The sequence below is a fragment of the Benincasa hispida genome, chromosome 12 (genome assembly GCF_027475165.1).
Source record: "Benincasa hispida cultivar pf3 chromosome 12, pf3_genome.v1.1, whole genome shotgun sequence".
NCBI classification, from domain to species: Eukaryota; Viridiplantae; Streptophyta; class Magnoliopsida; order Cucurbitales; family Cucurbitaceae; genus Benincasa; species Benincasa hispida.
In genome coordinates, this window is record NC_143489.1 from 66,911,451 (window position 1) to 66,983,539 (window position 72,089).

Below are 72,089 nucleotides of genomic sequence, written 5' to 3' on the forward strand. Positions count from 1 at the left end.
TCAAGTGGCAATTTATTTTTTTTTTTTTTAATTATTTTTTAAAAAAATTTGTTGCATAGAAAAGGGGAAGCAGGTAACTTAAGTGCAGCCTAAGTATTGGGCTAATTAAAAATATTTTTGTCCCAAAAATTTAGTCACTCCTTTCAAATTTAAACATTTAATCATCAAATTTTTTAAATTCAACAATTTAGTTCCTTCATTAAAATTTAATTCTGCACTGTAACAATTTAATTCGTGTCATAACAAAATTTCATTAAAATCAAGTATCAATTTTGATTATGTAATGTCATAATCTGTTTTGTGTGTGTTTTTAAATTTAGTTTATAATCTCATCCATTTCCTAATTAGTTTATCGATTTATATTTATAAGAAACCTAGTGAGATTTTTACATAAATTTTTATAAAATTAACAAAATTAGCTTGAATTTTAAAATAAAATTCCTTAATATTACGTGTTAAATTTAAGGATCAAAATTATAATAAAAACAAAAGTACAGAAATTGAACAAAATAAAAATAAGAGAATAAATTATTACAACTAAAATTTAGAGACTAAATAGCTAATACAAAAAGTTAATGAACAAAGAGTATTTTTTAATCTTCCATCAATTAACCAACTTTCAAACGTGGAATCGGATCATTTCAACCTTCAATTTTAAAAATAAAAAATATATATGTTAATGGTCACGGAATAAAACTCAAAATTTATTTTTAAAAAAGATTATGATGGAAATGTTTAAAACATAGTCCAAAAATACATGGACCAAGTCTTAGAAAATAAATTAATTTAGGGGCCAATATTAAATATTATTTTCTTTTTTTTTAATTAAATTGTTGAATCCTGAGGATCTTTTATTTTATTAATTGTCAACGTTGTGTACAACCCTCCACCCCAACATGAAGCCCTTTGAATACCGCAACTAAATAAAAATTAAATCATCACCTTCACGCTATTGGATAGTTTAATTTTTCTAATTTTTAATATTTGTCCAAAATCCTCTTCTTTTTTTTCTTTTTCTTTTTTTTTTCCATTTCCACCCAAAGTATTTGACTAAGTCTCATTTAATTAATCTTCACGAGATATTTAAATAAATCATATTTTATTGTGCAAGGGTGTCTCTTAGATGTAATTATAGACATTTTAAAACCAAATGTTAGATGTTAATTCCTTAATTTATAAATAGCTGGAATCCTTACTTTAAGATTCCACATGATTTTACATATTATATTATATTTACAAAAACTACAAATACAATCAATATATTGGTGACAAAATCTGACCAAGAGAATTCACTTGATTCTAAAATCGAGGTGAATCAATTTAATCGAGTAGCTATATTGGTATCTCGTATATAACGTGTCAAAATAAGAGGGGGCGAATTGACCTCGGCCCAATTATTTTGTTCACTCTACATTGACATCTCTCTTGAATCTGGTTCTTAGTTGTCTTAGGTTCGTTTGGGATTTAGCAACTTTCTTATTTTTATCATCTAATTTGACTTCCTCTCTTAAGTTTTTTCTAAGATCGAAAGTTATCCATAGCAATAAATAATAAAGCATAATTTATGACATAATTATATTACCTAAATGTAATATTGATTGAGAAATGACTCCATAGGAAATTAATCCTAATTTTGTCTAAATTCATTAGGTTTAAACTATACTTTTAAAAGAATTTTAGTTTTGTGAGATAAATATTGATTAAAATATCATTTTTATCCCCTATAATTTGAGATTTGTTCGGTTTTAGTCCTTATATTTAAATATCAATCAAATACATCTAAGGACAAAAGAAAATTCCCATTTTCTCTAACTTAATTTTTTTTTTTTATATATAGAAAAATTGCGTTAATCTACTAATTAATCAAAACAAGATGGTTGAGATCGTGACTAATTAGACCATACTCCCACTTCGTAGATATCACATTTGGATCGTTTTATTATTTTATTGTATAAATGTATGTATGTAATCACATGGGGGGATTATGTTTGACTAGCCCCATAAAATGAGATGTCCAATTAAACTTAGAGGGAAAAAATCGTTACATGTTTTATTTTTTAAAGTCATTTTATTAATAAATATAATATTGAATTTTGGTTGCTTTAATTCAACGTGGAAAACATTGAATTATTATAATATCATATTTATGGGTGAACATGATAGACTAAAGATCAAAACCAACAAAACTGAAGGCGATCGGTTGGAGAAGAGATAGGCTTGGTGGGTGTCGGTTTGGAAAAAATCTAAGAAAACCCAAACCTACAATTTTTTTTAAAAGAATTTAAAGAATAAAACCGAACGATCGATCGACGGCTGGTTTACACTCCTTGACAGTTCAAGTCAACATGAATATTTACTAGTCAAAAAATCGACTCTGACAGACCTCTAATCACATTTGCATATATGCATGCTAAGTGGTTTTTGAGGTAAGGAAATAACCGTCCATATTCATAATTCTACTACCAATAAACTATTTAGGTAAAGAGCCAAGAATGAAAAATAATAATAATAATAACGACATATTTGAACTTTCAAATTTATTTCATGAAACACTACTAAGTATGAACTCTGATAAGTTTATGTCAAATAAGTCTATGAATTAAAAAAGTTATAATAAATTCTAAATTTTTAAATTTGTGTCTAAAAGATCTCTTAACATTTTTATATCTAAAACTTCTAAAGATTTAGTTTTATATTTAAAATGTGTTTTATAGCTTATTTGAAGTTGTTAAAATTTTATGAATCCATTGAGTAGAAAATTGAAAATTTAGATACAATTTTTTAGTTTATATTTACTACATTTGTTTATTTTAATAAATATTGAATATGCTAAGATTAAACATTTAAGTATCTATTTAGAAACCTACTAACACATAAAATAATATTTTAAAGTAAAAAGATGCTATAAAGTATATTAGTTGGAAATTAGGCGAAGAAAGAAGGCTATATTAGACGATGGAAGGAAAATAATTTTAATTTCCTCTCAAACCCTTTTATATTATAAATGGTGTGATTTTATTATAAATATTTATCTATTGGAAGCCAGCAAAATTAATTCTATAAGAACATGAAACTCGGCAAGTATTAACAATATAGTCATACTAATTCAATGATAAACTTCATTGATAGTTTTAAAATTTTGTTATATCTTATAAATATTTTCAACAATTTTACCATTCGAAATAATTTCTCTTTTCAGAACGAATTTTTTTTAACAATACGAAAAAATTTTAAATTATACTATATAATCTATTGTTTCTTTAATTATTTTGAATGGTAAAATTGTTAAAAAATATTTTTAAATATAACAAAATATCACTTATTAGTGATAGACACCGATAGACATCTACCAATAAGATGATAGACGGTGAATTTTTTCATATTTAAAAATATTTTTCAGCAAGTTTCTATATTTAAAAACAATCCTAATTTATTTTTACTCTCCGCAATTTCGACCATAAGATGTGTTATATTTACGGCATATTTTTGGGTAAAATTTATTGTATGAGGTCTATGGCGTTGATATCCTCATGAATTTTTTTGTGACTTGACAACATCATTCTTCAAATCAAGATTTTTAGTGGCATGACAAGGTTATTTATTGTTTGTCTTCAATTGTTTTAAGGATTTGACATATCCTTCATACATGTGGGATTTTTATATTTATGATATTTTCATTAAATATAGCCTGATTAATCAATTAATCATAACTATTAATACTAATTAATTATTAAATATAAATATAGTATTTATACTTAATAAATTTCAACTACTACACTTACAATTAATATTTTATGTTACGTTAACTATTTAATAATAAAATTTTATTTTGAATTACTAATTTGCTAATTATTTTTATTTTAAACTATTTTTAGTAATTTAATATAAAATATTCATTTATTTTAAGTGATTAAATAATTAATTAATATAATAACATATTAAATAATGTTGAATCTAATTTATGACTACATTATTTGTTATCTCATGTTCAATTAAGTACTTATTTAGTTTTGATTTTATATATAAAATTGGTAAAATCAAATGCATACATATTTAACTTCTAGAAATTAATTGTTTTGTATGTCCAAATACATATATTAATTATCTCAAACATTTAATATTCATTATTATAAAATATTATTTGCGATCCAAACGACCCCTAAAAATAAAGACTATCTTCACAAATCAGCATGATTTCTTTTTATGTGCTACTTACATATTTCTTAGGAAAAAAAAAATTTGCAACTTGACAATGTCATCTTTGTTTGTCTTGAATCTAGCAAGATTAACTCAAGCTAAGCAAACTTAACTTTAAAGTTTTTATATGATGGTGTCACCAAAAAAAAAATGTGTACCTTGATGGATATAAGAAGTAATTATCAATCATTTTAAAGTAATTGCAATGGATAGTACTTTTAGGGCTAATAATTACAATAATTATTTAAAATGGTAAAACTACTAGACATGTTTTCAAATATAGCAAAATATCATAGTCCAGCAGTGATAGAAATTAATATACATCTATTGGTGTCTATCAGTGCTAGATGATAATAGTCTATCAGTGTCTATCACTGATAGACGATGATATTTTGTCATATTTATAAATATTTTAGTTCATTTTGTTATACTTGAAAACATTACTTGTATTTAAAATTTTTCTCATTCGGATGTGATTTTTACTCGTTGTCTCTCCAAAATTAAGGTGTTACATAAAATGTCACGTAAACATTTAAAATGATTAAAAAAAGTTGCTCGATGACATTTTAAAATTGATAATTAAAACCTTGATTTTAAATTCAAAGGATCAAAGACATCTAATTTTCCACTCTGGATGTATTTGAACTAAAAAGAGAAAAGAAAGAGAAAAATGAGATTCACTCTAAAACTCATAATCGAGGGAGCACAAATACTTTTAATTGGGCAGAGAATCAGTAATAGATACGAATATGATATAGGTATGTCCAGATACGTGGTAGATACGTATTTGATATGTGATTTGAAGTATTTGATTATTTTTATTTTTATTTTTAATTTTCATATACGTGTATCTTTCAGATACGTGAAAGGGATACGTAGGTCAATTTTTTTTTTCAAATTTAAGCCTAACCACTTAAAAAACCCACTCACAATCCATTTTATTTTAGTGCATATTTAGAAGTGATTTTTAAATCATCAAAAATCACTTTTTTCATTTTTAAAATTACTCAAAAACACACTTTTAATTACTCAAAATTAATTTACTTTTCAATTTTACACTTTTAAAAGCAATTTCCATATCATCAACATTAGTTTTGAAGAATTAAACATGTTTCACGGTGATTTTGAAAATGACAAAAGTGATTTCAACCATTTTAAAATCACTTCCAAATATAAAAGTTCACTTAAATTGAGTAATTCAAAACAAAATAAATTAAAAATGATAAAAAACATAAAAATAGAAAACAAAAACGAAACGTAATTAAATCTTCATTCTTCCCTTCTCCCTCACTATTTAAATCATAATTTACACTCCATTCATCCTCAACTTCATTCTTCAATCTTCATCTTCTACTTCTTTCCTACCGTCTTTTCTAGTCGCTCTATAATCACTTGACGTTACCAGATTTTTTTTTTTCAAGTTTTCACTCTCTTCTTGAACCTATTTTAATCTAACTTAAAATAAGTATTATAGTCAACGTATCTGTATCTTAGTTTTTTAAAAATTAACATATCGTCGTATCATATCATATCTGTATCATGTATCCGTCAGTACTTCTTAACTGCGAACAAAACCAATACGATGCTCAACTAACATCATAAAGTAATTGATTGCATATTTGAATTGAATTGCCCAAGTCACCTAATATAACCAAACAAAAATAATTGCAAATTGGATTTTATTTGTTTTGTTTATTTGTTTCTTTGAACATTACGAAAAACTCCAACATTTTTTTATGAACATAAAGCCAAGTGACGCCGGTTTACCTAACATTCAATTTATTTATCCAAATTCTTCATCCCAGAAATTTGGCAAACTATATTAGCCACTTAGTCAAATGCATAACATTTTGCTTGTAATGGAAATTTAATTCTAAAATGTTTAATGTCAGATCTTAAAATAAAGTGAGTTATTTTATGTGAAAATATTATGTATTATCGATCGTATCTATCTTTTAAAACTTCATTCTAACCACACAAAGTATAAAAAAAAATATATATATATATATATATATGAGGAAAAAAAAGAGAGAGAAAGTTTGATATGTGGCCATTTATAATTAGATAATTGGAGATGAATAATTATATTCTTTTTTATCTACACGAATATAGCACAACAAATTAAAGATGTAATAACGGTAGATAAGAAAGTCAAATCTATATCTAATTTGACTAAAAATGAAATTAAATGTCTGTTTGGTAGAGAAGTTGGATTTTGTTTTATGTTTTAAAGTTCAATGAGTTTAGTAAATATGTGTTTTTGTAAACCATTCGATTATGTTTCTGAAATTTATTTTTGGATTATGTGGTTCAAATAATGCAAATTTGGAAAACAATAATATTCTTACACTTTTATTGTATCGAGATTTTGCATTTTAATTTTTTAAAATGCATAATTATATTAATTAAATATAAAAACATTTAGAAATATAATATGTCAAATTTTAAACTCAATTCATTTTTTTTTAAATATAATATGCATCAGGTATAGTATTATAAATTATATAATATTACAAAACAATGATTATATATATTTTTAACATAAATCATATTAATAAATAAAAACAATATTTTATTGTCAACCAAATATTAGTGGGAACTAGAACTAGTTTTATGATTTATAAATATATAGTATCAAATACATTTTAAACAATTATTTAAATTAAAATCTAATTTCTGAATATGCTACCAAACACATATCAACAAATCTCTGAAAAATCATGAAATACAACTCTATTTTCATTGAATCTCTTGTTTTTAAATTTTTATTTTCAAATTCTCTATCAAACATATTTTGTAGTTACGTGTATTTTTTTAGGAAAGAAATTCATTCACATATTTCTTAAATTTTATAGACAATTAATTTGTTGAATTTTTTTTTCTTGGATATTTACACTTACAAAAGTCAATTCATGTCAAAACGAACACAACTCAATTAGTGTGTTAGTAACTACGAGGATTGTGGTTCGAATTTCTTTATTCCCAATTCTGCTACAAAAAAAAAACCAATTCATTTATTAGATTTAAATTTAAAATGGTTAAAATATGTATTTGCATATAGGATTTCATTCCAAAGAGAGCATAGTTCAATTAACATAAAGCGTATTAGTGACCACGAGGTTTCATTCCATGGTAGTCTATATAAACTTTTGATAAATCTTAGATTTGGTCCATGAACTTTCAATAAATCATAAGTTTAGTGTTTCAATGTTAATTTTTATAAAACTTGGTAATAATAATAATAATTTTCATCCCAAAAAAGATATCTTTCAATATATTTTCACAATTTATAAAGGGAATGTTAATACATACAATTTTTTTTTAAAGAAAACAATTAACTCCTTACATACAAAATTGAAAACAATGAGAATGTTCAAGTTTTAATTTTACAAAATATCATAAAATGTCGATGTGAATAGATAATTTTTAACAAAAAAAAAAAATTATAAAACAGAGAAAAGTCAAGGAAGTTATTTATATTAATAAATAAATATTTTAAAGTTTATTAATGAGTTAAAATGTCTATCGCTTATATTATATTCATATTGTTGACATATAGTTTTTTTTGTAGTGAGAACTTCATTAAAAATCAAAAGCTAGTAGAAATCGATAAGAGTAAATCCTCATTTACAACATTCAGCAACCAAATGGAGAAATTAAAATTCTAAAAGACTTTATCATCTTCTGAATTGGAAGAAAGACTCTTAAAAAAAGTTCTCAAAATCAACTGCAACACAAGCAATACAGTGAGCTCCACGACTCCCATCCATGTGATAAAATGAAAAAGACAGTGAAAAAGAACCCACAGAGAATGCAAGTTCTTCGATTTCATCGATCGAGTTCCCCACTTTAGTGAGATCAACCGTAGGTTGGTTGATTTGGTCCACAACACCATTTGGGAGTGATTTTTTTATTGTTGATATATTATTACTTTTTTCCGTATGTTTCAATTATTTTTTTTTTTACTATATAAATGAAAATGTCGACTCACTCCTTAAATTGATGTTGGACCTACATAGACATATAAAAATATTGATGAAAATCTAATATCATTATTGTATAGCTTAATTTTAAAATTTATTGATAATATATAGAAACTAAATTTAGATATTTAAAGGTATAAGACTAAAATAAAACAAAATCAATCAAAGTAATACTTTAATCATTTAAACTATATATATCCGATGAAACCTTAAACTTTCACCAACATTAATAAACTAGTTCATGAACCAAAATTTAATTTCAAGGTATATATAAATTCGAAAAAGAAGATAAATTAAAGGGGAAAATCTAAAAGAAAATTAGAAAAAGAAATAAACAATTTTGTTCCCGCCTCAAGCATGATTGCAGTTTGCTAGAAGAAGCAAAACATGAGAATCACGTGCTGATGGTTGTGAGCTAACTAACATAAGCAACAGCGAGCACGTGCCTTGATCACCCTCTTCAACGTTCTCCCGTTTTTACCATTTTCTCCTTCTCTATATAAAATCCCATTTCCATTTCTCAACTTCCGGTATTCAATTTCCCGTTAATCCACCACCGCCGGATTCCCTTCCCTCACTCACCTCTCAGGTCTGTTCTCTCTTCCTCTTCTTCTTCTTCTTCTTCTTCTTCTTCTTCTTCCACTACTCATCATTTTACCTACATCTTCTTCTCTTCTTCCCGCTTTCTGGATCTGTTTGATTTGAATTCCCCCTTATCTCTCTTACATTATGTTCCTTTCTCTCGTTCCTACTCAAAATCTCCTAAGCATCCTGTTTTTCGATCTCTTTACACCTTAATTTCTGTATTTTCAAGAGCTTTTTTAGATTTAGAGATTATGTTTCTCTGCATTTGATTTGCTGATCCGCTTGATTTGGTAGTCGTTTGTGGTTTTGAGGCATTGAGCTTGTCGATAGGTTTGGTCAATTTCCGAGGGTTTAACTCTCTTACTTTTTGCTTTTGAATTTGAATTTTAGTAGATTTGTTGTAGGATGTAGTTGTTTTAAGGTAGCATTTTTCTTTAATCTCTTGCCTTAGTATATCATAATGTAATTCATTGGATTTCTTCCCTTTTTTAGGAGATCGATTTGTTGAGTTATTTATAGATTGAATTGAATGCAGAACTTTTTAATTCTTCAAACTTTAATTTGCTTTTTTGTTCACCTTCTCTACTCGTCCACTTTAGATCGCTTCCGTGTCTGAACAGGTGTCTTTAGTTCACGAAGGGCTTTTAGTCGAAATATAATAAAACCGAAGAATTATGTAATTAGCTAATTGGATTTTGGACATTTCTGGTGATGGAAGATATATTGAGGAAGTCATTTATCTAACTTGTCTTGGTAACTATGTCCATCGAATCATGTGTAGATAAGCTAAAAAGTAAAAACCTTTTTTTTGTTGTTGTTGTAATTTTATTTAAGTCTTTGCTTTTTGAAAAAAGAAATTATGTATAAAGATCTAGTGAAAACGATATGAAGAAACATAGTTCTTGTCCTCAGGTTCCTTTGACGCTCACCATGGCCACTGGACAAATATTTTCTCGTACGACCCAAGCACTGTTCTACAACTACAAGCAACTACCCATTCAGCGGATGCTTGACTTTGACTTCCTCTGTGGTATGTATCATTTCTTCTATTTTGAGCTTCCATATCAATAGTACAGAACTAAAATTTCCGAGCGTTTGGATTTGGTTATCATTTTTGTTTGCTGTAGATTATGGTTATCTACACAATTAACTTTTCCTTTTGACCTGTTACTCAGGGAGGGAAACACCATCAGTTGCTGGAATCATCAATCCGGGTTCTGAGGGATTTCAGAAACTCTTTTTTGGTCAAGAGGAAATTGCCATCCCTGTGCATTCTACGTGCGTAATTAAATTACCCATTCTCCGATATTAAATATGGTTTCTAACATCTCGCCATTATTGACAACTGATTCTAGATATGGTTCTGTAACCACTGGCCAATGACTTTGATAGGTTTTTAGTTCCAGAAGCTGCTTATATAGTTTGCTATTCTTCCAACTTGTGTCTTTTTACTATACCATGACATAGCATTATCATGAAATCAATTAATCGTTTAAAGTGGTAGTCTTATTAATCTTCTTAAATTGAACTAAACATCATTGACCAGTATTACTGCATTTTTTAAGCAATATCTCATATATAGAACTTGTCTAGAACAATTTGATTAACTTCCTGACTTCTTTTTGTACATTTTTCAGGATTGAAGCAGCTTGTGCAGCACATCCCACAGCCGATGTCTTCATCAACTTTGCATCCTTCAGAAGGTTTGTGTTAGTTGTTGTAATTTTATTATGAGAGAACTTGAGATTTCTGTTTCCACGCATAACTAGTTTATGCTGCCATATGTGCAGTGCTGCTGCATCATCATTGTCTGCTTTGAAACAGCCTACCATCAGAGTTATAGCTATCATAGCTGAAGGTGTTCCAGAGTCAGACACCAAACAGTTGATTGCATATGCACGGGCTAACAATAAGGTGAGGAAAGACTTGATGCTTTTAGTAAAACAGAGCTTTTAGCATCAGTAACGCACAGAAATACATACTTGAGGGCACATACATGCACCAAACGACAAGTGAACTGCAATACAGCACACATGGAATAAAATCTAAAAGCCATATTGTAGGGTTTATTAATGAAATGGAACCTTTTCTCTCTGCTTAATTAAAATGCAGGTTGTTATAGGCCCAGCTACCGTTGGTGGTATTCAAGCTGGAGCATTTAAGATCGGTGACACTGCTGGAACAATTGACAATATAGTACAGTGCAAGTTATACAGGCCTGGATCCGTGGGCTTTGTCTCTAAATCGGTATGTGACTGTTGCTGAAGTCTTTGTGGAGTCTTTTCCTTACTTTTTTCAATGAATTAGTCGTCCAAGTCAACCAAAAGTGTGCGCTTATGCATGGAAACGATTGTTTGATAGATTTATCATGCACCACTAATTTGTTTTTGTTGCCAAATGACATCAATTTGAGTGTTTGCTTTTTGTTAAATAAAGAAATGTCAACACTCATTGCCACCCTCTAAAGTAAGTGGTTATGCGGTTTACTGAGAGATGATACAAATGTGATAATGTTTTATAATATCACAGGGTGGAATGTCTAATGAGATGTACAATACTATTGCCCGTGTTACAGATGGAATTTACGAAGGTAAACTTTCTAGCTTTTCACTGATCTTAGTCTAGGACAGTTTTGAAATATTCAATTTGATTCACATTCTTTAATTGCACAGGTATAGCAATTGGAGGTGATGTGTTTCCAGGTTCCACTCTTTCAGACCATATTTTGCGGTTTAACAACATCCCACAGGTATTTTGATTGACACCTTGTGGGTTTGCTGCCTTTCAGCTTAATAGATGAACTAGTAACTCTTTGTGCGTGCCAGAAGTAATGTCTTTTTAAGGACCCTAGCTACACAAGGACCACTTCCTCCTTTCACAAACACACAAGTACACACAAAAATAAAGTACTTGGTTTTAACTATGGTACTTGTTGCCCCTCTATCACGGATGGCAGTGATGATAACACTTGAGGACCACTTCCAACCTTCACAAACACACAAATGCGTGCAAAAATAAAATACTTGGTTTTAACTATAATACTTCTTGCCTCGATATCATGGATGGAAGTGATGATATCACTTTAATGAAGTCATTACCAAATTGGCTTCTTCAAGTACTTTGTTCTCTGCAGTTAATTTGATTTTCTTTCTGCTATTTATTAGGTTAAGATGATGGTTGTACTCGGAGAACTGGGTGGTCGGGATGAGTATTCTTTAGTTGAAGCCATGAAACAAGGAAAAGTTAACAAGCCAGTGGTCGCCTGGGTTAGCGGTACATGTGCAACACTGTTTAAATCTGAAGTTCAATTTGGACATGCTGTAAGTTGGCACTGAACTTGTCCAGCATACTGTATTTTTATTGTATGATAGGAGTTGCAGTCACATTATTTACTCCTTGACCTTCCCTGAGATTGACTATAGGGAGCAAAAAGTGGTGGTGAGTTGGAGTCTGCACAAGCCAAAAACCAGGCTTTAAGGGATGCTGGAGCAATTGTTCCAACTTCATATGAAGCCCTCGAAGATGCAATTAAGGAAACATTTGGAAAATTGGTAAATTCATTAATTATATGACTACCTTCTCTGACACCAGGAAGAGCTACTTTATGCTATACTGTCCAATTCTTCGTAGATGATGTTTTGTCAAAATCTATCTATGACTACCAGATAATTTTATTTTTCCATCTGATTTTTGCCTAGGTCGAAGAGGGGAAAATTACTCCAGTAAAGGAAGTAAAGCCTCCACAAATTCCTGAAGATCTTAACTCAGCAATTAAGAGCGGGAAAGTTCGGGCCCCAACCCATATTATTTCCACCATTTCTGATGACAGAGGTTTGTTTTTAACCTAGTAACAAACTTTTCTTTCAGTACCTTTTAGGCTTTAATAGCATTAATTAAGTAATGATTGGTCTTTTAAACAAAACAAAAACAAAATAGGTGAGGAGCCAAGCTATGCTGGAATTCCAATGTCATCCATTGTGGAGCAAGGTTATGGTGTTGGGGATGTTATCTCACTATTATGGTTCAAGCGCAGCCTTCCTCGGTACTGTACACATTTTATTGAGGTACGTACGTAGCTTACTATTGAGGACTGTAGTTTTTCTAGATATTAGATAAACATGGAGTTGCATGTCAAAACCAATTGGTAAGGAGGAGAGTAACCCATATATTTTATAAAGAGTGAGGTCTTTTCATTTTTCCAATGTAGGATCCGCAACATATCCCTATAAAATGGTGCCTCTTTGGGTTCATTCTTGGATTAGATCTTTTTCTTTTCCCTGACTGAATATCTATTAGGACTTCATAGGCTCTGACGCCATATTAGAAAAATATGGGATTCCATCTCAAAATCAATTGATAAATAGTGAGGTCTCTCCATTTTTTCAATGTGGGATCCTCAACAAGGGACTATGAAACTAGATTCCACAGCTTTGTGACTCTTCAATTTAGTAGTTTTTATTCTTTTGCTTCTCCACTTACACGAATACTCAAAGTGGAAGTTAAAATTACAGTCTTGGACCCAGGTTTGACAAGTTTCATGCTCTTTTCAGATATGTATTATGCTCTGTGCTGACCACGGTCCTTGTGTATCTGGAGCACACAACACTATAGTAACAGCTAGGGCTGGAAAAGACCTCGTGTCCAGCCTTGTCTCAGGTTGTAATTCAACTTATTTGGACAAGGATGTTATGTGGTATATGTTAGATGTGACTAATCAATGACAATGGCATTCTGAAATAGGTTTGCTTACTATTGGCCCTCGATTTGGTGGTGCCATTGATGACGCCGCTCGGTATTTTAAGGATGCATATGACAGAGTGAGATTTGTTCATTGCTGAAACTTAAATAAAGTTGGTGCTTTCTGAATCTTTTTTCTCTAAGATATTTTGTGGCTTCCTGCTTTTTTCAGAACCTTACACCTTACGAATTTGTTGAAAGCATGAAAAAGAAAGGGATTCGTGTGCCTGGAATTGGCCACAGGTATACGGATGATAGTCTCTTTACAAGTTACAACATCTTAGGTTGTTCTCAGTTCGGATTTGCTTGGTTATTCAAGTGGTTAATCGATGGTTTAATTTTGTGGAATAAGGATCAAGAGAGGCGACAACCGAGATAAGAGAGTGGAGCTACTGCAGCGGTTTGCTCGGACACATTTCCCATCTGTGAAGTACATGGAGTATGCTGTGCAAGTTGAAACTTACACTCTCTCAAAGGCAAACAACTTGGTTCTTAATGTAGATGGTGCAATTGGGTCCCTTTTCTTGGATCTTCTTGCTGGTAGTGGAATGTTCAGCAAACAAGAGATCGATGAGATCGTCGAGATTGGCTATTTGAACGGTCTATTCGTGCTGGCTCGATCCATTGGTCTGATTGGGTGAGTAGGAAATACTTTACAAACCATTATTATCTAAGCATTTTTGCTTCCTTTTGAACTAAAAAGTACAAATATAGATACGAGACTACAGATACAATACAACACGTTTATTAGAATATACAATCTAGAAATTCAAACCCAATAAGGTTGCACATTTATATGCTAAAAAAAAAGAGTTAAATGTATTTTACTCTCAAAATTAATTAATTTCGTCCTATATTGTCATATGTCTAATATACTTAACAAGTGTTTAATATGAGTCCAACAAATGTTGGGCATGTACTGTTTTTGTACCAGCAGTGTCTAACACATTTCATATGCTAAAAAGTATTTGATGTATGTCTAAGGATCAGGCACGAACACACTAGGCAAACTAAAGTGCCTGTATTTCATAGTTTTTGAAGTTCGATTATTGTTTATTGGGTCTTCTTTTACCTGATTGCTTTCACTTTTTGTAATTGAACTTTCCAGACACACATTTGATCAGAAGAGACTGAAACAACCACTTTACCGCCATCCTTGGGAAGATGTTCTCTACACCAAATGATGAAATCACAAATAGCAGGAGTTACAAATATTAATCTCGACAAGTATGTTTCTTTGCAGTATTTTATTATTGGTGGAATCTCTTTTTCCTCTTCTCTCCTTAGACCAACTGTTTGTAATGCCTTAGTTACTTCAAATTTCATTCAGGTTGTCTAGTTCATAAAAGGAAGAATTGTAGTTCATTTTTGAATTAAACTATATTTCCAAAAAGTGTCAATCTGCAACTATCCTTATGTAAAATTATATCTTTCTTTGACCATTACAAGCAATGGAAATTCTGTTCTGAATGTTTTGGTTTCCCATTGATAATTAGTCAATATTTTACTGCTGCTTCTAGCTGTTTAGGTTACCAATAAAATCCGACTGTTTTGTGGATTACTTGTTTCTATTTCCTTTACATTTATAATTTTATTTCGTTTAAAATTATCAAAAGTACTCCTAAAAGGTTTAGTTTCAATTCTTGAAGTTTGAATTTTAATGAGAAAAGCCTACCAAATTTTTTTTGAAACAATCTTCAAACTTTTAAGTGCTGAAATGAAAGTTTTAAAAGAGTAGAATTAAAAAACCAATCTCATAATTGATTAATATTTTTCAATAATTAATGCTCTATTTAGTAACTATTTTATTTTTTGTTTTTTATTTTTAAAAATTAAACTTATATATTACGAGGGTGCAAGGTAAAAATCAAAAATCGAAAAACCGCTCAAATCGACCGAAACCAATGTCAGTACAGTATGGAACCGATTCAAGTTGGCGGTTTTGGTTTTGGTATAGGAAAAATGGATGAAATTCGGCTGGTTTCAAGTTTTGTTGAACCAAACCAGATAAACCCGAAGTCAACCGATAGTGTTTATATTAAATTTTAGACTTTTTTAGTCCAATTGGTTCCCAACCCTATTGGTTGCGGACTATCTTACCTTGAAGTGGGTTGACCATCTAATTGCCCAACAACTCCTAGGGCTACCGAATTAGTGAATCGTTCGAACCGATATTATTATAATTGGTTCAACTCAGTTTGAGGCTCAAAATCAATTCGATTACACCCCTAATATAAAATTCTACTTCTACTCATAAATGTCTATGTTTGTTATCTAGTTTCTACTCATGTTTTTAAAAATCAAATCAAATTTCAAGGAAAGAAAAAAGTTTTCAAAAACCCATTTTCCGTTTTAAATTTTGAATAGAAACTCATATGTTTCTTTAAAATGAGTGATAACATCAGGGGGAAAACAAGCATAAATTTATTAAAAAAAAAAAAAAAAAGTTGTAAAGGTGTCCAAATTTTAAATAATGTTTGATAGAATATGAGCATGAATTTGAGTGCACTTTTTGAGTACATGTTGAAGTGGGTTGGAGAGTTGTTGTTTTTGGTAAATTCGTTATGGCAATTTGGAGGGTTGAGGGTTGGAATTTGATGGCATTTATATCCGAAGCTGATTGCTCAAAAGTGGAAACTTTGGAAATTAACAAAGGTTTTTGGTTTTGTGTATTTTTTTGGTCATTATAATTTAATTCCATGGAAGAAAAAGAGGGCATCGCCATCCACAATTAAAGCCAAACCACGTACATTTCATCTTTACAGCCCTATAAATAAATAAATAAAACCAATTTTATTGGACTTTTTCCACTTTCTCTCTTCCTCTCTCTCTAACTATGGATGTCACATATAAGCAATTTGTCAAAATGTATATATAATAACAATAATAAAGATTAAATAATATTTTACTCATTCTACTCCCGGTTCTATTTTATTTTAATCTTTGTACTTCAATTGTCCATTTTTAGTTTTAATACATTCAATACATCTTAAATCCATTTGATGGATCTTAAGTTTAGTATTTTTGTTAGGAACTCGACAAATAAATTGACGTAGATATTTACATGATTCATTAACAATGTCTTTGTTACGTCCACAAACAAAAAGAGAGATCAATTTATTATTAGAGAAAAAATATTATATAATAATGCGTCTCTAAGGTTTAAAGGTTTAGATATAGTGCATCGCTTTAAACCCTAAGACCAAAGTAAATATCGCATAAACAACTACATATCGGTTTCAGGAGTGTTTCTCTCTCGAATCTGATTCCTTATGTTTGGTTATTTAGACAAACTCAAGGCATTCCGACACTTTTAATATTAATCTTTTATCAAAATTAGTTAAATAATAATGCTTTTAATTAAGGATGTACATGGGTTGAGTTGAGTTAGATTGAGTTGTGAGGATTTTTTTCAAGTTGGTCAGGTTGACTATTTGAACGACCCGAATTGGGTCTCCAACCCAACTCAACCCAACCCTTAAAATTCAGGTTTCATTGAGTTATCGGGTTATTTATATTTTCTTCTCTTTTTTTAAAATATATTTTTATATTAACTTAAAATACTTAAATTTGTTTACTACACATATTAATAACTAAAATTTCATCAAACTCAGATGTTAAATAGAAAAATCTAAAATATCTATTACAAACTTAAAATAAACGTGGTAAAGATGTATACGAGTTGTATATGAGTTATAACGTTTATAAGTTATATAAGTATGATAAAAATAAAAAATAAAAAGATATGGTGGGGTGCTATGTGTTTGCTTGCAAGTTGCAAAATAGGAATGCGTTGCACGCAACCAATGTTCGACTTTCAAATCAACAATTAATCAAATTCCGTCTTTACCCATTTTCCATCCTCCCAAAATCCTTCTTTTTGCCCTTTCAATTTTTTATACTTTTAATTATATTTTTTAAATAGTCATTTGTTAGTTTATAATAAATAGGAAAATTATTTCAAATAGTAGAATTGTTGAAATTATTTATAAGATATAGCAAAATTTTATAACTATCAATGATAGACGTTGATAGGCACTGATAAAGTCTATCAGCATCTATCATCGATAGTTCTAAAATTTTATTATATTTTCTAAATATTTTGATTCATTTTTCAATATTTAAAAACATCTCTAATAAATAAATATTATATAATTTTGTTTTAATTACAATAATGGAATAATTTTTATTTTAATATTTTTGTATTATTGTCTTTTTTAAAAAAAAAAAATCTTATATCTAGTATAAAGAGAGCAACTTTGTTTTGGTGACTAGATTGTTGAATTAATATGTTAATATTCCAATATTGTGATATATATAATGCAATAATTTTTATTCTAATGTTATTATGTATCTACTTTGAAGGTACATGAAAAAATGTATTGTTTCACCGTGTTAATCACTATTTGCATTTAACTAAATCCTCTATTTTTTTTTTTATATACTTTCCCTAAATTTTGGATCTCATGTAATTGTTTTTTTAAGAATGTAAATGCAAGTATTTGTTTTTTTTTTTTTTTTTTACACGTGCATCTCACATATACATTGGAAGAATCAATGCACCAATTCAATGTGTATAACCACCTTCACTCCAAATAAATGCATCAAATTGGCATATGTTGCATTCTATCTCCAATAGACACATCACACCAACATCAATTGCACTTATTTGACCTAAGACTTCTTTTTTTAAAAAAAATATATAAGTTTATTTTGTAAACCAATATTTGGAAAAGTCACATCCACTGTCTTTCAAACGAACACCTACGCTTGAAAAGTCACAACCACTCGACAAAGGACAATGTGAGAATTTATTAAAAATGTAAGGATAAAAGGTGCATGTAAATATTTTCCCTATAGCTCTTTTTAATATAGTAAAGATTAAATTACAAATTTAGACAATTTGTTCGTATTTATTTAAGTTTGGGAATTAAAATATTTCTAATAAATCTTTAAATAATTTATGTGCTTATTAGATCATCGTCGGATAAATCATGAACCTATTCAACATTTTTTAAATAATATTGGACTTACTATACATGAAAGTGAAAGTTTAGAGTTTATTACATGTAAAATTCAATTTTAAATTTAATGGACCAATTAGTTAAAAAAATAAATAAAAAAATATATGTAAATGACTTATTGGATGCAAATTTAAAAGCTAGTAACTTCTCTATTGTTTTTAAGTTTTGAGATTTATTAAATATAAAATTGAAGGTTTGGAGATTAGTTCACTTTTGAAAGTTTTTATTGCTTTTTACACATATTTAAAAAGTAAATATCTATAATTTAACCTTGCAAAATTAGTCAAACATTTAATTTCAAATAAAATATATATACTATGATTGCTCATCTTCCATTGAGAGCGGTATTGGTATAATTTTAAAGACATTAATTTATATTTATAAATTTGGAGGTTTGTATCAATTAAAATTTTGAATTAATACTTGTATCAGTTTAAACTCTGAATTTTCATAATTATATCATTTTTTTTATGAATCATAAATGTATCAATTTACATCTTCATCCAAATTTCACCCAACCAGTACCTTGTGAAGTTTACGATTTCACTCAATAAAACTTCAAAATTTTCACAAGTCATCTAAGTTAGACTTATAATTACAATTAACCTTTGAAAATCATTCATGTATTGATTCTCAAACGTGTGTAGACTCTTTAGATGTCGGTATTACAAAATGGATGATTAGAGAAAATGCACGAACGATTCTCAAAGGGACTAAAAGTCAAAATTGACTCCATCTCTAAAATTTTATAGTTTTAATTGATATAATTATAAGTTTCACACAAGAATTTTCCAAATATAATATAATAGGGGAAGTAAATTAATACACTTATAAAAGTCTGAGGTTTATATTGATATAATTATTGGTTCATGGTTTAAATTGATATTGTCTCTAAAATTTATGAATATGAATTGATATTTTTTCTATTTTTAATTCAAAAAATTTAAAGGTTTAATATTAGATTATTTAGGGGTATGATGGACATTTACTTTACATTTAAAAAGCTAGCAACTCATGTTAAATAATATTGTTTTAAGTGTCGTACATCATCCTTTGTCATTCATTTCATCCTATATTATTGAGTAATAATTTGGTTGAAATTTGAAACTTGTGTACAAATTCCAATTTAAAAATCAAATAATATATTTTTTTTAAAAAAAATCAATTTTTATTATTAAACTTATATAAATTTATCATCTCGTTGCACTTAAAACATAGACAAATGTTACAATATTAATCTTAACTTTGAAATAGTGACACGAACTTTATCTCATGATAAGTTCTCATCAAAAACTTAGTTAATGATACAAATTTTGCCATATCTATTTCGTGTTTAATTTTTGCATGAATCATACTTAAATTTGTGCAAAACTTGAAAACTTTTAAGTCTAAAGTCTGGACTTAACATAATTCAAATAGATGACGTAAATTGCCAACATTTAACTAAGTCTAAAGTTCAATTTTGATGACATTCAAGATTTAGAGTGAAATATGATTTAACATTAAACTTTTTTTTGAGATTTAAATTTGAAAAAACAACAAAAATAATTAAATTAAACAAAATTTTTAAATGATAAACTCAAAATCAGCCCAATCTAACTATAATTGACATGTAAAAAAAAATAATAATAAAAAAATTGAAAAGTCGCAAAAATAAATGAAATAAATAAAAATGGGAGAGAAAAGAAAGTTCAAAGGTTAAAGAGATGGCATGAATTTGGTCCAAATGTGGTAAAAACAAAGCTAACACTTCAAAAGAGGATGCTTCTTTAAGACCCAAAATCATCAAAGGATAAGTATTGTCTTTATAAAGAGGCAAAGTGTACCTTTTTCTTTTCTCTATTTTTAGGCATATTACTCTCATAAATCCTTCATATCCCTTTGAGTAAACAAGAGGAATAAAATTAGTATTTATTTGTTTATTTTTAGTAAATATCAATTTTATATGTCTAAAATCTCTTATTAAGGATTGTTTAATCTTAATAAAACAAATTATTACTATCTATTTGATTCTCGTATTTTTGTCTAATTCCTATTAATCTTTATGTTCAAAGAAGTATTAGTTAGTGCATGTTCGAGAGTGATTTTAAAATTGTTAAAATCAATTTTGTCACATTCACAATCACTTTAAAATACGTCTTTAATTATTATGCAATTTTCATATCATCAAAATTAATTTTAATCATTAAAAATATGTTTCAAGGTGATTTTAAACCTTTCGAAATCACTCCAAAAAATACCCTTACACACAAGTAAAAGTTATGCATTGACAATTTTTTTAAAAAATTGTTAGTGGAGAATCTAAACTAAATTGATTGAAATTTAGAATCTAAATTTGTAGAATTATTAGTTTGGAGTTTTAATTGATGCAGCAAAAAATTTGAACTTTGTTGTCATTCAAGAACAGGCATGAAAAAAAAAAGACATGGAGGGACAAATTTGAATTTTTTAAAGTTGAGCTATAGAAGTTGAATTCATGATTTGACTACGTGAATAAATTGAAAAGTAATTTTACATAAATTAATAAGGATTTTTTTCGATTGATTAAAGAACAAAATATTAATTCAATAAAAAATATTTAAAGTAAAATTTGAAAGTGTTTAAAAAATTATTTTGACTAATTTTTAATTACTTCATTTTTTTTTCGAAATGATTTATGATCAAAATTAAACATTTAAAAAGTTAAACGAAACGCATCTTAATATAACCAAATTATGAAACAACTTAAGCGGATAAAGATTTTGTCATAATAATTTTTTACTCCTACAAATACAATTTCAAACTAGACCTAAGTTAACCTTTAAACAAAAATATCAATCTATACCCCTGAACTTTGTGAGTTATATCAATTTAAATCATGAACTTTGCGAATTATATTAGTTTAGACCCCAAACTAATAATTATATCAATAAACCTTAAACTTTTATAAGTTATCAATTCAAACTCCTAATTTTCATAATTGTATCAATTTAAATGCTCAATTATAGTTTATTTTGATACACTTATAAAAGTTTGAGGTTTAAGTTGGTATGGAAGACCGAGACAATTGCGCTCCCAAGTCGAAGTTTTTTCCTGAAAGTTTCAACCTTGTTAACTATGACAATAGTCGCGACTATAAACAATTGGTACACCATAGGTTGGCCCAACCCAGTCCTCCCCCAAGCTCCTCTAAAGCAAGGCTTTTCTGACTTTACTGACTTAGCGGAATAATCAGTTGATGCAACTCTTGGTCCTATTTTTATCTATTTATACTTAGCTTCGGTATCGTACCCAAGAGAATCAGAATCAGAAAAAATACCTGGACCTGGATCCAAGATCACGATATCCAGAATAAATGAGATACAATCATTAGTTTGAGGTTTAAATTGATACAAACTCTAAAATTTAAGATTTATATTGATAAAGTAATTAGTTTAGGAGTTAAATTAATACAACCCTCAAAATTTCATCGATTTAAATCGATATTTACTCTCAATTTAATTATCAATTTCCGTACCTAACAATTACGATCATAGAAACATACAAATCTTCCATACGACTTTCTAATCAAATAATTGCCCTCATCCCAAAAATAATAATAATAATAATAATCTAACTTAACTATAATCATTCAATTCATTTAAGAAAAAACTCATAATTAAAAAGTCAAATGGCATTAATTGGGCAGACAACACATGAACCAATAGCAATTTAAGCAAACGGAAAATTGACTCATAAAATCCCATCCAAATTAAAATATAATACTTTATTATAAAGTTTATATTAAACATGTTTATTAATAATTTTAAAAATATTATTTTTAAATAAAGAAAAATGAATCAACTTATTTATAAATATAACAAAATGTTATTATTTATCGGTGATAAATTGCGATAGAAATTTATCATAGTCTGATAAATATCTATCGTTTACTGATAGAAGTCAATCTTGATTTATCATTGATATGACAGTGATATTTTATTATACTTAAAAATATTTTTAACTAAAATAATTAGCCTTCTAAAAATAATAAAAGATGAAGCATGTTTCTATTTGTTAAGAAAACAAAATAGTGGAAGTCGCCCACAATTGAAGGGCCATTTAAAAAATATAAATATATATATATATAAATTAATTTTTAGAGAGAGAAAAAGAAAAGAAAAGACTTTTTGGAAATTCCGACCGGGGAGGTTCCCGCCGTAATAAAAATATAAAGTGAAAAATTGGAGGTGTGTGATTGGCCACGACACTACGCTCCCAATTGTCGCGTTTTTCTGATCTTTAACATTTTTTTTTTTCTACTTTCTTTTTAATAAATAAAACAAATAAATAATTTTTAGATTCAGATGATAATGATAAGATAGAAAAACAAAACCGCCCAAATTGAACGAATAAGAACGAGAGAAAATAAAAATAAATTAATAAATATACTGCCAACATTTATTAAACCCATCTCTCCAGAAAAGAAAAGCAAAATCCATTTCTATTTATATATATATACTAATTTGGAGTGAAATTAATTTAATTTAAAAATGGAAAAAGGCGGAAGTCTGGAGGAAAGCTAAAGTAAGAGGGTGAGAAGGTTCTTGACCCATCAGGAGGAAAAACCCTTTCATTCTCTTTCAATTTCAGTCTCTACCGATTGACTCTGCCCGTCCCACCTGTATTAACAACTGGGTTTGGATTGGATTGGGTTGAATTAAATTGGGTTGGTTGTTTTTTCTCTTCAGATTTCTCTATCCTGGAGTTCAACAGAATTTCCTGATTTTGATTTTTTTTTTTTTTTTTTTTTTGTTCTTTTGGTACAGATTGAAATCTCTCATCTCTGTGCTATTGATTTGATGGTCATTTTTGAAGAGGGAAGAGATTTGAAAGATCAGAGGTAGATTGAAGGAGGAAGGATGGGGAAAGAGTAGAGATTAGAGAGTTAGATTGGAATACAGAGCATTGTTTCTTCTTCTTGTTTTTGTCTGTGTTTGTTTCTTTTCTTTCTTTTGGTTTCTATTTGATTTAATCTTCAAGATTACGGCAGTGGGAGTGTTGAATATTGATCCGTTGTTGTTGGTTTTTATGGGAACTCCACCAGCAGAGGAGCTTCTGAGGAAGATCCAAGAGCTGGAGGAGGGTCAAGCGCATCTCAAGAAAGAGATGTCCAAACTTCTTCTATCTGGAACTGCCGCCGCCGATTCCAACTCCGACCACCAAATCCACCACCACCATCATCACCATCAACGCTCTCAATCCATTTCACCTCAGCGTTCTAGATTTGCTACGGCTCGGAGAAGAGGTGGCGCTTCTGGAGGTTTAGACGCCGCTGCCGCCGCCTGGAAAAGAGGCTCTTCCTCGTTTCGACATTCTTCTCCGCTTCAGAGAGAGAGTAGGACTCGTGGCCCTTTGAATGCAGCCGCCGCCGCCGGAGATGGCGGCGGCGGCGGCCCTGCCGCTGTGAATTTCACCAACAAACAGTATCTGAATATCTTGCAGTCAATGGGACAGCCTGTTTATATTTTTGACATTAATTATCGTATAATTTACTGGTACGCTGCCTTGTTCTTATTGTTTCAAGTTTTGGATTAGAACCCACCTCGTAATTTTCTTTCGGAAGTGATTATTAGAAATGTTGATCTATGTAGGAACCGAGCTGCTGAAATTGTATATGGGTATTCTGCGGCGGAGGCTCTTGGCCAGGACGCCATTGAGCTTCTAGTAGATCCTGAGGATTTTGCCATTGCAAACCATGTAATTCTTCGTGTCATGGCGGGTGAGAATTGGACTGGTCACTTACCTGTAAAGAACAAGATGGGGCAAAAATTTATAGTTGTTGCTACTAACACTCCATTCTACGACGATGGTGCATTGGTTGGAATTATCTGTGTATCAAATGATTCGCGGCCATTTCAAGATTTGAAGATTCCTTTATCAGTGGGTTGTAAACAGCAGGATGCAGATTCGAGCATGGTTCGATCACGAATTCCGGTTTCAGCGAAACTTGGTCTCGATCCTCAGCAGCCTCTTCAAGTGGCAATCGCTTCAAAGTTATCGAACTTGGTTAGTATTTTGGTTTCATTTCTGTTAATATAGTTAACGAATTAGTTTATAGTGTGCATATCTTGATAGTTTGTAGCCTTGAGATAGGCATCAAAGGTAAGCAACAAAGTCAAGTCCAAAATTCGAACCGAAAACATCTCGGATCGAGAAGGTGGAAGTGGAGATGGTTATCACTCTGATCATGGCTATCCAGATGCAGTTCTTTGTGACCATCGGGAGGACGCAAATTCGAGTGGAGCTAGCACACCTCGAGGAGATTCCACGGCTCATGGTACATTTTCCCGTGTTGAAGAGAAGTTATCTGGCAAACAGGTCAGGGATTCTGGTGATGAGGTTAAAGGAAAACCTACTATCCAGAAGATCTTATCCTTAAAAGCAGAAGAATGGATTGCCAAGAAAGGCTTATCCTGGCCGTGGAAAGGGACCGAGCAGGAAGGAGGATCTGAAACAAGGGCAGCCCATTTTGTTTGGCCCTGGTTACAAATCGATCAAGAAGCTGAACCAGCTAATCATAAGAGTTCCTCTATATCTGGGAAACCAGAAATGCAGCAAAATGACGGTCATCGAGCAGTCAATAACGAGGCGTCGGGATCTTGGTCGTCGTTCAATGTTAACAGCACTAGCAGTGTCAGTAGCTGTGGAAGTACCAGTAGTAGTGCAGTCAACAAGGTTGACACAGACATGGACTGCTTGGATCATGAAATCTTGTGGGAAGACCTTACCATTGGGGAGCAAATAGGGCAAGGTAAGTGATGGCCTTTGGAATGAATTGGTTTGTGTGTGCATTCAACATTTTGTTTCTGCTTTACCATTTATCTTTTGCTATTTTTCCATCTATTTATGCATTACACGGTCAACAAAATATAGCTGGAAATTCATATTAATCTTTTCCCCCTATTTTCAAAGGGGACATAGTTCAGGAACTCATGAAAAAACTGTTCTTTATGTTTGGTTTAATACTCCATAAATCAATTTGATTTTAACGCCTGAATTGCCTTCATTTCTGCAGGTTCTTGTGGAACTGTCTATCATGCACTGTGGTATGGATCAGTATGTTCACTTATCCTTTCAATTGCTTTAATTATGCTGTTGTGTCAACTAGGATTCAGAGATTCTTTAGGCTTTTTCATTCTATAGAAGTACAAAACATAAAGGAACTATTATAATATCTATGTTTGAAAGATGATTTGAACTGTTCTTGCAGGACGTTGCCGTCAAAGTTTTCTCCAAACAAGAGTATTCAGATGATGTGATTCTCTCCTTCAAACAGGAGGTATGTTTTCTTTCTGCTTCTCTCTTTACTTCCATGTCCATCAAAACTTTCTGCCATGTTCAACCCTGGCTTCACCTCTGCTTGTGGCCAATAAAATGTCTATTCTTAGAGCTAAATGCAACTCTTTTTCTTTTTGAAGGTATCCCTGATGAAAAAGCTTAGACACCCCAATATTCTTCTCTTTATGGGAGTTGTAACTTCACCTCAGCGTCTCTGCATTGTCACAGAATTCCTTCCACGGTTTGTTCTTGACTACCATTTTTGGTTTAAATTATTTTGATTTATGCTTTCAAAACATGCATTCTTCATAGGCTGATTGAAGTGTCTGGTACCTATAAAAACAGTGGAAGTTTGTTTCGTTTACTACAGAGGAACACTGGCAAATTAGATTGGAGACGCCGTGTTCATATGGCTTTGGACATTGTGAGTTTTTCCAGACATTTCACAATTTTCTGTTTTAGAAATGATGAATGCAAAGCTTGAACTTTTCCTCGCATAATGGTTTTGGATACAAAATTCTCTTCTTGCCATGTTCTTTAAGTTCTCCATATTGCTATGATTCAATATGAATCTTATGAATCAGTAGTCGTTTCATAATATTTCATTGTTTACATATATTACTCATTTAATAGGCACGAGGCATGAACTATCTTCACCATTGCAATCCACCTATTATTCACCGAGATTTGAAATCTTCGAACCTCTTAATTGACAAAAACTGGACTGTGAAGGTATGCTGTTGTTTTCTACAATTCTACCTGTTTGAATCAATATACCCTATACAATGACAATTTAGAGTCTTCTAATTTTTATTACTCCTGCAGGTTGGAGATTTTGGTCTATCTCGACTTAAGCATGAGACTTATCTAACAACTAAGACAGGAAAGGGCACGGTAAGCCTAGCATTTTCTTATTTGCTAGTTGCATTGGCATTCAATTCTAGAATTTCTGCTTTGTGCTGCAAATGTTAATTACTCAGTTCATTTTCCTTTTTGTAGCCTCAATGGATGGCGCCTGAAGTTCTTCGTAATGAGCCCTCGGATGAGAAGTATGTTCTTTTCCTTCTAGCTTGCACTAATACGTTTCAAGCTTCATTCTATTCTGAAATATGAAACTCAAAGATAAATACTCTGCTTATGCTTGCAATATACAGGTCCGACATATACAGTTTTGGAGTCATATTGTGGGAACTTGCAACCGAGAAGATCCCTTGGGAAAATCTCAATTCGATGCAGGTACTAATTTCGTTAGGGACACATGCAAATATAGCAATTAAGTCCAAAATATTAGCTAATATAACACAATGCAAAACAATTTCTAAATATAATCTATCAGTGCGATAGATTTTACTACATTTGCAATTATTTAAAATATTGCTATACACTCAATTATTAATCCTAAAACTGCTACTCATTGTAATTATTACCCAATTTTTTTAAGTGATACCTAAGAACGTACTTTCAATGCAATGTGCTAAAAATGTGAGTAGAATGTTCACGATGTTATGGCATTCCATATTTGACAATTTTCAGAATTCGTAGGTAATTGGTGCCGTTGGGTTTATGAACCAACGTCTTGAAATCCCCAAGGATGTGGATCCACAATGGGCTTCTATTATTGAAAGCTGCTGGCACAGGTACATACAGTGATGGTTTATTTCTAGAAACATGATTTGAAAGTAACTGTCATAAGTAGGGTAAAGAGCTTGTTAGGTTTTTCCATCACAGCATACATGGCTGAATTACAAAAATCTTTACTATTTATTTTTAAAATCCTCATTCTTTCAAAAGATACCCATTGATAGAATTAATAAACCAAGTGTTCGAGGTACTTTGATCCTACCAATCTTGAGATACTCTCAAGCTGTAGTTCATATCTCGAAACATTGTCGATTTTCCTCCTTCCCTCACTCTATTTATAATCTAACAAACCCTAACAAACCCTCTAACTAATTACTAATATACCCTTATATTCCTCTTAACACTCTAATACCATTCCTATCAAAATCACATTGCGACTTGGAACAAGTGTTACGGTGGTATTGCATTCCTACTTTCCATTCCACGCCATAACCATATTGTTCTAAATCTCAATTTTCGTCCAACATTCTAATAGATTTCTACTCTAGCATAGTTTTGAAACATCTATAATAGGTCAAGATTAATAATATGGCAACTTTTAAAGAACAAAGGTATATATTTTTTTTCCTTGTAAATTAGAAGAGTTTGCCATAGTTCTTAGAGCACTGTTGTATCTGTTGCATGTGAACAACAGTGAACCTTCAAACCGGCCATCATTCCAAGTTCTGATAGAAAAGCTGAGAGAGGTGCAGAGGAAGTATGCTATGCAATTACAGGCAGCTCGTTCTGGTGCAGATAACAACAACAATAATAATATCCCTCAAAAGGAAACATAAAAAACCAACAATTTTTATGGCTCTATTTTTGCATATTCCCCAATTGAAGAAGCCAAAGTTTTGAAGAGGTTGAGCAAATGGTGGCCGTGGGATTGGAGTCTCTCAACATTATTTGATGAACCACAAAGTGGAATGAAGGATTTTCTCCCCCTTTTTTTGGCATTTGAGAGAAAGGACAATGACTTCTCAGAGTGGCGATGTCTCATTTCAACTTGGTGGTAGTGGGTGAGGCCTGCCATTTTTTTTTTTTTTTGCCCTTTTTCTTAAAGTAAAGTGCCATAATAATAAAAGACCCTTTTTTTTTTTTTTTTGGGTGGGGGGTGTCGGTAGTGCTGTTTGATTGGGCATGTTCAGATGTCACCCACTTGGTTTTTCATTTGGTGTAAATGAGGTTTCTGACCACTTGTCAAAAAGTTGTACAAAGATGAATGAAACACCACATTTTTTTTTTCCTTTTGAGAGTTTAGATTGTGAACGTAAATGCTTTTCATTGCTTCTCTTTCTCATTTTGGGGGAAGTAGCCTTGTCCTTATCATCGTATCTGGCTAATTACTTCATTCAAATCATTATTATTGGAGGAATTTTGATACATCGCATTGATTTGGTTTAATTGCATACTTAAGTCTGGAGTAAAAGATCATGTCATTTATCGTTGAGCTAAAATCATTTCCGATTTGTGTTTTTTTACATACATTTTTATATTTCATTTAGAACAAAAAATAATATAGTTCTCAAGAACTTCATTCAACAGTTGAATTCATTTTAAGTATGCTTTCATTGAATCAATATCATGTGAGTATTTAGTTTTAAGTAAACTAACTGAAACAGCAACACAAGGACCTAATGCTTCAATTTTATTCAATTCCAAACTTGAAAAGTTGTAGATATTATCGGGTTCAATTTAGATATTTAGTTGAACTATTTAGTTTCTAGACTAGATTTGTAATTTTGTGTCTAATATAGATACCTAACTTTCAAAACATCTAATTGATTTGATCATATATAAAAGTTTTACAATTTAATTGATTTATTAAATATAAATTTAGAAACCTATTAAATACCATCAAACAAAATTGAAAACTCAAAAATCTATCAGGCACTTTCTCATAAGTTCAAATACCAGATAAATATAATTCGTAAGTGAAAGTTCTAGATTCTTTTTCATTAGTCTAGAGGACGAGATAGATATAAGATCGAGAGTGAAAATTTTAGGTTATTTTTCATAAGTTTAGGAATCAGATAGACATCAAATCGAGAGAAAGTTAGTTGGTTCTTTTCCACCTAGGAAGGAACCATTTATGGGGTACGTGCCAAAACCCCGTGAACACATTGAGACGTTTTCCAACACCTACCTAACAAGGTTATTTAGGCCATCATCAAATGGCTTATAGACATATGGCCACTTTTGATCGAACCCCCCTTCAACAGAAAGATTTGTGTACGGCCAGGATAAGAAATAATGTTCAGAGTTTACAAAGGAAGAAAAATGAGGGGGTTAAAGAAGAAAGAAACAATAAGAAACTTCCAGAAAAAAAGTACATTTCAATACAATCTGGAGTTACAAAAGGTATGTTTATGAACCTCCACTTGTGCACTTTGAAAAATCCTCCCCAGTAAAACTTCAAGTAGGGAATACACAGGTCTCTTCAAAGTCCTGCTTAACATAGTAAATACCGTATAGCAGCAACGGCGTCGCCTTTGTGCTCTCGCAACGTTCTCTCGGCGACCTTCTTGTCCAACTGTAAACAGTACAAGAAAGATTATCCGAATGAATTAGACCTTGAAAGAAGTTAATGACATGAAGCTTATGAGCTGTTATCTACATTGAAGATGGGAAACAGGGCAAATGCGATTTGCAAAAGTGAATCCAACCTCGAGTTCATTTGCAATTATGTCGACGTCAGCTGCGTTTATCTTGACAGCAGCAAGCTCTTTCTCTCTGAAAGAAGCAAAATACAATGACTACTTAGTAAACACGACATACTAAAAATTCAACCAAGCATTGTAGCTGGAAAAGCTTAGAAAAGAAGAAAGGCATCAAGTCTTCAATCTCAAGGATGAAATTTGTTGTCACAATTATAGGTTCTACAACTTCAATTAAATGATGCAAAAAAAAGTTTCATATTTTAATCTGGTGACAATCTTACAAGATAGCCACGATTATGATAAATACTCATTACATCCACACATACAAGAGATGTCGAGAATTCACAACTTTGCAGTTTCGTTGATAAGTATTGCAATTTGGGCAAGAAAACGAGCAAGGTACTGAATGTTGAAGCAAGACAAAATAATAATAATATAAAACAAAATTACTGAGAATGAATGATGACCACGAATTTTATATGATCGACAAAGTTTTGTAGCAGCAATGGTGTAGATGGGAAAACATATAACACGAGAGGCACTAAAGGAAGAAAACATTTAATTGAGACTCTGCTTGATAATCATTTAGTTTCTGAAAATCATTCATATTTTCTCACAATTTCATTACAAGAGATTTCATCTTTCCTAAATAAAGATTTGAATTCTTAGTCAAATTTAAAAAAAAAAAAACAAAAGACAAATATATAAAAACCTATTACTTTTAGATTACCTAACTCGACTTTAATTTTGACAACCCTTTAGAAAAATAGATGATATAACAAGGTAGAAGTAGTGTTACAAGCATAATTTTCAAAAATAAAATATACAAATACAAAACAAATGGTAGGCTTGGAAAAGCAGAAAATGGAGCAAAGTTCATCCATAAAAGAATCCTAAAGATATGAAGGAACATATTATTTGGCAACAATTCCAAGTCGCTAACCAAAAATTCATCATAACATGGCCTTCACCATTTCCTATATATTAAAGAGGGAAAATCCAGGATTTCTACACCAACCTCAACATCATAGCATTCCAATCGGCTTCGGCCGATGCAGCAATAGATGCCATTGCCTGCCAGCGATAACAAAACAAAAACATTCAATCGAAAATTGTTTCCACGCAATTAATTTGTTCATGGGAAGCTAAACAGGGACTGGTAGAACAAAATGACAATATATATGTAAAATTAAAGAGGAGAAAAACTGCAAAGTTTCTCTCAACTCCGGAGTCAATATAACATTAACTACCAACTTCAATCGTTAGGTCGACTAAATTACTAGTCAATACCTTCTTGTTCTAAGCAATAATCTAAAAGCAACTAGAAGTAGTTGCAGAAGTGGATACCTCTTGAACACGAGTGGAATCGAGTTGACGGTCTTCAACGCGATCAGTGAGCTTATCAAAGGCTTTGCTTTGTTGCTGCATATCCTTCGAATCAACCAGCCTCTCGACTCCATCGTCTCCGGCTTCCATCTCTGTAAACGAACAACGTAACAGAAATTTTGGTGATTTGTAGTGAGAATCGATAGAATTTGGTGCGTCTCTGTTGAGAATCGAAACAAATCGGCGACGGCGAGGAGCTAAGATCAGCAAAACCCTCGCTTCCAATTCCCAACTAGTCATCCGCTGATACTAGAGAGGAAAGCGGCGTCCAGGCCCAACTGCCAGCCCAATCCTTGACGAAAGCCCAAGCCCAACCCCAAATTTGGAGTGAGCCATAGTTCAGAGCCCAATCATTGGAGCGAGCCCAGTAGAAGAAATGCAAATAAAAGAGGGGTCAAATTGCAAATTTTAGTCGTGGTTTGAAGAAAGTTACGGTCTTTATTGTTTATAATTATAATTTAATTCTTATGGTTTGATAAAATCTTTAGTCTCCTTCATCCAAAAAGATAATCATTGATATGTTTGTCATTCGAAGGAAAAATAGCCATACAAAAATTTCTCATCTATCATGTGTAACAAAACTAGGAACAAGCTCACAATTTAGACAGTATTGAGAAGGTTCGTAAGGTACATTATGGAAAAGTCTCATTTAGAAACAGAGTCTAAGAATGAAGACTAAAATCTAACTTTTTCCAACCCATTGAGATCAAATTTATAACTTAACCCAAAAGAAAGTAAAATTAGGAAGGGTCTGACCAACCAACGTATATCTTTCATTTAAATGAAATAACCATACATAACTGAAATTGTTGGAGTGAAAGTAATGATCAAGTGCAAGAGATGAGGGAAATGACTCAAGTCTAAAAACCACAATTCGAGAGAGGTCCGAAACCAAAATGGCTAACCCTCGGAGAGACCTCAAGGGTTGGGTATGCCAACAAAAATTGACTCTTGTCATTTTAATCTTAAGGTACCATAAGTTCGTTATATAGTAAATTAAATTGTGTAAGATTATCCATGCTCATACTATTCTTAACATTTAAAAGTAAATAAATTCAAACTCTTCCATTCCAAGTGAGATAGGCTCAACTTTGACAATTCAATTTGAAAATTTATTTTTGGTGGTTACCATTAATAAAAAAAACTAAGAAGTCATGAGCTTAATTTATTATGGTGCTGATGTACTAAAATTTAATATATTAGGAATTTTCTAGATAAAAAATTATTATAGAATAAAGCCGATCATCCTACGAAATTAGTCCAAATGCATGATAATGCGAGGTTTCGGTGGTTTAGTTTGAATTAAAATCATTTAAAAATAATTTACCATCTCTGTACATCTACTACATTTTATAATCAAATTTGAATTGTGTTGATGGGAATCGTTTTCAGTCTTATCCGTTGAGGATTTGCTCGTTTTCCGATACGCAATCATCTAAAATCCTCCCCATACCTCTCCCAATTTCAATGCGCCAACTCTTTTTAATTCGATCTTTATTCCCAAATTTCTTCAATTCTTCGCCGGAATGGATCGTTCTTCGCCGGAAAACCTCATCCTCGTCACCAGAGAATCAAACGGGATCGCTTTCGTTACAATCAACCGCCCGAAGTCGTTGAATTCCTTAACAAGGTCGATGATGACAGATCTGGCTCAGGCGTTCAAGAGCTTAGACCGCGACGATTCCGTGCGAGTCATCGTCCTCTCTGGATCAGGACGAGCCTTCTGTTCCGGTGTAGACCTAACTGCGGCGGAGGACGTTTTCAAGGGAGATGTGAAGGATGTTGAATCCGATCCGGTTGTGCAAATGGAACGCTGCCGGAAACCGATCATCGGAGCGATTGCAGGTTTCGCCATCACCGCTGGATTTGAGATCGCCTTGGCTTGTGACATACTAATCGCTGCCAAAGGAGCTATGTTCATCGACACGCATGCTAGGTTTCTGTTTTTCTTATACTAATTTCTGAAATTAAAATGTTGAAATTACTGAAATCTGTTGTCGATGTGATGCTGTTCTGATATTAAAGTTGTGGAATAATAAACTGTTGTGGCAGATTTGGGATATTTCCTTCATGGGGATTATCTCAGAAACTAGGAAGGATAATTGGAGTTAACAAAGCTCGCGAAGTATCGCTAACGGCGATGCCTCTAACGGCAGAGGAAGCAGAGAAGAGGAATTTGGTGAATGAGGTGGTTGAAGGAGGTGAATTATTGAAGAAAGCTCGAGCAATTGCGGAGGCAATCTTGAAGAACAATCAGGATATGGTGTTGAGATACAAGTCAGTCATTAACGATGGCCTGAAGCTTGATCTTGGCCAAGCTCTTGCACTGGAAAAGGTAATTCATAACCATTACGAATATCTATTCATCATTGAATCCTGGTTTCCAGAAAATAAATCGCGTCCGCTTGATTCCGACCGGAATTTGGCCGGGATTCAATTTGTCCGGAATGCACGGATTTGGACTGGAAATTGATCGGAATGGATTAATTTCAACCAAAAGTTTGATTGGAATTACAACTTCGAACTTGCTCAAACTTACCAAGGGTTAAAATTGAACTCTCAACAACCCTACATAGTAGAAAAATTAAGCTCTCAAACAGTTGTCAATAAAAATTGAACCGGTTAAACATTAGGCCTCCAAACTTGTAAACTGGTACAAATTTGTCCTTCAGCATGTAAGTTCTATAGGGATGTTCTAAATGATCGTGTTTCTTTTATTTCTTTTAGTGGGTGGGTACTACATTCAGCACATTCCACCAACCACCATTTATCTCATGGCTTAACTATGAGATAATTATGTGTTGAATTTCTTCTACGATTTTGCAAGTTTGGTGGAAGCCTAATTTTAACTATTTTACAAAATACTAGTAGATATACCTCAATATAAAAGAATTTGTACATGTAGCAAAATAGATTCAGCTCACAAAGTCTATCAATGATAAGCTATACCACTAATATCAATGTTAAAGTGTATCGCTAATAGGAGTATCAGTGATAGATTTTGCTATATGAGCAATTCTTTCAAAATGTTGCTATACACTCGATTATTAGCTCTAAAAGTGCTACCTGTTGCAATTTCTCTAATTATAACAGTTGATGTTTTCAACAATTATAACCTATAATTAATTATGATATTACTATTTCAAATATCTCTTTGTTACGGTGTTTAGTACACTCATCATCTCTTTCTCTATTTGTTGATAGTGTTTACAACTGCCCAAACCAAAATAGTATACATCCTAAATTATACTATAATAATCACTTAAATAACCAACTCAGCATCTCAACCACTCCCACGATGGTTATCAAACATGATACACTTTATTAGTTTGAAAAGAAAAACCAAGTTTATGTCCAAATTTTGGAAGTAGTTAATGGATGGTGTAGTGAGTTTTTATTGTATGTTTTGTGAATGCAGGAGAGAGCTCATGCGTATTACAATGGAATGACCAAAGAACAATTCCAGAAAATGCAAGAATTTATAGCTGGTCGGAGCTCCAAGAAACCTTCCAAGTTATAGTCTAAACTAAACCCCCTCTACTCTCCTCTCCTTCTCTCTTTCAATAATAACAAAAACACACTCTTCCTCCGTTTTCCTTTTTTTTTTTTTTTAGTTTAATTCCCCAACCTTAGCTGATCACTTTATTTGGAATTTTATTTTGATAGTTTCATATAACTTAATAAATGGTCTCTTCCTAGTTTTATAGGACCATCGGTGCTCAGTCTAAGCCCTTTTAAGGTCTTTTGCACTATGTAGGTATCCTCCCTTGCTTGTCTTTAAATGCCCTCCTTTCCTTAAGGCTACTTCAGGGAGTTCCTCCAAACCAAATCCTACGACTAGGGACTTTAAACTATAGCTATTAAATTTTGAGGAAAAATATTTGTTTGTCCCTTAGGTAGTTTCTATTTTGTCTCTAAATTTTAAAAGGAGACAACTTTCTTTAAGTTCTTACATGTAAATTTTGAAACCGAGCCAAATAGAAACTATAATTGAATTCAATGATTAAAATTGTAACATTTTGGAATTATGGAATAAATGGAAATCAAACTTGAAATTTAAGGAGCAAATGGACAATATTTTGAAATTTAGAGACTAATAGAAACAAGATTGGAAAAATGTATTTTTCTTGAATTATATATTTTTTTCTTGATCAAATATATATATATAGATTATTTGGTTAAAATACTATTTTGGTGTTAGTTTAATTTTAGCAAGCAGATAGTTTACGTTAACTTCTTTTCTTTATAATAATTAGAGCTACATTTTAATTAAAAAAAATTATGTAGTATAAAAATTGATTTAGAATTTTCTATGTTAGTACGTGTTGGTTTTCAATTTCAGAAATTTGTTTTGGGATTGAATATGAATGGAATCTTTTTTTCTTAATTTAAAATTTTATATGTTTTAAAAATATTATGGATGAAGTTTAGAATAGATTTTTTAATCTAAATTTTGGTTTAGATTTGAAATAGGATTCGATAAATTTTTTACCATGCTCAAATTCCATTTCAAATTTCAAATTCTCTTTTGATTTAAATTTGATCAATTAGTAAATTCTTAATTTGATAAGATTTTCATTTGGTGTCTGTTTATTATTATTTTTTTATACAAGCTTTTATTTATTTATTTGAGTTGTAAAGAGGGTATGAGATGAAATTTGTCGATAAATTAGTGGACTTGAATAGGAAACAAAAATGTCAATGAAACGGATGAAGTTAGTTATTTAGAGTTCGTTTGATAACGTTTTTGTTTTTTGTTTTTTGTTTTCTGTTTTGTTTTTTCTTGCTTCATGTTTCTTCTTTTTTAAGAACAAGAAATAGGAATATGCTTGGTAGTTATTCCTAGTTCGTATTACTTGAAACAAAGAAACAAAAACATAAACTTATTTGATAACTATTTTTCGTTTATTATTTATTGTATTTTTTTACCTTACATTTTTTTTTTTCATATTTCATAGTTTAAAAATAATCTAATTATATAAAATAAAAAGATATATAGCATGCATTAAAATATAAAAAATAATTATCAAATATTTGAACTATCGAATACACATAAGTTCGGATGTAAAATTAATATTGATAATACAATTGTTTCTATCACTCATATGTTGTTAAAATTTGATTTACAATATTATTTCTCACTCAAGTCATTTGTTTTAAATTTTAAATGATGTATTCTCTAATCTAACTCAAAAATATTATTATGTAAATGTCGTTGTTGTAAAATATTAAAATGAACCTAAATGAATATGCTAGTAAATAAAACTTATATTATTATAAAATTATAATTGCTTTCGTATGTAAGAGAAATAAAAATATATATAAATTTAAAAAATATATAAAAATGCATATTGCAAAATTTAAAATTCAAAATTAAAAAAAAAAAGTATACATACATATTAAAAAGAAAAATTATTTTAAATGACAAAACTGTTAAAATTGTTTATAAATAATAGCAAAATATCACAGATAGACTGTGATATTTTGCTATATTTGTAAATATTTTAATTCATTTTCCTATATATGAAAATAACCTTATTGTAAATTTGAAATTTGAAAATCAAAATAATATATAAATTCGAATATTTGAAAATTGAAAATTGAAAATTAAATTTATTAAATTTATATATTTTTTTGGTTCATTGTCCTATATTTAAAAATAACCCTATTGAAAATTTAAAAATAAAAATAATATATAAATCTAAATATTCAAAATTTCAAAATTCAAAATTAAATTAACATATAGATATAAAAAATAATAAAGAAAATATAAAATAATTATAAAAGAAAAATATATATAAGGAAATATAAAAGAAAGAAAGAAGAAAATAAATAAACAAAAGAAATAGAAAAAAATGAAATATAAAAGAAAGAAAGAAAAATAAAATGAACAATGTCTCATGTGAGATTTGACCCAAGATAATGGAAGTTAAAGAGTGATTTAAACATACTTCCTACCAATAAGTTAGATCCTCATTTTGATATAAGTAAGGAACAACTTTAAAAAAAATTAAAAATAGAAACTATCTTTTTAATTCTTTAATTTTGGCTCAATTTTTAGAAACGTTTCTCAAATTTTAGGAACAAGAAACAAAAAATAATTATCAAATAGGTCAGTTTCTTAAAAATGAGAAACATAAATAGAAAACAGAGACGTTATCAAATGAGACCTTCACATCACGTTGTTGTTTTTTTAAAAAAACAATATTCTTTTTTTTTTTAAAAAAAAAAAACATACATTAGATTGTTTTACACCAAACGGTAAGTTGACCATTGGGTCACATATGCATGTATTGTATTTTTTTAATGAAAATTATTAATATCATTTGGCTAGTTTTAATAAAGGTTAACTTTTATAGATTAAATTTAGAATTTATTAAAAGTATTGGAATTAAAGTTAGAGATTTAAGTGTACAGGAGATAAAATTTAAAAAGTCCTTTTAAGGAAAGAGACCAATAATATTGGAATAAATATACTTTTGATTCTTAAGTTTTGAGTCTAGTTTCAATTTGATTCTTAAATTTTAAAATTATTATAATTTCAGATTCTATTTTGTAACTATTTCATTTTTGCTTTTAGTTTTTTAAAATTAAACATATTTCTTCTTATTTTCTTACTGTGGTTTGCATATTTATTTCAGTACAATAGTAGAATTCTTGGCCAATTTTTACTTAAAAAATAAGTTTTTAAGAAACTTATTTGTCAAATTTGACTTAGGTTTAAAAAATATGGGTAGAAAGTAAATAACAAAGCAAGAAATCTAGAGGTGAAAATTATGTTTGTAGGTTTAATTTTCAAAAACTAAAAACAAAAAACTAAGGTCCTACATTTCATTTTTTGTTTTTGGTTTTTCAAAATCAAGTCTATTTTTTTCCTGTTTCTTGATATTTGTTAAATATAATGGTCGAATTCTTAGTCAAATTCTAAAAAAAAAATAAAAATAAAAATAAAATAAAATTAAAAGCAACTTTTTTAGTTTTAAAAAATTTCTTTCATATTTTAAACCATTGGTAAAAAATATATAACAATTAGAGGTGATCATTCAAACCGCAAAAATCGAACCGTTTCTAAAAATTGAACCGAAAACTTAGTGAAACCAAAAAATGCGGTTCGGTTCGGTTTAAAGAAATTTTGAAACCGAATTAATTCGGTCCAGTTCGGTTTCGATTTCGAAAACATCGAAATCGAACCGAACCATTTTTAACTAATATATATATATTTAAAAAAGAGTAAAACCAAATTTAAAACTAAACCCTTTTTAATTAAAAATATATATATAACACAGATTTTTTTTTAAAATACCAAAACTGAATTTAAATCCAAATCGAACCGCATATATGCAGTTCAGTTTGAACCAATAAATCGATTTGGTTCGGTTCGATTTAGTTTGACCACCAAACCAAACCGTTTTCATCCCAATAACAATTGAAGAAATTTGGAGGTAGAAATAATATATATAAGCTTAATTTTCATAAATAAAAAATAAAAATCAAATAGTCGCCCAACGACGTCTTAGTTTTGAGTTTTGAGTTTGATTTTAATTTATTCTCTAGATTTTAAAATGTTACAATTTCACCTTTGATATTTGAGTTTTGTTTCAATTCGATTTTTAAATTTTAAGATTTACACTTTTTGTCTCGATCCTTTTTATTAAATACTTAACTCGAGTCTTTAGTCAGTTAACCTGAAATGATGTTGAAGTAAAATTTTAAAATTAATTTTATTAGTAATAAAAAAACAGTAAAATTTAATTAATTATTTAAAACTAATTAATCTCCATTTAACACTAACAAGTAGAAATGAATATATTTGTGTAAAAAAACGAAGTTAGGTACTGTAAATTTTAAAATATAGGATCAAATTTCAACATAAAATTAGAATATTTTGAAATCAATTGAGGGCTAAAAAAGGGTATAGTTTTGAATAATGTTGAACCTAATTGTTATTAAATCCATTGTTTGAAAAATAGAGGATGGAAATTGTAAATTTAGAGAAAGATAAGAGAGGAGCGTGCGTAGTGCGTGCCGCGTGGTTCATTCATCACCCATTTCCCATAAAAACACATTCTTTTGGCGGAATCCCACACACCAACAAAACCTACTCTAACGTGCAATTGCATCCCTTCCATGAATCAAATTATAAACATCTTTTCTTTCTTTTCTTTTTTTAAATACAATTTTTTCAAGCAATCTCAATTTTATTTTTGTTTTCATAGTTAGGAATAGGATAGTTTCATTGAATTGGTATTCAAATAATATCCACAATAATAATAAATATAACGTTAAATTACAAATTTAGCTAGAAATTTTCAAGTTGTTCAGAATAACTTGAGCTTTTGATCGATTACAAGACTCTCTTTGATTGTAAAATGTGTAGCGGTAGTACAATATTTATCTACGAGTGTGTATTGTTATACGATTGGACCGTGGACAAGCTTAGGTAATCACGCTCGTGCGTGAACACATGACTCTTCTTCTTTGTGTCTATTTTTTAAAAACCCTAATTTTTCGATGAGTTTGTATGATAAGGTTGTTGTGTTAACCTAGAGGATTAGTCTGCGTGAGACATTTAACACCAAAATCGTACCAAAATTATTTTCAAAACCACACAAATCATCATTCGGATCAACAATTTGGTTCCAACAAAGGTTTGTATCTATTTTTGTCTTTAAACTCCAAAATTTTTGTAATAGAGCTCTTAAAAAATTTCAAAGATAATTATTTTATTAAATATATATTTAAATTTTATGTCTATTGAAACTTTAAGGCCATTTTGTAACCATTTGGATTTTGGTTTTTTGTTTTTGAAAACTAAACCTATTGACACTACTTTCACTTCCAAATTGTTCGTTTGTTATCTATTTTTTTAATCAATGGTTTTAAAAACCAAGACAAATTTTGAAAACTAAAAGAAGTAGCTTTGAAATTTTATTTTTGTTTTTTAATTTTGGCTAAGAATTCAAGCATTGTACTTAGAATGATACGAATCATTATAAGAAATGGGAAGGAAATATGCTTAATTGTAAAAAAAAAAAAAAATAAAAAAAAATTACCAAATGGGACCTAAACTATCAAATTTGTATTTAACATATTCACGAATTTTAAAATATTTGGAAGTATGGGGATTACATTTTTATTTTAGTTTGAAGATCAAGTGGATACAAACATTGAAGTTGATTAATTAAATTAATAGTTGATTAAAATATTATTTTGGTTCATATACTTTGAAACTTGCTCAATTTTAGTCATAAATCTTAAGAATCTTAAGTTTAGGGTCTCTTTGGATTGATCGGAAAAAATAATATTATTAAAAAACAGTCATTTTTATTTAGACTATTTTAACAAAAATTGTTTAAAACACACTTTGAAAATGTCACAAAATCTATTTTAAAAGGTTACTAAAAATTTTTGTTTTTCCCAAAATGATTTATTTTCAAAATTAAAAGCTTGAAAATTTAAATCAAACACACCATTAGTCATATCAAGTTAATCTTTTCCAAAATTGGTTACATAATATTAAGAAAATTTATTTTAAATGACAAAATTACTGAAAATATTTACAAATAATAGCAAATATCATAGTTTATCTACGATAGACTACTATGTGTCCAACTAGACACAGATTATAGTCTATCGTGGTTTATCGTAGATAAATAATGAAATTTTGTTATATTTATAAATATTTTTGTTTATTTTCCTATATTTTAAAACAATCCTAATAATAATGTGTGTAAAGTTATTTGATTTTAGTCAATCTATTTTCAATAAATCATAAGAATTAGTTAAAATATTTTAGAAAATTTAGCAAACATATTAAACATAGTTAAAACTTAAAAAAGTTAATGGATTACATTTAACCATAACTCTAACTATGAAATCGAAATAAAATTATTTGTAAGGTTGGTCCATAAATTTTTAAGTATTGTATTTAATTAATTTATAAACTTTAAAAATATTTGATAGGTTTTGAATCCTCAATTTTGTGTTTAATAGTTAAACACTTTTAATTTTTAATTTAATTTTTTTAATCTAATAGTTTCTTAAATTCTTAGATATTGTGTCCAATATGTTTGTGAGCTTTAAAAGCTAAATTATGTAAAATATCCTCTTAACTTTTACTTCTTTTCAATAATATCCATGAAATTACAAAAGCTGCATTAATACTCTCTAAACGTTTAAAAGAAAAAAAATCAAAGAGACTTCCATCATTAATATATAGAAGAAAAAATTTATCTTTACCCTTGAATTTTTAAAACTTGCATCAATTTCCTTTAACTTTCTGAAAAGAAGTTTATTTCTTTCTTTTCTTTTTTTTTTTTTAAAAAAAAAAAAAAACCAATCAATACTCTCTTTCCTTCATCTTTAAAAAGTATTCCCATTTTTTATTCTTTCTTTTCCTCTCTCTTCTTCAATATCAGAATTTAAAAAAAAAAAAAAAAAAAAAAAAAAACTAGAATTCTCTCATTGTTCTTTTAGCATGCTAAAAAATAGATATAATAATTTTAAACTACCAAAACCAACAGCTTGAAGTTATCTTTAAGTTGAAAAATAACCTACTTAAAAAAATATCATAAAAGATACTTTTTTTTTTTTTTTTTTCTTTCTCATTCTTTCAATTCTTACCTCAATTTTCGTAGCATCTTATAAGTTCATTTGTTTTGTTATCTATTTTTCCTCGATGTTTAAAAAAACTAAACTAAAAATTTAAAACTAATAAAAGTAATTTCAAAAACTTATTTGTTGTTTTAAAAATTCAACTAAACAAATATCTGGCCAATAAACGTGAAAATCATAACATGAAATTTAGAAGAAAACAATCATAAATTTCATAAACAAGAATCTAAATAATAAAATAGTAATCAAACGGAACCCAAATTATTATCAAATGAAACATAAGGGGCCATTGTTTGTTTGTTTGTTTTTTTTTTTTTTTTTAGAATGTAGATAATTTGAATCTTTAGATACCTTGAAGTTATAATGGTTTGAAATTATAGATGTTCAGTTTCTTTAGATAACCATATTTGTTTGGTAGAAATATGTTTGCAGTATTCGTACTTAAAAATATCTCATATTTACATAATATTCCAAGAATACACTTATGACTATTTATTATGTATTAATTTTTAAAAATAAAATTAATTGTAAAAATTAATATTAATTTTCATATGTTATTTTCTAAACAAGAAATAATATACAATAATATAAGATTTTCTTTCACAAAAATATTATTTTAAATATGAATTTGAATATCTTGTTTAAAAGATAATAAAACTATATTAGAACATAAAAAGAGTGATATACATGTGTGTGTATATATATATATATATAATTCATATATAGTTTAAAAAATAATAAAACTATAGTATAATATAAAAAGAGTGATATACATGTGTATATAAGGAAAAGAAAAGACGTGCAAAAAAGTAAAATAATGATGTCCTCAACATAAATCTGAAATACTCTTGTGCATAAAAAATTATTCAGAAACTTTTCAAAAGAATATTTTAAGATATTCGAAAATATTCATATGTTTAAATATCGTAGAATTCAGATATTCATATCATAAAAATCGAGAATGTCCACAAAAAAAAAAAAAGAAATTTACTCACAAAGTTAAGTTAGAACAAAACATAAAATATAGAATGAAAATAATCACAAATATAATAAAGTGACAAAAGAAGAAAAAAAACATGTGATAGAGAGACAATTTGACCCATAGATGGGGCGAAGAGATTTGTATACGCAAGCAAAAAGATGGAGTTTTTGCCTAAGGTGGGGTGGAAAGGGTACGATTGCAATTAAAAGAAATTCTACGTGTCTTTCTGGAAGAGGCCTCTCGGATATTAAATTATAAAAAAGACCCGCCCCTTCTTTCTTTAACTGCCACATCAGCTTTCACCTCCATCCAATAATCCCTGTTGTCTATCTACTCTCAAATTATTTTAGCTCCTATTCTCTTTTTCCAACTTTAATTTATATGCCTATCAATTATAGAAATAAAGAAAAAGAAGAAAAACCCTAGATACCAAATCCATTCATTTATTATATATAATATTTTCACATCTTATAACATTTAATTTGTCGTTTCTGCGAGTGTTAAAAAGTTTGAGGTTTAAATTTTATCATTTCAATTTGTGATCTTTGTATTTATTTCTATTTTTTCTTTACTTAAATTTCATTTTTAGTTCATCAATTTTGAAGTTTGTATCTATTTGATTTCTAAGACGTTGTTTGAACTATTTGGTTTTTTCATTTTTGAAAAATTAAGTCTACAAATATTAGTTTCATCAATTTATTTCTATGTTGTTTTGTTGCGTATATTTAGAGCTTTTCTTTAAAAAAATCAAATGAAAATTTGAAAATTTAAAAAGTAGTTTTTAAAAAGAATTTTTTTATTCAAACAAAAAGAAAATTTGCCTTTTAAATTTGGTTAGAACTTCAAATGCTATGATTAAGAAATTGAAATAAAATAAGTACAATTATTCAAATACCAAATAGTCAATGCGGATCTAAACTTTCAAAAGTATAGATATAGTTTATGATTTTGAATTTTTTAAAGTTTATCGATCTATTAGATATAAAATAAAAGTTTAGAGTTTCATTAGCCTAAAATTCAAATTTATATTTTATTGATCAATCAATTTTTAGAAATTTTGATTTTTGCACAGATTTATAACACTTTTGAAATTTTGATTCATCAACTAAGGGTATGTTTGAAATGTATTTTCAAGTGTTTAAATTAAAAATAAGTCATCTTAGAAAAATTTGAAGTGTATTTTCAACAATTTTTGTAAAAAATATTTAAACAAAAATGAGTTTTTCGAAAAATATTTTTTTCCCAAATCAATCCAAACGGGTTCTAAAATTATAATATCTAACATTTTTTTTTAATCTCAACTTATTATATTAAAAGAAAGCATGGAATATGACAAATTATCTTTTGTGGGGATGATGTTAGATGCTCACTAACACTAAATTTATTATTGAATTTAGTTGTTTCTGAATCACTAGACATTTAATCAAAGTAGAAAAATCTCATTTGATTAGAATTATAAAGTTCTTTTAAAATTTTAAATTAATGTCCAGATTCAAAAGGTCCTTCCCAACGGTAAGTTGCAGCTACATCCATGACAACAGCTTCATTTAAAACATGTTTGCTATTTTTAGAGAGAATCATTTCTACCCCAAAAAGTAACAATAGCATTTTTATTATTTTGATCAATTTGTTTGCTTGATTTAAATATATATTCACTTTTCTAAGAATAATATGTAAAAGGTAAAGATTAATTTATACACATAAACGTCAAAGTGCGCATTAACTCGACATCTTAGATGTGTTAATGACCATTAAATTTGTGGTTCAAATCTCTCATCCTTATTATATTAGAAAAAATTATACCTATAAACTTATTACTTCAAACTTCAAATTAATAACTATATAATCTAAAACTCTAAACTTTCATAATTAAATCAATTTAGTTATTCTTTTAAAATTTCGCTTTTAGTAATGGTGATCGGAGAAAATGCTAAAATCAAATGGATAACATCAATTTTTTGTTTTTTATTAAAATGGGTAATTTTTCATTTTTTTTCCTATGTTTTTTCAAATTACTTAGAAAAGATTATGTCATGGTTTTTCTTTTTTAGTTAGTTCGGTGAGATTTGGAAAGAAATTTAATTTTATTAGATAATTTGAGTTGATTTTAAATGAAAATAATTATAAATTATTAGTTTGAGATAAGCGATAGAATATCAAAAGGCTTAAAAGGTATATAGATTAATTTTCTTTTCAATATAAAAGTTGAATGATAATTCTTTTAATTAAACATCTAAGGAAGAAAATTTTAGAAAATAGCACGTGATATCTTTAAAATTAGATTCTTACATTTTGTTTTCTATTTTTTATTTTTTAAAATTAAGCTTATATTCTTTCAAATTCTTACCATGATTTGGATATATATGTACAATAGTTGACTTTTTAGCCAAAATTAAAAAATAAGCAAACTTTTAAAAACTGTTTTTTAATTTTCAAATTTTAACTTTTAAAAATTCAATAATTACCAAATATGACCTAAAATTCACAATTCTATTTTTTTTTTTTAAATTGAATATTAATTTTGATATTGAATAAATATATTAAGATGGAGAGTTAAAACGGTCACTTACTACATACCATTTCAAGTCACAACACAACGACATTATTCTAGAGCTTTTGCACGTAACAAAATAAATGGAAAAGTTTCCGTGATTTAGCAAAAGACATTCTATTTTTTCTACTATTATTATTATTATTTTCAATTCGACCTTTTTTTTTTTTTAAAAAAAATAAAATTCATAAAACAGTAAAAAACAATTTATATACATTTAAAAAATCGTCCCGGTGATTCCTTTTTAGTCCATAAATAGCCATTGGACATTTGGTACTAAACTGACTCCTTTTCGAGACACCGCCAGAACGATTAGTTTGTTTTTCCGTCACTTTCTTAAAACGACACTTCCTCCGTCGTTTTGAACAAAGGAATCTCATCTTTTATTCTCCCCTCTTCAGTTAATCATCTCTAAAAAAAATTAAAAAACAAACAAACAAACAAACATGTCTTCTCCTTCGTCTTCTCCTCTCTGTTATTCACACGACGGCGAAGACAAACACCCCGCCACCGAAGACGGCGGTGACGAACCTAACGGATCGCCACCGCCAACGCCGTTCTCCTTCAAACAGTTCGATATCGTCAGCGACTACTCCGATCACCATTACGCCGATTCAAACCTCTTCGCGAACTGCATTGGATCGGATGTCTCAAAGAAGATCATGCGAGAATGGAAGATTCTCGAAAGAAATCTTCCGGAATCGATTTTCGTTCGTGCTTACGAAGAGAGAATCGATCTTCTACGAGCAGTAATCGTAGGTCCAGCCGGAACTCCATATCACGACGGATTGTTCTTCTTCGACCTAGCTTTCACCTCGGACTATCCGAATAGTCCTCCGATGGTGTATTACCATTCCTACGGACTACGATTAAACCCTAACCTATACGAAGACGGCTACGTGTGCTTGAGTTTGATAAACACCTGGGATGGAAAAGAAGAAGAGCGATGGAATCCAGCGATTTCGACAGTTTTACAGATTTTAATATCGATTCAAGCGCTGGTGTTGAATGAGAAGCCGTATTTCAACGAACCGGAACTGGAAGAGGAGGTGGAAGCGGAGATTTACTCAGATGCATACAATAAGGAAGCGTACTTGTTCTGTTGCAAGATGATGATGAGATTGATGAAGAATCCGCCGAAGAATTACGAGGAGTTTGTGAAGAATTACTTTGGGGAGAAAGGGAAAGGGATACTGGCGGCGTGTAAAGCTTACTCCGACGGCCGTGTTAGGGTTGGGAGGTTCAATGAAAAGGAGAATAGTGAAAGTGAAAGTGATGATTGTAACAGAGCGGAGGTTTCTGCCATTTTTAAGGCGTTAATGGAGAAGATGCATCGGGATCTGCACGCAGCTTTCCTCCTCTTCTGCACCATCTAGAGGGTACGAACTAAGCCAACTAGTGAAATTGTCCCCCCCCTCTTTTTTTTTAAATTACTTAATTTAAGGAAGTCAAATACAGAAAATATTTTGGGTGTGAAGATAATTTGAAAGGAACATTGACTTATTATTTTCTTTTTTTTTTCCTTGTTAAATTAGTTAGTTTTTTTAATAAAAAAAAACCTTGTTTCAAAAGTTACTTTGATGACATGAAAATCGAGATCTAAACACCATTAACTGTTTTAAGAATTAATATTCATCGAACAATCATTAAGTAACATTATAAGGAGAAAAAATGTGGTGGTGTTAAAGTGAGTTTAGTTAGACGGTAATTGATATGGTGTTTCTCCTAAAAAGTCAAAATTCGATCCTCATCTATGGAAAAAAACGAAAAAAAAATGTTACTTAGAAAATAAATGATAAAATTTAGAGGTATTTTTTACCATATTCTTCCAAAGTTACAAAATTACTTTGGAACAAAATTCAGGATTTGAGATGGTGTGATAGTATAGACTACTCAATATTCATCGACAATATAAATATCTAAAATATTTATTGAAGGTGAAGGAAAACATTGCATTTTTTCAGAAGGAAAAAAGAAAGGATATTTTTAAAATAAATGAAAAGATTTGGGAGTTTATATGTTGTTGAACCTAAATATCTAATAAATAGAGAACTTTTGAAGAATATGTTATTAAGTTAGAAATAAAGGAAGATAAAGTACTGAAATAAGATTTGAAAAGTTTTGAGACAAAATTTATTTATTTAAAAAAAAAATTTAAACAAAATATATGAATATAAAAAAGGGGTGCAATATTTAGAAGTGGTTCTTTCTAGAAGTGGTAAATTTTAGATGTATATATGCAAAATTAGATACTATTTCATTAAAAAGGGTTAGAAAGTACAGTTCCAACTTTCAAGTATGTGCTAACTGCTAAACGTGCCATGTGATTTGAAATAAATAAATAAATAAATATATTATTATTATTATTATTATTATAAAAAATATATTTTTTTTTTTAAAAAAACAAGACACTTCACAAAGCGTCTCTTGCGGCCAAAAATAAAGTGATGACTAAGGGCCAATAGGTCAATGATCCACATGGTCATTGTCAAAATTATATTTATTTTCCATTATTTTATATAGAAAAAGAACATGACCAAAATATTTTGAAAATCGTTGTGAATTATTATTGCTATGTGATTGATATTAACATAAGAAGTGATTATTTTTGGCGTTTGTTTGGTTTGGAATTTGTGACATGAAATAAACAAATCTAAATGTCAAATATTAAGAAAGTTTCTTGGACTTTTACATATTCTAAGTTAAATTGTAAACTAAATATTTCACACCAAAAGTATAGAAGTTGTAGTAATTTATACCTAAACTAACAATTGTATCGATTTAAACTTTAAATTTTTGTAAGTGTATCAATTTACACCATTCATTATGTCTCCTTTAGAAAAACTTCATGTTAAATTTATAATTGTATCAATTAAACATAGAAACTTTCATAAATAAATCAATTTAAGTCTTTTAGACAAAATTTTCTTTGAAAATCGTGTATTCATTTACTCTAATCATCCATTTATAAAATCGACATTTGAAGAAGTCTATACATGTTTGAGAATTAATGCATGAATGATTTTTTATGGTATTGTCCTTCCATTATATATCATGGATCTTTCATAGTCAATTTAAAACCTTGGTCATATTCCCAACATATTGTTTAAAATAGTACTAGACGAATTACCAGACTTAATGACATAGGACTCAACATGGCATAACAATTGGTTATACACAAACACACCAAAGTTAAACTGCGATTCACTGCCAATTTGATACAACGAGATTGCAAGGGAAGGGGACTTCCTAGAGCCATGAGTGGAAGGGCACCAATTGGCAATGCCGATCTTATGGAGAATAGCATAATTCACACTTAAGGCAGCAACAGACAATTGACTAGCTTGAGGCTAAGTAGAGCAAGTCCCTCCAGTCAATTCAGACATCAAATCCTCGGTGGACGGGTGAGGCTCATCGAGAGTAGAGGAATCTTCACAATCCAGAAAAGCATTGATAATGGCAGGAGAAATGGTAAAGCAAACACCTCGAACATGCACCTTTTTGTACTTAGCACTACTTGAATCATCAAATGAAGCAGGGAGATTAACAAAAAACTCACGAATAAGACAATGATAGAAGGAGCCAAGTTGAGTAACATTCTTCAGTAAACCAGTTGTTCTAATTGATGTCCTAAATCTCGTGGGTCCTGAGTTTGTAATTGTATTGTACAAACAATTTATTTATTTAATAAAATCTGAGGTATTTTATTCAATATTTAGTAGAATTAACCCACAAAACTAATAAACAAACATCCAAGGTTATCTTCTGTAAACATGTATATAGAGACATACAGGTGGATTGTGTTTAAGTGATAACATGAACGATCTGTAGTATATAGATTTAAGAAACTCTAAATATAGAGGACCTATGAGTGGAAACGGATCGTTTAAACTCCATTGTGAAATAACTCATACATTCATAGTCATATTAAATAGATTATGCATTAAATCATAAATTACAACAAGCTTCTTGAAATAAATACAAGGGTTAGAGAGACAATACATTTGAAGAACACTTTCTTCAAGTATATCCCTCGATCAGTCACGAACACAACGAGCAGCTCGAACTCCCTCAAACATCAACGAGTATCAACTCGATCCTCGAACAAATCCGGACACAATCACTAGATTACCTTGGTATTCTCGGTGTGAGAATCCAGGAATGGTGGGCTCTGGCTTATTTTGGTTAAAGGGAAAGAGGTATACGATCGAGTAAAAGCAGCACCATCGTGTAGAAGATGGAAGTCTATCGCATAGACTCGATGCTCGATCGTTTAGTTAGGAGCACTATCATATAGTAAACTCGATGCTATTGTGTAGTCACTCAATAGTTAATTCGATAACTCTTTTCGTAGAATGATTAGAAAAACAAATTTTCATTTTATCCCACTTAGCCATAAAACCGTGTAACCACCCATTAAGGTTGGTTATTGAGAAAAAGAAATTTAATTATAAAATAATTAATAAATTATAAATAAATACAATAACTAACTTATCATATTATATTTATAACCTACAGTTGTAATATTACATCATATACAATACATTGATGCGTGTAATTGTGATACGATTATGGTGTGAGTTTGCGGTGATATATGTTATGCGATGAACATGCAAGTTTCCCTAACAAGACCTAAGTATAAGCCTTATTAGGTTTCCTGGTAAGTCCAGGATCGAACACAAGGACTACTAAGTAAGTATGCGACAGTCACTTTGATTCTCTTGCAGTAGTAAAAATAAATGAGTTGGATTGTGTTTTGATTAAGATTTTTCCTATGCGACAGATTTGAACGCAGACTTGATGAAATCGAGAGTTACAGTGAGTATGCGATGAAAGGGTTGAAAAGGGGTTTAACTAACACTTCCTAAGATTATGTACAAGTTATGCGATCATGTTACACACAAATAACAGTACGTCATCTCTCAATGCAAAATGTCATAACTCCAATTTCTAGGACGCATGCGATGAGTATACGATAAAGTCGATAGGACTTATGTCTAAGCCTCTATTCTTTTCTATGTGATGATGAATAATGCACACATAAAACAAGGTGACTGGATATAATCATACCTATTTCTAGGGTGCATGCGATGTGTAGATAGCAATAGAACTTATGTCTAAGTTTCTATTTCTTGCTTATACGGTTCTAATCTGACTCTCTCGAGCCTAGATTCTAATCTAAATCTCTCAAGACTAGATTCTATCTTTAAACTACTCTCTCAAGTATCTCTAAAGGGTGAATGACGCATACATAAGACAAGATGATCGCATAAAATATAAATCTTAAGTCATGCTAGCTAAGTACTTCTCAACCCATTCAGAAATTTAGCTACTCATGCAAAGTATGGAGAGATTAAACATAGATTAAAATGAGATTCCCATTTTCTATAAATAAAGTACTGAATACAGAATAGCAAATGGAATTGAGAGATAAGAAGCCCGGTAAGCAATGTCTTGCTTCCTGTGGCCTTTTACACTGTTCTTTTTCACTTCAACTCTGTTCCGGATGTATATTCTTGCTCTCGCAAATGTTTACCCTCTCTCTTTTGTAACGCTTTCCGGCAGTTTCTCGATCTGTCTGGGAATGATCTCTCGGTTTCCTCGTCTCCTTGTTCGTCTTTGTATTCTAAGTATAAGTATGAGTATGTACTTGAACAGACTAACGACTCTCTAACTTCTTCCTTGTTTACAATGGTGGCCTTCAGTATTTATAAAGCTCAAGGTGAAACAGCCTTTCTTGCTAGTGATTGCAATGATGGGCGGCCATTAATTCCCCTGCTCTGATGCGCCGATTAATAGTCATCGAAAGTTGAGTGTACTTGCAATAGTGTGGCTTTAACGGCTTGTCAACTAAATTCGAATTTGATTGTTATCAGCTTTTCGTCCCATCGTGATTTATTGTGTCGTCACCTTGATGTGCAGTCTTTATGCGGCCACCTTTTTAAGAAACTTCTTATGATTGCATACGATCGCATGACTTTGTGATCACAATCTTCAAGCGTGTTGACGTTTTGTTCCTTTGGATCGAAATTTTACTTGCGCCATCGCATTTTTCCTGCACAAAACAAGTAAATTAACTGCTTTTATGCGATGGGCGCATGTGATCGCAATTCCTTTCAGTTTAGCGCTTTTGGACATGATATTGCTTATTTTACCGTCGCATTCTCTCATTGTTTTACTTAATTAAGCTGTAATAACTTGTATTTCTACCAGTTATCACACACCCAAATTTAAAACAATGCTTGTCCTCAAGCATAAACTAAAGATTTTCTTTAAAAAGTCAACCGTTTTTACCCTACCTAGACTTCTCAAGGTGCTTTATTCAAATTTCATGAACCAATGCCTTCTTAATTTCTATCCTGATCTCTTTCTAAAATATTTCTAATTTTTACGGACCGCAAGTTTAACCTTAAAAAAAAACTTTACTCGTTTCCAGGACATCGCATGATTTATTTCAAACTTTCTCCAACCGGGGTGTTCCAAATGATTTTTATCCTTATGTGATTCAGATATTCTTTTTGTAATCTTGCGCTGATCCAAGTGCCCAGCTTTCGTTTTGGCTTGCCTCTACGGGTGTCATGCGAATATACAACTACGAGCAAGGCGCTCTTTCTCAGTTTCAACTCATGCCCATTTCTTTATTTGGCAGTGGAGTTGCGATCACTTGATTTATGCGTTGATCATGATTCCCACCTTCGTTTTGGCTTGCCCACACGGGTGTCATGCAGACATCCAACTACGAATAGGATTCGATCTCAATGCTAATTTTTTTTTAGATTGACATTTCTAAAAGTAGCAAGGTTGAAAATAAATACTAGCGCCCCCAAATTTATATACAACAATATCCTCATTGCTGATAGACGAAATAACTCATGCGATGAACTTAGGAAATTTCGTAAAAATAATTTTGAAGGAAAACTGGTAGCCCGCTAAATTGAAATGTTTCATGAATTGAATGTCCTGAAATTAATTTGACTCTAGTACACGCGGTAAGGAATAAAGGCATGAATTTCATCATTGAAGTCGTAATTGGTACGGAGAAAAATGCGATGACTAAATAAAGAATCAAAATTCAATGGTTGAGTCAAACTAAAGAGGATGTGATGATAAAATTTAGTAATATTAAAATGAGATGAGAGGTGCAAAAATTGAAAGACACAACCCCCAAATTTGCTCTGTTGCCCACATCATCTGTGATCGCATCCTTGCTTGCGGTGGGTTAATCCTTTGATTGTGATGGGCTGATCGAACAGGTCTCGTGTTTGAGGTTATCGAGTAGCGCCATCGCAATCGTTCACTACGATCATTGTTAAATATCAAGAGGGTAAAAAGTATGAACGAAATAGTTGGTAATTTTAAAGAGTAGTGGTTATACAAAAAGTAAGATAAATTCATAAAAGAAAAATATCAAAAGGATACTCAAAACAAGATTTGTCCTTGATGAGTTTGTGTTGCTTATCAACGCAGGAAATACTCGTTTCTTCTTCATTAAGGATTCCTTAAGTCCACGGAGGTTTTCTCGCGATGAAAGTCTCCTCCATGATACATCTTGACTCTTTGGCCATTTACCTTAAATGCGATGGTCCCTTCTTCATTTGTTAATTCGACCGCACCGTGCAGGAATACTTCTTTAATTATAAATGGTCCAGACCAACGTGATTTCAATTTTCCCGGAAAGAGTCGTAGCCTAGAGTTGAATAGCAAGACCTTCTGACCAACATGGAGCTTCTTTTCACACAGTCGTTTGTCATTCTAACGCCTTGAACGTTCTTTGTAGATCTTGGCATTTTCATATGTTTGAAGTCTCCATTCGTCTAGCTTGAGCAACTAAAGTTTTCTCTCCTCCCTTGCGGTCTTCAAATTAAAGTTGAGCTTCTTCACTGTCCACAACACGTTATGCTCTAATTCCAGAGATAAATGGCATGCCTTCCCAACACCAGCGCATACGGGGATATGCATATGGGTGTTTTATAGGCAGTTCTATATGCCCACAAGGCATCGTCAAACTTCATGGCCCAGTCCTTTCGTGAGGGCTTCTCCACCTTTTCTAGAATCAGCTTGATTTCTCTATTAGACACCTCGGCTTGGCCGTTTGTCTGGGGGTGATATGCGGTGGCAACTTTATGATGGACATTTTTCTTGAGCAGCAGTTTGTTGATGATGCCATTGAAAAAGTGAGAGCCTTCATCACTTATTATGGCACGTGGGGGTGCCAAAAGGAGTGAAGATATTTCTCCATAAGAATTTGTAGACTGTCGCTGCATCGTTTGCGATGCATGATACCGTTTCAATCCACTTGGAGACATAATCGACGACCAACAGAATATATTTGTGACTATTTGATGGTGGAAATGGTCCCATAAAGTCTATGCCCCACACATCGAAGAGTTCAATTCCAATATAATGTTCATCGGCATCAAATCTTCCAAGAAATGTTTCCTGTGCGTTGGCACTTGTCGTATTTCATAGAATAGTCTCTTGCATCCTTACATAAAGTGGGCCAATAATACCCGTTCTGTAAAACTTTTGCTGTTGTGCGTTGACCTCCGAAATGTCCACCATAGGGTGAGTCATGGCATTGAGAAAGTATGTACTGAAAAGCAGTCTCTGGCACATAGAGTCATAAGATCTGGTCTGACCCCCTTTTGTAAAGATTTGGCTCGTCCCAGAAGTAGGATTTACATTTGTGTATGAGCCGCTTCTTTTGGTGGGCTGTATAATTTTTTGAAAATTGCTCGCAAACCAGAAAATTGATAACATCTACGTACCATGGTAATTCTTCAAGTTTGAAAAACTACTCATCTAGGAAGGATGCATTCACCTCCGACTGAATGCGGTTTTCTTCCGGATTCTCTAGTCTCGATAGGTGGTCAACGACCTGGTTCTCCATTCCTTTGTGGTCAATTATCTCCATGTTGAATTCTTGGGGGAGGAGAACCCATCGGATTAGCCTCGGCTTTGCATCATTTTTGGCCATCAAATATTTTATTGTCAAGTGGTCGATGTGAACTATAACTTTGGATCCCAATAAGTATGGTCTAAATTTTTCAAGCACAAAGATTACCGTAAGAAGCTCATTCTCTGTGGTAGTGTAGTTCGCCTGGGCGGAGTTCAATGTTCTGCTCGCGTATACGATGGGACGCAATGGGGTGTAGCATTGTCTTTTCCTTCTGTTCTAATACTGCCCCATCACATAACCGCTGGCATCGCACATTAGCTCGAATGGCTTTGTGCAGTCGGGTGCGATCAAAATAAGCGCGATAATTAATGCGTTCTTCAGTACTTTGAATGCGTTGAGGCATTGTGAATCAAAGTCAAAAGTTCTGTCAGCCTCTAGCAACGCACTCAACGGTCGAGCTATCTTAGAGAAGTCCTTCACAAATCGTCGGTAGAATCCTGCATGTCCCAAGAAACTTCTTACAGCCTTCACATTTGTTGGAGGTGGAAGTTTTTCAATAGCCTCAATTTTTGCTTTATCCACCTCCAGCCCCTCTTTGGAAATCTTGTGCCTGAGCACAATTCCTTCGTTAACCATGAAATGTCATTTCTCCCCATTTAGCACTAGATTGGTCTCTTTGCATCTTTTTAGTATCCTCTCCAAGTTTTTCAGACAGACTTCATACGTTTGCCCATAAATTGAGAAATCATCCATAAAGATTTCCACTGAATCCTCGAGATACTCGGAGAAGATTGCCATCATGCACCTCTGAAAGATGCTCGACGCATTGCATAATCCAAACGACATGCGATGAAAAGCAAACATTTCATATGGTACCAACCAACCGGCCAAATTCCAAGAAAGCTATTCTCTTTCTATTATCCCATCATCACCATGATGGGGGTACTCATTATCTGGTTGTAGCCCACATATCTGTCAAGAAAACAGAAGCATTCATTTCCTGCTAGTCGGTCTAGAATTTGATCAATAAAAGGTTAAGGGAAATGATCCTTCTTCGTCGCCGCATTAAGCTTCCGATAGTCCATGCAAATCTTCTAGCTAGTGACGGTCCTCATAGGTATTAATTCGTTGTTTGCATTCGGGACTATCATCATTCTTCCCTTCTTGGGAACGCATTGCATGGGGCTCACCCACGTGTTGTCGGCGATTGGGTATATGATGCCTGCGTACAACCATTTAATGATCTCATTTTTTACAACCTTCTTCATCGCAGGGTTCATTTGCATTGAAGTTCGATAGACCCTTTTTGGTTTTCCTCGAGACAAATTTTATGCATGCAGTATGTTGGGTTAATTTCTCTTATATTTGTTAGCGTCCACCCAATTGCTTTTATATACTTCTTCAAAATGCTAAGTAGCGCACTTTCTTATTCTTCTGGTATCGTAGAGTATATTATCACCGGCAAGGTTTCATTTTGCCCAAGGAAAACATACTTCAAATGACTTGGCAGAGTTTTCAACTCCAAGGTAGATGGTTGTTCTAAGGAAGGTTTCTATATTTTTCTCTCTTTATTTAAATTCAAATTTTTGTCATGGCTTACTGTCTCTGTGATTACATGGTAGATTTGTACGGATGCTGTCGCATCCTCTCCTTCATCTTCTTCTTCGAACTCCAATTCTTCATCACAACTATTTTTATTGTCAGATTCTGATAGGTCTTCATCTTCTGGATACTTCATTACTTTGATGATGTTAAACCTGAGCTTCTTCCTATTTTTATTCATCATGATCTCTCTTTTGTGCACATCAATTTGAGCACAACCAATTGATAAAAATGGTCGTCCCAATATGATAGGCACATCTTTGTCCGCTTCATAATCTAAAATGATGAAGTCTACTAGTAAAATGAATTTATCAATTGTGACCAAGACATCCTTCAACTTTCCCTCAGGGTGTACTAAGAACCTGTCCGCAAGCTGGAGAGTCACCGTCAAGAGCGTCAGTTGCCCCACATTCAACTGTTTGAAGATTGAAAGGGGCATTAAATTTATGCTGGCCCCAAGATCGCATAGCGCTTGACCGATGTATATCCCGCCAATTGAGCAGGGTATTGGAAAGTTTCCTGGGTCGCGCATCTTTGGTGGGATTATCGTGTTTGATTTTTTCGTTAATGCCACCATAGTGAACTTTCCCGTGCTTCTTTTCTTTGACACAATGTCCTTAAAAAACTTGGCATATTTCGATATTTGCTCTATTGCTTCTGTAAAAGGAATGTTGATGTGTAGCTGTTTTAATAATTCCAGAAAGCGATGATACTGGCCTTCATCATTTTGCTTCTTTTTCAGTCTTTGCGGGAATGGTGGTAGTTGTACCTTTATTGTTTCGTGCTCTAGAGGTTTGAAGGTGGTCGCAACATCCGGTTCCATCGTCTCGGGCTCTTCTAATTCATCTTGCGTCAACGATTTCTTGGATTCCATCGCATTTGGATTGGTCTTACTCGACTCTTCCGTTGTCGTCTTTCCACTTCGCAGGGTGACTACTTGATATTGCTCTTTCCCTGTATTCCCCAGGTTGCAAGGGAGCTCAGTTGAGCTCGGCAATGTACCTTGCGGTCTATTTTTCAGCTCTCTTGCAATCTGTCCTATTTGGATTTCTAGATTGCGGATGGAAGTCTCCTGGTTCTGGAGGACCATCTCATTCTTTTCAATATACTGTTTTAATAGGTTCTCTAGAGAGGATGATGGCAGTGCTTGCGAGCTGCTGGCTTGTTGTTGTTGTTGATCTTTGGGAAAATCCTGGTGGTCCTTCTTTATGTGTCATAGTTTGGTAACCTTGTTGTTGGTTATTTTTTCAAGCGAGATTAGGGTGGTTTCTCCACCTGGGGGTTGTATGTATTTGAGAAAGGGTTGTTCTTAATAAAGTAGATTGACTGCGGGTTCCATGGACACTCATCAATCGAATGCGATTCTTCACATATTGCACAACTGGTGCTCGTCTGTTCTATTGCATTGACCTGCCCTCTCTGTGTTCCAAGATTGTTGATTGCGATGCCCTGTAACAAATTTATCATCACATTCATTTGATTTTCAAAGATGCGATGGCACCGTTATTTGTATTACCTTCTCTTGGTTTTACTCGTTGATCGCTTTCCTGCCAATCTTCATGATTTTTTTATATGTGATCAAGAATGTTTTTAGCCTCATCATACGTCTAATCTAGCAATCCGCCTGCTGCTGCCGCATTGGCAGCAGTCTGCGATGCAGGATTTAATCCATGGTAAAATATCTCCATCTGGAGGTAGTTTGGTAATCCGTTGTGCGGACAATCTCGTCCTAATCTCTTAAACCTCGCCCACGCGTCGCTGAATGATTTGTCTTCTTCTTGTTTAAAATTCATGATTAACTTTCTCCTTCTTGCATTTTCTGTAGGAAGGGAATACTTCTTTATGAACTTCTTGACAACCTGTTCCCACGAAGTTATCTCCCCTGGTTCGAGGGAATATGCCCATTTTCTTGCTTGATCACATAGTGAAAATGGGAATAGCGTGAGTCAAACTTCTTCAACAGAGATATTCGGCAACACAAAAGTGCTACAAATTTCAATAAATCTACGGAGATGGGTGTGCGGATTTTCGCCACTCCGTCCATCAAACTGTCCGGCTGTCTGGATCATCTGTAACATAACTGATTTCATTTCAAAGCTTGATCCATCCAAAGTTGGCCTCATGATTCCTAGGGAGAAATCATACAAGTTAGGTGACGCATAGTCCCAGATGGGTCTATTGCGATCATTCACCAGAAGAATGGGGTTTGCCATGATATTGTTTGCATTTGCGGCTCTTTCTTCCAGTTGAAGCAGCCTTTCTTGCTAATGATTGCAATGATGGGTGGTCATTAATTCTACTGCTCTGATGCGCCGATTAATAGTTGGTGACGGGAAATTGGAAGTCAAATTTACTCGATAGCTAAAATCCCTTGGACGCGGTATGCGATGCATGTTCTTAAGATATGCGTTGTTTGTCATGCGCCGATGGTTATGCGTTGGAATGATAATGCGTTAACGAATGTATGCGATGACCATGCGTCCTATCACAAGTTTTCTTGCGTTCACGCCAAGTATAACATGGACGCAAGTTTCTCGGGTAATCCGAGGTTGAATACAGGGACTTTTAGCTATATCTATGCGGTAATGTGTATGCGGCGGTTTAAATAAAAGAATGGAAGGGAGGTTGCTAAGTTAACCCTACTCCTATTCCTATCCAACAGACAACGCAATGAGAATATGCATGAGAGGTAGAGACACGACAATACTTGACATGAATAAATGAATGGGCAAAGAGATAAAATGCAGGGATGATTTTTCATTGTAATACTTAAGAGTGACCGCAAGGGCAACCTTAGTCAACGCAAACCATGCAATCATGCTACACACACGTGAACCTAACTCTAGGACGTATGCGGTGTATCTGCGATATTGCCGAGAAGCCTATGCCTTCCTAGACCTCCATAACCAGCTCACTAGCTCTCGCCGCATGAGTGTGGCTGCCATATAACCCCTTATCCTACTTCCTGAACGCATGCAAATCCAATCTGTAGGGTGCATACGCCGTGTGAAGCAAACAGATCTTATCTCTAAGATCCCCATTCTTGCCTATGTGAAGCAAACAGATCTTATCTCTAAGATCCCCATTCTTGCCTATGTATTCCAATCTGCTCTCTTGAGTCTTAGATATGTGTTTTAGACTACTCTCCCAAGTGTGCCTAAATGATGAATGAAGCACTCATAGGACAAGGTAACCGCATGAACTTTGCTGACCTAAGATTATTCCCATCCCTAATGAACAATGCATCCATTGCTTAATGCGACCAACTACTTACCCTCACGGGCAGTTGATTGTTGCTGAATTTACTCATAGACAAGCAATGCGTTAGCCTATAGACAAGCGTTGCAGCAGCTTCACACTAAGCAAATAAGATTACTCACACACTCGCGCAACGCACACCTTGCGGTGGGTTGCTACATGCTTCATATCTCTAATCCACATGACTAAGTATGTAATACCCAAGCAATCTCACTAAGTGTTGCAATAAAAGTAAAGATGCTAACTGAAGAAGATGGAGATGGAGTCGAAGGAAACAGAGAAATGCATAGAAAACAAATTGTATTAATTCCTTAATCAGAAAATGTCATACAATACAATATAAGAAAAGAAAGGAAAATGAAATGACTGGCTGTCGGTGGTGCCATGGATGAGCGGTGGAGCTGACTCTCTCGAGATCTAGCTCTGGTCAAAAGCTCCAGTCGTCACTCGGAATGGATAAAGAAGGTAAAGAACTCTCAGCGTCTTCTCACGTATTTTGTCTAGATCGCGGGGAAAATCCCCGGATCACAAGGATCATCCCCGGATAACTTTAATTTCTGCTCATCGACTTCTATTTATAGAGCTTGGGTTGCCGACAACATTAATTGGATTTCTCTGAATCTGACATTCAGCGCGTTAGTACTTTCTGAACCTCTGCCACTAATGGTGTGGTAGGTGAAATGTCAACATCATCTTTAAGTTTTTCTCGAGGTAGATGAGTTGATGCGTTCATTCCACCAACCTTAAGTTGATCCCATTAGTATGCTTGTCGCGTAGCTGCAATCATTCAATGACCGCATTTACTTAATACCGCAACTCTACATGATGACCGCAATCGCTTGACGAGCGCAACTCCCATGCGATGGACACATACGGCTGATTAGCGCAACATCCATGCGTTGATCGATGTGTTTGCGTTTGCGATGGAGAGTTTTTTCGCATGCGATCGTCTATGCGGTTGTCCGATTTCCGTGTTTGCATCCATTTCCTGTTTTAGCTAAAAAAAATAAAACATTGAATGCATAATAACGCAAAATAACGGGTTAGCTAAGATTTAACATGCTGATCGATGCAAGCTCATCTCCTCGTGAATTCCTATCATGATTAACGCATATTCTGCCTAACAACCTTCATAATTTTAAGTAAAAGGCCTAAAATGACATGCATTTCTGCATGTCATCAATAGTCACTGAAAGTTGAGTGTACTTGCTACAGTGTGGCTTTAACGGCTTGTTAACTAAATTTTGATTCAACCGTTATCAGCTTTTTGTCCCATCGTGATTTATTGTGTCGTCACCTTGATGCACGGTCTTTATGCAACCACCTTTTAAAGAAATTTCTTACGGTCGAATACGATCACATGACTTTGCGATCGCAATCTTCAAGCGTGATGACGCCTTGTTCCTTTGGATCGCAATTTTACTTGTGTCATCGCTTTTTTCCTGTACAAAACAAGTAAATTAACTGCTTTTATGCGATTGGCGCATGCGATCACAATTCCTTTCAATTTAGCACTTTTGGACATGATATTGCTTATTTTACCGTCACATTCTCTCATTGTTTTACTTATTTGAGTTGTAATAACTTGTATTTCTAAAAATTATCATATATAAACCATAGTTATTTTTCTCTTTTATGGCATTTAATATAAATCATATTTATATTAAATTTAATAACTATGAATCTTATTCATAGAATTTATATTGGAATCATATTCAAATACGAGTCCCTCCAATCAAACAATAATGTATCAAATATATTATATCAATTATGTCATATATAATTGAATTAATTTAATTATATCATATATAATTAAATTTCCTCTTGTTAATTTGAACATTTCAAACTAACCCAAAAACTGATTCTCAACTTGAATCCATTGAGCTACCAAGGGTATGGACCTATAGCTTGAAGCTCCAACAGTACGTGAATAACTGAGTAAACTCTTTGATCACATTATCCACCATCCGTTAACTGTCAGACACTCCTCTAAAGACCGACAGTGTACTCTTCGCGCTACAGATATATTTCTGTGTTCATTGGATATAACCAATCAATAGTATGATGACCCTTCACAAATCGCTCGTAAGTACAACTGAGCCAAATTACCGTTTTGTCCCTATAGTTACATCTAACTTCATAAGTACTACCAATTCCTCTAATGAACAATAGATCATAGTCCTACTATGACTAAACCCCTCTCGAGCCAAGAGAGGGTGTGACACCACATTGTTCAAGCCCCGGAATCAATTCTTAAGGGAGCAATTTATCTACTTACCCTTGTAAGGGAATGAGTGAATTTCATCTTATATAGCTGAGTTCCCAGCTCCTCAATCAGACGAATCTCCAAAATGGTAGGCTTGTTGAGTCGACGATCTAGCCACTCTCACCCATGTAAATTAAATGACTGCCCTCATAGACAGGAGTTCACAACTCACTCAAGATTAAGGTCATGTTACCTATGGTTATCCTAGTGAAATGAAGGTCTCAATTATGAACGACGTTATATAACAAAACTAAACGTTTCGTGGTCTATTCTTATACAAACTCCTTTGTATAGAATATCCCTGCTCGCATATCTAATACACAAATGACCAGAATCATATCATTTGTAGCACTTGACAACATTTGCAACACCTACAAAGCGGGCCATACTCATAGTGTCATCAGGATAAGATATCCTTCATTATCTATATACTACAGACCATTTAGGTTATCACTTAAAACATAATCTACTTGTATGTCTCCACATACATGTTTAAGTTACAACAATAATCATGAATCTTACTTTATTAGTTTGTGGTTAATGCAGCTAAAATATCAAATATTTCATAGATTGAAGTGAATAAAATATCATATATCTTGACCTACTAGATGAACCTACTTCAACAACTCTTGTTGAGGTACTAGACTCTTCAACAACTCTTGTTGAAGTCTCAGTAGTTTCTTTGGAAATCTCATTGAACACGATTTTACTTCTGGGTCTGTGCTCCCTTATATGGTCTTCCTCAAGAAAAATAGAATTTGTTGATACAAATACTTTGTTTTCTTTAAGATCATAGAAATAACCCCCTCTCGTTCCCTTGAGGTAGCCTACAAAGAGACAAACCCTTGAATGTGGTTCCAGTTTCTTAGGATTAGCCTCAAGCATATATGTTAGGTAACCCCAAATTATGTAATGATGTAAACTAGCTTTACGACCATTCCATAAATCCAGAGGTGTTTTGGCAACACTCTTAGAGGGAACGCAGTTTAGGATATAAGTTGTAGTCTCCACTGCATAACCTCAAAACGAGTCAGGTAAATAAGCGTAACTCATCATAGATCAAACCATGTCCAATAGGGTTCGATTTCTCCTTTCCGATACACCATTTTGCTGAGTTGTACCAAGTGCTGAGAGTTGGGATACTATACCATGTTCTATCAAATAGTTCTGGAAAGTCAAATCCATAAACTCTCCACCTCGATTAAATTGAAGTGTTTAATAGTTCTATTTAATGCATTTTCAACTTCAGCCTTGAATTCTTTGAACTTTTCAAAAGAATCAGACTTATATTACATTAAATATACGTACCCATACCTTGAATAATCATCAGCGAAAAGTGATGAAATATTCATAACCTCCCCTACCTCTTACATTCATTGGACCACAAAGGTCAGAATGCACTAGCTTTAGAGGTATTTTCGCCCTATGACCTTTTCCAGTAAAAGGTCTTTTAGTCATCTTGCCTTTAAGGCATGACTCACACACAGGTAAAGAATTTTCTTCTAACTCGCTTAAAAGTCCATTCTTCACCAATTTCTTAATCTTATTAATGTGTCCTAGTCTTAGATGTCAAAGTTGGGCATTTTATTTTAAGTTACGACAGTTTTTAACATCTCTATGTTCTGGAGGACAATTGTTGCTAATGACCTTAGCACATATAAATTATTTTCCAGCTTAGCGGAACACATATCAACATCATTCTTAGTAATAAACATTTTATTATAAGAAAAGTTTAGATGATAATAATGTTCCAAACGACACTTTATAGAAACTAAGTACCTTTTTAATTCAGAAACAACAAATACATCATCGTCATCTCACTGCCACAGCTGAGACGACTTGTCCGGTTATAACTCGCATCGTCATCTCACTAGCATCAAGTTGCCGCCAGGAACTAATTTTTAAAATGAAGAACAAACATGATTAGTGCCCCAGAATCAATAATCCTGGCAGAATCAACATTCTCCACTAAACAAGTTTCCAAGACAAGCTTTCTTCTTTTCTGCCAAATATCTGAGGCAGTTTCATTTTCCAGTGTCCATCCTGATTGCAATGGAAATATTTTCCTTTGTCAACTCTCACTGGTTGTCTACCCCTTGGAGCAGCAACTCTTGGGTTAGCAGCAGCTTTCCCCTTTCCACTTTTCTTCTTCTTCCACTTTTTGGTGTAGGAGGAAGAAGGTGCAAACTTAGTTCCAAAGGTCGAACCTTTATGGAACTTTTTGGATGATGAAGCTGTTGGGGTTGATGCCCTAAAGTCTCGTATCCTGTAGTTTGTAAACAGTTTGTACGAACGCTTATGTTGTTAATAAATGATATTTACTTCACATCTTGTATTTTTGCTCAGTTACTTGTTTTATTTGCTTTACCACAAACCAATAAACATAAAATTCATGGTTATCTGTATGTGACTCAAGCATGTATGTGGTGATATTTAAGTAGATCATGTCTTGAGTGATAACCAAAATGGTCTGTAGTATATGGATATAGGAGGGAAACCTTATCCTGGTAACGTAACGAATGCGGCCCGTTTATGGAATGGTCAAAAGTGTTGTGACTTGTCACAGATGGTCTGATCTTGATCATTCGTGTTAGGGACATGCGAGCGGGGGCATCCTATACAAAGTGTTTGTATAAGACCTGACCACGAAGTGTTAACATCTCGTTATATAACACCATTCATGACAGAGACTTCACTTCTCTAGAATGACCGTAGGTAATATGACCTCAATCCTGAGTGAGTTGGAAACTCCTATCATTGAGGGCGGTTCTTTGATTTGTATGGGTACGAGTGGCCACGTCGCCGATTCAAACCTACCATTTTGGGGATTTGTCATTTGAGAGTTGGGAACTCAGCTACACAAGATGGAATTCACTCCTTCCCCGAGGCAGGGGTAAGTAGATAGATAACTCCCTTAAGGGATTATTCCGGGGCTTGAACGATGTGGCACCACACACCTTTTCTTGGCCCGAGAGGTGTTCACACATAGTAGGACTATGTTGTATTGTTCATTAGAGGAATCAGTGGTACTTAAAGAGTGAGATGTAACTACAGGGACATAACAATAATTTGGCCCAGTTGTACTTACGGGCATCTGTGAAGGGTCATCGTGCTTATGATTGGTTATATCTGATAGACACAAAAATATATCTGTGGTAAAAAGAGTTTAACTGTTGGTCTTTAGTGGAATGTCTGACAGTTAACGGATGGTGGATCTCGTGGCTAAAGAGTTTAGTCAGCTATTCATGTACCGTTGAAGCTTCGAGCCACAGGTCCATTAGGTCCCCTGAGTAACTTAGATAGAGTTGAGAACGACTGTTTGGGTTAATTTGAAATGTTCAAATTGACAAGAGGAAGTTTGATTCTATATGATATAATTGGACTGGTTAATTATATATGATATAATTGGCTGAATGTATGAGATACATTATTTTGGAGGAAATTAGATATAAATATGATTTATATCAAGTAGAGGAGAAAATACAATAGTAGATATGTGATATCAAACTACAAGGTAAAAATATAATATGATTATATGTATTATTAATTAGTTGGTTAATTATATGATAATTATGTCAAATTTCACGTTCAGACGTGGGTTAGTGGGCGCGTCGATTATTGTAATCGGTGAGTTCAAATGAATTTTTTTTTTCATTTTTGCATCGTCTGTCGTTCAATCGCACGAAGAGACAAGTGAGAGTGCATTGGTGTTGTTCTAAGTGATCGCTTAAGAAAATCGAGAGACTATACGATAGCTTTTCTCCGCCTAAACGATCGTCCACCTCACACTAAACGATCACACACTGTCGCCTACATGATCGGATAGCTTCTCTAAACAATCATATAGTGTGTTTGTTTTACTAAACGATCGTGTACCTTTTTTTAAACGATCATTCAGTAAATCCTACACGATCGTGTAGTTCCTCCTAAACGATAAACACTTCTGCTATACTATAACGTTGTATTCTCTCCCACTTGCTCATTGCCTACACGATTCGTGTTTCCTTTGTCCTCTACCAATTTCACCAAAGCCCACCCTTTTGGTTTTCACTCCGAGAATACCCGAGGCTCTTTAGTGGTGGTGTCGTCCCCGTTGCGATCGTGAGTTCGCGTTGTTCGTGCTGCTGCAGTCGACGTTTTTCGTCGGCCATTGGTAGAACACTTGGAGGGTTCCGCTACGTTGTAGTTCCGAAGATGGAAAATTGCCTTCAACTAGTATTGAACTCTGTCCCTTTGTTAATTTGTTGTTTGTAGAATGCCATTAATTAGAGTTTATTTGCATAACTGTATGTGTTAAATGTATATTTTGTATTTATGTCACTGTGAGATCAGAGCGATCCGAACGCGCTTATGGAACTCTCAGATATGAGATCCTTCAATTGGTATCAGAGCCAGGTTCCGATCCTTAAATTGGTAAGAGTTATATTTATGCATACATAAAAAGCATTGACATGCATCATCTTTATATTATAATTGTTATAGTATAAGGGTGAATAATAGCATGTTTGCTAGGTTGTTACGCGTTATATATAAAAGTTATATATAGTAATGACCGGACATTGCATGAAGCATGACACATAGGTTAATTTATAAATGTTATAAACGCCTTGTTGTGCGCAATGGTTTTAGTTGTTTCTTTTTAAAAGTTTAAGAGAAATTAGAATTAAAAGAAATAAAAAAGATATGCATGCTCACTTAGGTTCAATTCATGGTTTTAAAGTTTTGTTTAAAACTTGGATCACATAGACCGAAGATCACGATTCTAATACGATTAGCAACCCTAAGGCTTTAATCTTTTAATCAGTTTAATAGGATTAAATTAGCTAATAAAATGTTAAAGTGTAGCAAATCTATTTATAAAGAACCTTTTGTCTAAGGCAGATTCTTTCTAGGCTGGTGTATTTAAGTTGTCGGAAACGTAACACCCCTACCTGGGAACTTACCTGGAAAGGTGAATTAGATAGATTTGATGCATGCATGCAAGTTAAGGACAGTCCATTAAAGTGTTTAAATATGACTATTTAAACTTGTTCATATTTCATAGACAAACGTTGTTTATGAGCAGAGTTTAAAAAAATGACTTAGACTAAAATCAGTAGCCGGATTGTCCAGGTTAATGAATCCCTAGGTAGGACATTCAGTGGGAGGTACTAGGGACATAAGATGTTTCACTTAAACCTTTCACGTTTCTCCTAAATAGTCCACACCGTGAGATCTATCCTCGGTCTCACGGTACCTTTGGCGTGTCCCCCCAACGGATGGTGTTTGGGTAGGTCAATATCAAGGTAAATGGAGAAATAGTTCATAGTAAGTGGGAGCGGAAAGTGCGACAACATATCCCTCGGTTTCCCTCGTTAGGTTGAATAACGTTACTGCGCATTGCCTCGAGGCACCCTGGGAGTGTCTCCCTAAAGAATGGCAGTTTTGTGCGTTTCTTTATTTGATCTCATGTAGGAGGATAAGGTAACTTAGTCTCTTGTCCTAACCTGCTTCTTCCCTACGGTGGGCTCATTAGGTCGGGACTCTAGCATCGAAAGTAAGGGGTTACATTTATACGGAATAGTTAAAGGTTAACGATTCTGGACCGAAAAATGGTGGTTGTTAGGTACAGTTCCAAGAGTTGGTTCTGCCTAATGGTTGAGAATGTCTCATCCCAGCGAAGGGGTAACTAATCACCCCACCGGTAGCGTTTGTCCTGCCTAACTGGGGCATCATTGCAAAATAGAAGTCTATAACTTAAAGTACTTGAAACTGTTTTGCAAAACTGATTGGTTTAAAAGTGATTTAGCAAAATCTAATAAAATTTTGTTCGTATTTTCAGCAAAATTTTCAAAATGGCAACAGCCACGTTAGCATTGCTAAGCGCTGAAAAACTTACTGGCGATAATTTCGCAACATGGAATCATATGATCATGACGATTCTGATCATCGAAGATCTCATGTCCGCTCTCATGGAGGCTTGTCCTCCTATTCCAACTTCTAATGCCGCTCGAAGTGTTCGGGAGGCATATGAGCGATGGACAAGGGCGAATGAGAAGGCCCGAGCCTACATCTTGGCAAGTCTTTCTAAAGTCTTGGCCAAGAAACATGAACCTATAGTCTCAGCGCGTGAGATCATGGAGTCCCTGTGGGGGATTTTTGCATAATCGTCTGAACAGCTTATGCATGAGGCTCTTAAATACATATTCAACTCCAAAATAGAAGAAGGTACCTCTGTTCGTGTACATGTGCTAAACATGATTGTCCACTTTAATGTGGCGGAGTTGAATGGGGTTACCATCGATGAGGGCAACCAGGTTAGCATAATCCTGCATTCTTTGCCGGAGAGCTTCCTGCACTTTGATAGCAATATGATTCTTAACAAAGTGAAATATAACCTTACAACAAAGTGACATACCAATCTTTATTGAAAAGTAAGGAGAGGCAGAAGGGTGAGGTAAATGTTGCTTCATCCTCCAAGACATTCCATAGAGGTTCTACTGCATCCAAGATGGACACTAGAAAAGGAACTGTCCTCGATATCTGAAAGAGAATAAAACAGCAAAGGCTAAGGCCAAGGCGGATAAAGATAAATGTGATTTACTTGTGATTGAAACTTGTTTAGTGGAGAATGATGATTCTACCTAGATAATTGATTCGGGCGCCACTAACCATGTTTGTTTTTCTTTTCAGGGGATTAGATCTTGGCGATAGCTGGAGGTTTGTGAGATGATGATGCGAGTAGGCACCGAGCACGTCGTCTCAGCTGTGGTAGTGGGAGGACTCCAGTTAGCTTTACAAAATAGGTTTCTTGTTTTAAGTAATGTATATATTATTACTGAACTAAAGAGGAACTTTATTTCTGTAAAGTGTTTATTGCAATGTAAATATACTATCTCTTTTAATGTGAATAAAGCGTTTATTCATAAAGATGATGTTTTTATTTGCACAGCAAATCTAGAATCGAATTTATATGTGCTAAGGTTGTTAGCCATTAATTCCCTCCATAATACTGAAATTTTCAGAACTGTCGTAACTCAATAAAAAGGTCAACGAATTTCTCCAAAGGAAAATGTCTAACTTTGGCATCTACGTTTACGGCATATTAATCTCAATAGGATTGAGAGATTGGTGAAGAATGGACTTCTAGGTGAGTTAGAAGAAAAATTTTTACCTGTGTGCGAATCTTGCCTTGTGGGTAAGATGACTAAACGACCTTTTACTGGAAAAGGTTATAGAGCCAAGGAGCCTCTTGAGTTCGTACATTCTAACTTTTGTGATCCTATGAATGTGCAGCCCGAGGTGGCTATGAGTATTTTACTTCACTAGAATGATCATAGGTAACATGACCTCAATCCTGAGTGAGTTGGGAACTCCTATCATTGAGGGTGGTCCTTTGATTTGTATGGGAGCGAGCGGCCAAATCGCCGATTCAAACCTACCATTTTGAGGATTTGACTGATTTGGGAGTTAGGAACTCAGCTACACAAAATGGAATTCACTTCTTCCCCGAGACAGAGGTAAGTAGATAGATAGCTCCCTTAAGGGCTGATTTCGGGGTTTGAATGATGTGGCGCCACACACCTTCTCTTGGCCCGAGAGGTGTTCACACATAGTAGGACTATGTTGTATTGTTCATTAGAGGAATTAGTGGTACTTAAGGAGTGAGATGTAACTACAGGGATATAATGGTAATTTGGCCCAGCTGTACTTACGAGCATCTGTGAAGGGTCATCGTACTCATGATTGATTATATCCGATGGAATTAGAAATATATCTGTGGTAAGAAGAGTTCAGTTGTTGGTCTTGAGTAGAATTTCTGATAGTTAACGGATGGTGGATCTCGTGGTTAAAGAGTTTAGTCAGCTATTCACGTACCGTTGAAGCTTCGAGCCACAGGTCCATTAGGTCCCTTGGGTAACTTAGATAGAGTTTAGAACCAGTGTTTGGGTTAATTTGAAATGTTCAAATTGACAAGAGGAAGTTCGATTATATGTGATATAATTGGACTGGTTAATTATATATGATATAATTGGCTGAATGTATAAGATACATTATTTTGGAGGAAATTAGATATAAATATGATTTATATCAAGTAGAGGAGAAAATACAATAGTAAATATGTGATATCAAACTACAAGGTAAAAATATAATATGATTATATTTATTAATTAATTAGTTGGTTAATTATATGATAATTATGTCAAATTTCATGTTCGGACTTGGGTTAGTGGACAACGACGGTTATTGTAATTGATGAGTTAAAATGAAAATTGTTTTCATTTTTGCATCGTCCGTTGTTCAATCGCCCGAAGAGACAAGTGAAAGCGTGTTGGTGTTGTTCTAAGCGATCGCTTAAGAAAATTGAGAGACTATACGATAGCTCTTCTCCACCTAAATGATCGTCCACCTCGCGCTAAAAGATCGTACACTGTCACCTACATGATCGGATAGCTTCTCTAAACGATCGTATAGTGTGCTGGTTTTACTAAAAAATTGTGCACTTTTTCCTAAACGATCGTTCAATAAATCCTACACGATCGTGTAGCTCCTCCTAAACGATAAGCACTTCTGCTATGTGATAGTGTCGTTTTCCCTCCCACTTGCTTCTCGCCTACATGATTCGTGTTTTCTCCGTCCTCTACCAAATTCACCAAATCCCACCCTTTGGGTTTTCACTCCGAGAATACTCGGGGCTCTTTAGTGATGGTTTCGTCTCCGTTGCGGTCGTGAGTTCGCGTTGTTCGTGCTACTGCAGTCGACGTTTTCCGCCGGATGTTGATAGAACACTTAGAGGGTTCCGTTGCGTTGGAGTTTCGAAGATTGAAGATTGTCTTCAATTGCTATGGAACTCTGTTCCTTTGTTAATTTGTTGTTTGTAGCATGCCGTTATTTAGAGTTTATTTGCATAACTGTATGTGTTGAATATATATTTTGTATTTTTTTCACTGTGAGATCGGACCGATCCGAACGCACTCATGGAACTCTTAGATATGAGATCCTTCAAAAGCAATATTTGCTTCACCCTTCTTCTCCTTGCTTTTCAACAAGGATTGGAAAGCTGCAGCTCATTGAGCAGAGTCGTCAGGTTGTAGTCAATTCTATTAAGAACAACATTGCTATGAAAATGGAAGAAGCTTTCTGGTAAAGATTCCAAAATGATGCTAACCAGGTTGGCCTCATCGATGCTTGACCCGTTCATCTCCACCACGTTGAAGTGGATCATCATGTTGAGAAAATGTTCCCGAATAAATGACCACTCTTGCATACGTTAATTGAAGATGTATTTGAGAGTGTCGTGCCTGAGGTATGCGGACAGTTGTTTGAACATTTTTCGCAGGGACTCCATGATCTCATGTGCGGTGAGCATGGGCTCATGGCTTGCCAAGATATACATTCGGGCCTTCTCGTTTGCCCTTATCCATCGCTCATATGCTTCTCGAACATTTTGAGCAGCAGTAGGAGGTGGAATGATGTATGAAAAAAAATGTATAACCACTGATGGGTTTTAAACTATATGACATGTAGTATGGCATATAAAATAAGCATACATCATATGTATATTTAACTAAAGTTGATGGACTGGGAAAGACAATCTCAAATACTAGTAATTAAAGGCTAACTTATTACAAAAATGAGTCCACCAGTTCAGAACAAGTGAACCGGATCTTGAGCCGCTCACCTTAAAACGCTCCACCAAGAACCCTTACAGTTGATCATGTAGCAAACTCCTGATCTTCGTGTAACGAGCGTCGAGTATTGTATATTATGCGATCATGTAGCTAATGACTATGCGATGAGCATGATAGTCTATACGATCGTTTGCTTGTAAGCTTTCGTCGAGTATCACATATTGCGTGATCGTCTACCCATCAAGCGCCTTCACAATCATGCAGCCAATGCAACACGATCGTGTAGTGAACTCTACACCATCGCATAGCATTAGTTATGCGATTTTTTAGCAAATGTTACACGATCGTGTAGTAAACTCTACACGATCGCATGACAAAATCTAAACAATCGTTTACCTCCAGCTACACGATGCGATAACCATTATTTCTGAAGGAACTTTTATACAAGAGTACCTCTGAGCGGAAGCGGATCTTTCCAAAGATATTGTGACAGAATTACCACATTTACATTCAAACAAACAGATATGCATCATACTATTAAATTACCGGCATGCTTAAAGATTAAACAACCAAGAGAACAAGGAAACTTACCAGTTGAAGACTCTTTCTTCTCGGCAAATCTCACTCTCTCCACGAACGGATGCTCTCGCTCTCACTGGGATGATAAGCTATCATTCAGCAAAAGTCCGGTCGTCTACCACAAATGGCCTCCACACGAACAGGTGAAGAATGGGGACTACACCATCACTTGGAACCCTTAGTATTCTTGGTATGAGAATCCAAAGAGTGGGATATGTTTGGATTTGGTAGAA

General features: G+C 32.6%; 5 protein-coding genes across 9 annotated transcripts; 4 read left to right on the forward strand and 1 right to left on the reverse strand.

Moving 5' to 3' along the window:
• Window positions 1–8,642: 8,642 nt before the first annotated feature.
• Window positions 8,643–14,972, forward strand: ACLB-1 (ATP-citrate lyase B-1). Its single transcript, XM_039050583.2, has 17 exons — window positions 8,643–8,769; window positions 9,678–9,795; window positions 9,941–10,043; window positions 10,403–10,468; window positions 10,556–10,679; window positions 10,878–11,012; window positions 11,295–11,355; window positions 11,438–11,514; window positions 11,930–12,085; window positions 12,188–12,316; window positions 12,464–12,596; window positions 12,702–12,829; window positions 13,316–13,421; window positions 13,506–13,582; window positions 13,675–13,745; window positions 13,855–14,139; window positions 14,611–14,972. Exons 2-17 carry the CDS (start codon window positions 9,696–9,698, stop codon window positions 14,684–14,686), a joined length of 1,827 nt encoding a protein of 608 aa, XP_038906511.1. The 5' UTR covers window positions 8,643–8,769; window positions 9,678–9,695; the 3' UTR covers window positions 14,687–14,972.
• A 7,984-nt stretch (window positions 14,973–22,956) lies between these two features.
• Window positions 22,957–28,692, forward strand: LOC120067055 (uncharacterized). 5 transcript variants are annotated; one of them, XM_039018432.2, is made up of 15 exons: window positions 23,024–23,213; window positions 23,314–23,473; window positions 23,592–24,042; window positions 24,139–24,553; window positions 24,641–25,298; window positions 25,563–25,603; window positions 25,758–25,826; window positions 25,966–26,066; window positions 26,171–26,249; window positions 26,459–26,557; window positions 26,651–26,719; window positions 26,825–26,874; window positions 26,980–27,061; window positions 27,368–27,462; window positions 28,101–28,692. In XM_039018432.2, the coding sequence occupies exons 3-15, from the start codon at window positions 23,654–23,656 to the stop codon at window positions 28,240–28,242; spliced, it is 2,289 nt and encodes a 762-aa protein (XP_038874360.1). In that variant the 5' UTR covers window positions 23,024–23,213; window positions 23,314–23,473; window positions 23,592–23,653; the 3' UTR covers window positions 28,243–28,692. The 5 variants fall into 5 exon arrangements, with proteins under 5 accessions (XP_038874359.1, XP_038874360.1, XP_038874361.1 ...); XM_039018433.2 differs by having other exon boundaries at window positions 23,595–24,042; XM_039018434.2 differs by having other exon boundaries at window positions 23,314–23,387.
• A 953-nt stretch (window positions 28,693–29,645) lies between these two features.
• LOC120092812 (DNA-binding enhancer protein-like protein) lies at window positions 29,646–31,777 on the reverse strand. Its single transcript, XM_039051017.2, has 4 exons — window positions 31,456–31,777; window positions 31,127–31,182; window positions 30,115–30,181; window positions 29,646–29,981 (listed from the first exon to the last, which is right to left on the reverse strand). Exons 1-4 carry the CDS (start codon window positions 31,732–31,734, stop codon window positions 29,901–29,903), a joined length of 483 nt encoding a protein of 160 aa, XP_038906945.2. The 5' UTR covers window positions 31,735–31,777; the 3' UTR covers window positions 29,646–29,900.
• Window positions 31,778–32,499: 722 nt separating this feature from the next.
• Window positions 32,500–35,206, forward strand: ECHIA (enoyl-CoA hydratase/isomerase A). Its single transcript, XM_039020238.2, has 3 exons — window positions 32,500–33,430; window positions 33,547–33,829; window positions 34,913–35,206. Exons 1-3 carry the CDS (start codon window positions 33,021–33,023, stop codon window positions 35,012–35,014), a joined length of 795 nt encoding a protein of 264 aa, XP_038876166.1. The 5' UTR covers window positions 32,500–33,020; the 3' UTR covers window positions 35,015–35,206.
• A 10,677-nt stretch (window positions 35,207–45,883) lies between these two features.
• LOC120092860 (putative ubiquitin-conjugating enzyme E2 25) lies at window positions 45,884–47,156 on the forward strand. The gene has a single exon (XM_039051093.2). The coding sequence runs from the start codon at window positions 46,088–46,090 to the stop codon at window positions 47,015–47,017; it is 930 nt and encodes a 309-aa protein (XP_038907021.1). The 5' UTR covers window positions 45,884–46,087; the 3' UTR covers window positions 47,018–47,156.
• The last annotated feature ends 24,933 nt before the right edge of the window (window positions 47,157–72,089 follow it).

What these genes read in the sequence shown, in the direction of transcription:
- ACLB-1 (XM_039050583.2), top strand. Translation starts at nt 9,696, where the DNA reads ATGGCCACTGGACAAATATTTTCTCGTACGACCCAAGCACTGTTCTAC. An exon ending in ATGCACGGGCTAACAATAAG is followed by an intron (nt 10,680 to 10,877) that starts GTGAGGAAAGAC and finishes ATTAAAATGCAG; the next exon opens with GTTGTTATAGGCCCAGCTAC. An exon ending in CGATCCATTGGTCTGATTGG is followed by an intron (nt 14,140 to 14,610) that starts GTGAGTAGGAAA and finishes TGAACTTTCCAG; the next exon opens with ACACACATTTGATCAGAAGA.
- LOC120067055 (XM_039018431.2), top strand. Translation starts at nt 23,576, where the DNA reads ATGGGAACTCCACCAGCAGAGGAGCTTCTGAGGAAGATCCAAGAGCTG. An exon ending in TTCTCTCCTTCAAACAGGAG is followed by an intron (nt 25,827 to 25,965) that starts GTATGTTTTCTT and finishes TTCTTTTTGAAG; the next exon opens with GTATCCCTGATGAAAAAGCT. An exon ending in ATTGAAAGCTGCTGGCACAG is followed by an intron (nt 27,463 to 28,100) that starts GTACATACAGTG and finishes TGTGAACAACAG; the next exon opens with TGAACCTTCAAACCGGCCAT.
- LOC120092812 (XM_039051017.2), bottom strand. Translation starts at nt 31,734, where the DNA reads ATGACTAGTTGGGAATTGGAAGCGAGGGTTTTGCTGATCTTAGCTCCT. An exon ending in ATTCCACTCGTGTTCAAGAG is followed by an intron (nt 31,183 to 31,455) that starts GTATCCACTTCT and finishes TATCGCTGGCAG; the next exon opens with GCAATGGCATCTATTGCTGC. An exon ending in TAATTGCAAATGAACTCGAG is followed by an intron (nt 29,982 to 30,114) that starts GTTGGATTCACT and finishes TACTGTTTACAG; the next exon opens with TTGGACAAGAAGGTCGCCGA.
- ECHIA (XM_039020238.2), top strand. Translation starts at nt 33,021, where the DNA reads ATGGATCGTTCTTCGCCGGAAAACCTCATCCTCGTCACCAGAGAATCA. An exon ending in TTCATCGACACGCATGCTAG is followed by an intron (nt 33,431 to 33,546) that starts GTTTCTGTTTTT and finishes CTGTTGTGGCAG; the next exon opens with ATTTGGGATATTTCCTTCAT. An exon ending in AAGCTCTTGCACTGGAAAAG is followed by an intron (nt 33,830 to 34,912) that starts GTAATTCATAAC and finishes TTGTGAATGCAG; the next exon opens with GAGAGAGCTCATGCGTATTA.
- LOC120092860 (XM_039051093.2), top strand. Translation starts at nt 46,088, where the DNA reads ATGTCTTCTCCTTCGTCTTCTCCTCTCTGTTATTCACACGACGGCGAA.